General features: G+C 40.9%; 1 long non-coding RNA gene across 2 annotated transcripts; it reads left to right on the plus strand.

Moving 5' to 3' along the window:
* The first annotated feature begins 10,800 nt into the window (after window positions 1-10,800).
* LOC147578966 (uncharacterized) lies at window positions 10,801-53,633 on the plus strand. 2 transcript variants are annotated; one of them, XR_015253094.1, is made up of 3 exons: window positions 10,801-11,102; window positions 14,135-14,178; window positions 53,395-53,633. It is a non-coding gene; the product is annotated as an uncharacterized LOC147578966 (long non-coding RNA). The 2 variants fall into 2 exon arrangements; XR_015253095.1 differs by lacking the exon at window positions 53,395-53,633 and adding an exon at window positions 16,012-16,070.
* Window positions 53,634-72,089: the final 18,456 nt, after the last annotated feature.

Here is a 72,089-nt window from a genome sequence, read left to right on the forward strand (position 1 = left end):
TGAACTCAGGGATGAGGAAGAAGAGTTGGGGGTGCTGAAGAAAAGGGCAGCTGCGCTCCAGTCCTCTGATGCATGTGTCAGGCACCCATGGGTACAGAGTAAGTCCTTCCTGAACTGAGCTGTGGGGCTTCCAGGGGTGGGACTAAAGTGTCAAAGAGGCAGATATCAGCAAGGCTTAAGGAAGAGCTCTCTGGCAATTGTTTCAGAGAGGTGAACTCCTCATTCTCAGATACGTTCAAGCAGATCTGTTATAGATCTCTCAGGCAGGGGCGTCCTACTGAGGGCCACATCACCTGATCTCTAGTGTTCCTTATTACCATCTGTAAATAAATACTTGTAAGGAATTACACTTCCCTCCACTGACGGGAAGCCGTCCATCTCTCATTCATGGCTGTACCATCACAAGCCAGTATAAGGAGCAAGATTATTATTACAGGAGCTGTGAGTCTCCAAAGAGTATCATTGTTCTGTCATCCCAGACATTTGCCATCTTACAGCTTTATTACACTGGCCTCTAGATATCGTCTTTGCTTTTCTAAACAAAATTGGAAAGAGAAGTCACATTTTATCAAGTGAAAGCTACCTCACCAAGTTCTTTTACAGAGAAGTTTGTCTTGTAATTCAATGCATGCTTTCAATTTGGGGATAAAAATTAAGAAAGATCCAGAGGAAAATGTTGTATCAACTCTATCTCTAGCTTGACCACCTTACAATGAAGATTCAGAGAGTCAATCTGATGTTAGGGCTCAAAGTGAACATGAGTTATATGCGTTGTTTACAATTCCTTTTGAGAGCACTTGCATGCTCTTTATAATATGAACAAATGGCTGCTAAGGTCTTCCTAATGCTGTCAAGTTCACTTTACTTATGTCCATGTTTTTTTCACCTGGGTTTGCTAAGTAAATAGAAGCCTATCACCCCGTGCCACCTTGCTTCCTCAGGGTTACGCTTTTAAAAGCATTCTCAACAGGAAATAAGTTTCATTAGGACTTGGAAAACAAATTGGTGAGGTGACAGATTCTGTGGTTTGATGGAAGCTCAATTATAATTGTGTAACATAATATAGCAAGTGCAGATGAAATCCTATTAAGGTCTAGAAAGCCAATATCTCATCTCTATGACTTTTAATTGATCTTTACACATATTGTCATTTCAGTCAAATATCTGAGCTGATTCTGGTACACATAAACAAATGTAAGCACATTAACTCTGTTAATAATTTTAACAAGTAATCTGTATTTCCCATTAGACCATCTCCAGTTTTGCCTTGGCATAATTAAAGATATCATCAGTGATAAGCCTAATTCGTTATTTAAAGTATGTGTGTATTGAAGTCTTGCTTTTATCGTTAACTGTATGGTGAGGCAATCTATGTAGCCATCATTCAAAAATTAGACCTTTTCTTTCTCTGAAGTATATATGGATAGTGGGGGGGGGTGAAGTAGACCCTGTGGGGTGGTGCAGAAACCACAGATGAAGAATAGAAAGTCTAAGTTTTAATCTTAACTTTACCACTAAAATATCCAGGTGGTAGGTATCTTTAACATTTTTGATCCTGTTTCATAACTTTGGTAACAAAGATGCTGTCCTAATTTTTTTCTCTTGGTGCTAACATTCTGGTTTATGTGAAGCAGACCTTGACTCCCTACTTTGCTAATTGGACATATTGGATATTGGATGTAAAAACTGTGGGCTTTATGTTTATTTTCGCTCAAGTTTCATAGAGCTGGACAATGTAAGCTCCCGTGTAGAGGAAGGTGCTCTGGGAATGCATCTTTCTTGCTGATTGTTATATCTGTAACATCAGGTTCAGGGCCTGGCACTTGCTCAATGAATATCTGTTGAATGAATGAATAGGTGAATGAGTGAATGAGTAAATGAATGAATGCATTGTAGTCATCCTGCTTTCCCGTGAAGATGGATTGGAGAGATGGGCTGGATATCCTCATTCAGTATCCTTTGTGTTATTATCCTTGGGCTAGATGAAAATATCGTGGTTACCTCTGAAAGTACACCTTTAATGACATGACGTGACATCAAATGCCTTCTCCTGGTCTTAAGGGAATGGAAGAACCAGAACAAACCACTGCCTCCAGGACCGTTCCCCACTCTTGCCCATTAGTCAGAGCACAGTGTGGAGATGCTCTCCTGTTAGTCAAAGGCAGGCAGAGACTCAATTTGTTAGTTTCCAGCTCACTCAAAGTGGGAACTATTTGCATGTGCTACAAATATGACATTTGAGGATGTTCTTTGAGTGCTCAGAGAATGTTAAAGTCTAAATCATGCTGTAAACAAAAACAACTTTTAATACCAGCTATGACTAATCCAGTGCTTTTGTTCATTAGGTAGAACAAACATTCTGATTTGCAATCAAATATCTACAATTACCTTGAAAGCCTGAAAAAAATCCTCCCTGGCATGAGATCTTATCTCAGCACACAGAACAGATAAGATTCATTCCTTGATAAACAATTTCCATGCACAGGTGATTCCAGTAAACAGTCTTTTCAGAGTGATTTTTAGCAAATGAGTAGCTGTATTGTGTGTGTGGGGGGGAGGGTTATCTGTTTAAGTTCATCACTTCCTGAAATCGTCTTTGCATATATTAGCATACATTCATTTCACTGATTCTTTGTTTCTTTTGATGGGGGATACTTCCTCTGCTTCTTATTTCATTTGATTTGCTTTTGAAGTGAAGAACCCTTTTTTTCTTTAGGTGTCCTTTGAAAATAAATAGAATTTCCTGTACCTTAAAAAAAAAAAAACAGCAGCGTTCTAACAGCAAGCCTTCATTAAGGCCAAAAGCCCCATGGAAAAATTATTAGCGTACTTCCTCCTGCATTAAAAAGAAACACAACAAACTTCATTCAAGGCAGAAGCTCCACAGAAAAGTTATTAGTGCACTTCCTCCTGTATTAAAGACTTCCAGGAAGAAGATGGAGAGAGGCTGTTGGAGAATATTAGGGATTCCTGAAGTGAATGAGATCAACTCCAGGGTGACACCAGCCTCTCTCAGATTAGTGACCTTTTGCTTGGTTTTTCTTGTTTGCACAAGCAAAGACTTTTGACATATTCCCCAAGACCCTTAATTCCCCTCTGCTTGGCACATTACCAGTGACATAAAAAAGAGAGAAAGCAAGAAGCTCTCATTTTATCTTTGAGCTGCTTAAATATTTATGTTCTAATTTGTTATTGACTTCATGTGAAGTTTTATCAAAATATAGATGGAAAAGTTTAAAGATCGCTCCTGGGAGAGCACTTAATCCATTTAAAAATAAATTTCTAATGGCCAGATTTTCTGGGCTTAAAACATGAAGCTATGGAAGAAAGCAAAACCAAAGAGGCCCAGTTTATGTGCTGACATTTGTAGACAAGGATAAAGAAACTTGGTAATGAAAATGCTAATCAAATATCATTGTGAATGCTCATTTTTTTTTTCATTTTTTCTAATATTTGATGGAAGCCTTTACTAGATTTCTATTTTAATTACTTTTCATTTGCAAAAATGGAAACCTAATTAAAAAACACCCTAGGGTAAACCCTTGGGGATGAGTCTTTGTTGCATTTCACCTCCCATTTCTATCTCACTTTTAGCCTACTCATGCTTCCTTAGACACTTAATATGTTAATTCTTTCAGAAATAGTTAGATGTTAAATGTGGGGACTGGCAACATCTATGAAAATGGCTGAATTTCTAATAGTGAAATATTGGAGAATAAAAAACGAGGTAAACTTAAACAGATCATATACACATATATTCTTTCAAATCCAGCCATACAGATTGATGCTTGAAGATGTATCCCCTATCACTGCTACCTTTATGATATAACTAACATTATGTACCTTTCTATTCTGAGACCTTGCTGACTTGTTTTTGACCAAAGTTCTTACAGTAGTGAGTTCCATATTACAAAGAAGAACAGCTTTATCTGAGGAGATTGTTGAATAGCTATTTCAAAATTCTAGCCCACTGAGATTTATTTTACTGGCAAAAGTCGTATATATTTTGATTATTTTGTAAAGGCTAAACACTACTTTGTTTATTTTGATGGATCAAAGATTTCCTTATTTGCTGGGATCAGAGTTTCCCATATTTTAGGCCTCAGATTAGGTCTAGTTCACAGAAAACTGTTATGGATTCTCAAAGCAAACTTAAATTTGAAAGGAGAAAGAAGGGAAGGAAGGAAGGAAGGAAGGAAGGAAGGAAGGAAGGAAGGAAGGAAGGAAGGAGAGAAAGAGAAAGAGAAAGAGAAAGAGAAAGAGAAAGAGAAAGAGAAAAAGAAAGAGAACTCTGTGTAGCTCTAGATTTTTGTCTGACCTCCCAGAAGTGGGATCCAGCTTCCTGGGGAATGAGCAAGCTCCCTGCTAAAGAGACAGAAGCAGGAAACAAACACTTATGACATCTCATAGAAGCAATGTTTACTACTTCCAGATCCAGCAGGCCCAGGCTTAGAGCTTAGAGCTGTCTTCAGTCAAAAAGACAAGCACGGCCCCTGTCCTGAAATTGGCCCACACTCCGACATATATTTTCTACCAGTTACATCTTTTTGAGCTACGCACAAATGGTAGAGTTTTTAACACAGTGCATGAGATGGCTTCCAGCTTGGAAGTTTCTAGATGAGCAGTTGGATGTTGGATGAGCAGTTTCTAGATTTTGCCAATTCCCTTGTGAGAGATTTCATGATGTGGTGGTGATGATTGTTTCCTGTCAGGAATGGAAACCACCAATTATTGGAAGCCCTGAGAGGTTTTTATATAATTTGTGTGTCACCCTGATCTAACACCCAAATTCTGGCCTAATTTCTGACTACTGTAACAAGGCTGCTATTCATCATAAGCATCACATACACACAGCGTATAGTCAGGAAATGGAACCAATAGAAGGTCTAGAGCTATGTCTATACATCTACATATCTATATCTGTATCTGTATCTGTATTTATTATAAGGATTGGATCATGTGGTACTGGAGGCACACAGTCTGCTGTCTGCAAGCTGAAGGCCCAGGAGAGCTGGGGTATTGTTTGGAGCCTGCTTCCTGGAGAGCTGATGTCATAGATTCCGAGTCTGAAGGCCTAAGAACCAAGAGCGTTGAAGGAAGATCTGTGGACAAGCTCATTGATATAGTTGGGCAGAGAGAGAGACTACGGAACCTTCTTCAGCTTTCTTGTTCTATTCAGGCCCTCAACAGATTGGATGATGCCCATTCACCCTGGGGAGAGCCATCTGCTTTACTCAGGTCAGCGCCAATTCAAATGCTCATCTCTTCTGGAAACACCCTCTCAGACACACCTGTACATAATGTTTAATCCGGTGTCTGGATATCCATGGCCTAGTCAAGCTGACATGAAAAAATTAGTGGTCACATGCCCTCACCCTTATTGTGGTTGCGGCTGCCTTGTTGTGGCCCAGGAGAGACTGAGTTAGGCGAGCCTGGCCCAGGCCTCCTGCAGCTCTTGGAGACTTGCAATCTAGAAAGAAGATAGGCTGCCATGTTGCCTGTCTCCAGGAAGTACCAGGGTGAAGGGTGTCTATGGATGACCCACAGTGCTCAGCTTCCACAGCCATATGTGGTGACAGAGAGCCATGATCAGATTTGTGCCTTAGTGGTGGTGAATTGATACATCAACAAAAAACATCAGAACCAGGTTACTTAGCAATATGGAGGCAACTACCTAAAGAAATGGCTAAGGGTCTGAAGCAGTTGGGAATTGGGAATTGGGTCTAGAAGTGGGAGGTGTATGGAGGGTGGCAGAGAAGCTTGCTTTCATTTTAAGCCTTTGATTTCTGTTTGATTTTTTTTTTAATTTCTTAAAATTTATTTACTTATTTTGAGAGAGACAGAGACAGCACAAGTGGGGGAGGGGCAGAGAGAGAGGGAGAGAGATACCCAAGCAAGCTCCGCGCTGTCAGCTGAGAGACCAACGTGGGGCTAGAACTCACGAAACACAAGATCATGACCTGAGCTGAAACTGAGAGTTGGCCGCTCAACCGACTGAGCCACCCAGGTGCCCCATGATTTCTGTTTGATTTTTAAAAATCAGGTATGTGTATATATAAAGCAATATCATAGGCACATATATGCATAAATGTGTGTGTGTGTGTGTGTGTGTGTGTGTGTGTGTGTGTGCGTATGTCTGTGTGCAGGTATATATCAATGCACACATACATGCATATGTGTATGTATGTGTGTACATACATCTATATATGTATGTACACATTCTTTGAGATTAAGGAGGGAGATATCCCTGGGGACAGTGTGGATCAAGTATTGGAGCAGAGAGACCAGTTAACAGGTGACTCCTGCACAGACTGGGGCCAGAGAATGCTCAGACCTGAACCCAGGCTGTTCACAGAAATGGAATCAGTTGATCTGGGAGATGCTAAGGAGATGGAAGGAACAGGACCCAGTGCTCATAAACACAGGCTTTCTGCCTCATGTCCTCGTCTCCTCCCCCTGCCTGACTTCCTGCTAGCCTCGCTCACCTTCATTGGGAATGGATGCGTGAAAGCAGGGAGAAAAGGGAGGCAGAGTAGATAGGAGAAGCCATGGGAAGGAAAAAAAGGGACCCATAGACTTCCTGCTGGGACATGGTGTTTCTTTCTCTTCTGTCTATGGATGCAGAGTATCTCCCACATTCAAGAACAGAGAGGTAAACAGATACAATTCATAATGATCTTCCCCATGTCTATTTTGTATCCCATCCCCAAATATACACACACGTACAAGGTTTGGGGTACACTGGCTGTCTTTAACGTTCCCACACTTTTCTTTACACTTTCAATGTGCCATATATTTGATGTGTATGTGTATGTTTTTGGGGGGTTGGGTGAGTGGGAGAGGATAGTGGTTTAGGGGACCTGAGCTGGATAACAAAAAAGGTTTTATTTTGTTTAATAAAGAATATATGCTTTTCATTTTATATATGTACACACATCATCATCCATCCCTCTCATTCCCTCTCACATCTATTCATCTATTTATCTGATTTTTGTGTCAGGGTATTATCTGTATTACTGACTGTCCCCCAATTATAGTTGCATTTTGGAAACACTAATTTGGATCTGACAAAAATATTTCTAGAAGTTACAAAATTTTGACTCTCTACCAGTTACTGGTGAGGCAGGAATCAGTTCTGATGATCTCATTCATCTACCAAATGTTAATTTAGAGCTTATAAGACAGTTGCTGTGTTAGCTCTCTTAGTACCCATTTCAAACTCTTTTCCCTTGCCTCCTTCCATAGAAGTTGCAAAGCTAAACACTCACATTTTTAGGCAAACTTGAAACCATGGGTGGCCATGTAACACTGTTCTGGCCAATGAAACATAAGAAGGAAATGTTGCTTGAGATTTCAGAGAAGGCCTTCACTTTCTTGATAACATGGATAGTACCATCTGCCTTTATTCTATACCCTATCTTCCTTTATCTTGCCTGGGATAAAGATGTGATGTCTGGAGCTCTAGCAGCTATCTCATGAGCATAAAGTAAGACCAAGAGAATTAGCAACTATGGCCTTAATATCCTCCACCTAATGAATCCACGCAAGCAATTACCCTCAGATTTCCTGTATAAGCTCAGACAATTGGGTTTTCTAAGACTCACAACCAAATGCCATTTCTGACTGATATAGATAGGCATTGGGAAAATAGTGGAAAGAGGACAGGATAGAGTCTCTGACCTATAATTTTGTGGGCAAGACAAGTCTATAGAATTTGAGGTCTTTAGGCAGTGTCCTCCACAGACATGTCTTGGAAGCTCAGGGCTCATTTCCTGCCTGAGAAACTTGGAGCACAGAGACCAATAAAACACATTTCTAGCTATTAATGCAGAATCAGTGGCAACTCCAGTGTTAATCCTGCAGCCTGGAAAAAAATTATGCTCTGTCTCCACTGGACTGAATCTTTACTAAAACAGCATTAAATACCTATTTATATTTTTCTATCAATATTTCATAAATTTGAAGAGAAACAACTTGAAAGAATTCAGATGATTTTTTTCTCTGTGTGTGCTTTCAGAGCATCAATTATTGCTGTGGGGCACCTTCAGCATTGCCTAAAGCTGCAATAAATTTCAGAGTTCTAACTTTGAAGATTTTAGAAATGCTAATAGTGAAATGCATATGAATTATTACTCTTGCTTTAACACAGTGATACTCTCCTGAAGAGTAAACAAAATCTTCATTCAATTTAAGAATGAATGATAATTTTTTTGGCTTGAGTTAGAGGAGGGGTGAGTGGAGGGTGGAAGGGACTTGTGAACTTCTTCATTGTTTTAAATTCAGTGTCTCACTGAGTAAAGAATATAGATAAGTCAAAGAAGATTGTTAGTGTAATATCTTTACATTTTTTTCCCTAAAAATTTCACATTTTCTAACTCATCTGCTTCTTATGAAAATATTGTTGGCAGGCAGGTGAGATATAACTATTTCCATTTTGCAGATGGGAGATTAAGGCATAGAATATATTTTCATCATGGGCTTCTCAGTGTTCCAGGAAGACAAAACTCATTATTCACAATTGGCATCAAAATGGTGATCTATTGGTCACGCCTGTCACTTTGTTGTCCTTCAAGCCTGGTAATAAATAAATAAATAAATAAATAAAAACAGAACAAAATAAAACAAAAAACCAAAACAAAATAAAACAAAAATAAAAGAAAAAACAAAACAAAACAAAAAAACCTGACCAACTTCCCTCATTCCATTCTTGAAAACAACAACAATCAAAGAACGGAAATATTTGTGAATCCATCTACATTTGATCCAAAGTGAACCAGGAGAGGTAAAGAGGAAATGAAAAAGGGAGAAAAGAGGATCAGAAGTAGCATTAAAAAGATAAATATACCTTCATCTGCCCCCTTAATCCCTCTCCCAGATCTAGAAAAAGAAATGGGAGGAATAACGAAAAAGCAGATTCCATATTTTTTTCCCACTTCAGATATTTTAAGTTCTAGTTAAATCTGAAAAGAAAGGTGCATGGAGAGGGTGGTGAGAAGAAGGAGATGAGATTAAAATCAAGTTTGAGGAGAACTTCTACAATAGTGGTGTGAGAATCTCCATGGATCATCTCCCCAACAAAACCGTAACTGGTGAAGTTTATTTTTTAAATAAAGTCTCTGTAAATTGTCTTAATAGTATATAAGAAATGGAAAAATATTTATTCAAGGAAATCTAATTAATCTTGATAAGAACAGCAAGAATCTGTGGCATTTGAGCCATGACCCACTCCATTACCTCACACACTCCAGCTCATTTGAATGGAAGTGTTATCATGAAAGGAATAACCGTAAGAGAGCTAGAACGACTTGTACTAATACCAGACAAGATGGACTTTAAAACAAAAATATGTTACTAGAGAGAATCACTTTATAATAACAAATGGATTTATTCATCAGTTAGATGTAACACTTACAAACATATATGCACCTAACAAGAGAGGTTTCAAAATTCAGAAGCAAAGTTGACTATTTGAAGGGAGAAGTAGACAATTGAACTATACTAGTTGTAACTTCAATATTGTACTAACAATAGTATATACAACAACCAGGCAGAAGATCAACAAATACATAGAAAAATTCATGACATTATAAGTCAACTAGATCTAGCAACAATAGAACATTCTACCCAACAAAAGCACAATACACATTCTTTTTAAGCACTCATGGATCATTTACAGGTATAGATCATATGCCAGGTCATTAAAAAAAAAAAAACTCAATAACAATTAAAAGGTTGAAAGTATACAAGGAATGTTTTCAAACCACAATTGAATGAAGCTATAGCTCAACAACAACAACAAATTTGAGAAATTCACAAATATGTGGGAAAAAATAAGACACTTCTAAATTACCAATAGGTCAAATAAGAAATTACAAGCAAAATTAGAGAATACTTTGAAGTGATAAAAACAAAGCAAAAAAGGAAGATATCAAATTTATAGGATACAATTAAAAAGCAATACTTGGGGAAAAATACATACTACAACAGTATTTGGAAAGAAATTATAATAAATGTCTATATTTAAAAAAGAAAGATCTAAAATCAATAATCTAACCATCTACCTTAGGACACTGAAAAAAAGAAAAGCAAACTAAATCTGAAGCAAGTAGAAGGAAGGAAATAATAAATATAAATATATGTAAATATAGAACAGAAATAAAAGAAACGGAGAATAGAAAAAAAAAAGTAGTGAAAACCAAAAACCAAAACCTGATTTTTCAAAAAGATCAACAAAATTGACAAATTTTTAACCAGAGTGGTCAAGAAAAAGAGAGAAGACTCAAATTACTGGACTCAGAAATGAGAGAAGGGGCATTACTACCAACTCTGAAATTCACTATGCTATATACACTGCTTTATCTTTCCTTACTGGGGGACAGGTCAGCCTTTTTGTTCTATTCAAGCTTTCAACTGATTGGATGAAGCCTACTCATATCAGGGAGGGAAATCTGCTTTGCTGATTCTACTGATTTAAATGTTAATCTCATCCAAAAACACCACACAGAGACACTCAGAGACACTCAGAATAATGTTTGATCAAATAGCTAGTCATCTTGTGGCCCAGTCAAGTTGACACATGAAAATAACCATCACACTCCCTTCCTTCCTCTCTTCCTCCCTTCTTGTCCCATCTTGGCTGTAGGGACCCAGAGTTGAGCTTCTGTTGCACTGAGCTGGATATAGAGTGAATGAGCAGGTTGTAGGTCAAATGCCATGGATTCTTGATTCTTATCAAGATTTATTAAATTTCTCTTGAATAAATGTTTCTCAATTTGCTATAAGCCATAGGAAAACTTTCAGGCTTTAAAATTTTAAACCCATTGGATAAAATGGAATTCATTCTCCCTCCCTCCTTCCTTTACTTCCTCCCTTCTTGCCAGAATTCCTTCTTTTCCCACTAACTTCCTTTCTTCTTTCTTTCCTTTTTTTCTTTCTTCCTCCAACACATGTTTGTTAGGGCCTCTAGCTCTACATAGCCATAATAAACTCTTTGGAGAAATAACTTGCAAAGACTGGAGATCTAAGAACTCTGAATGTGGGAACTGAATGCCAGATCTTGGATTCTCAGTGGGAAGTGTGGCCTGGAGAAGAAGTTTACAATGGTAAGGGTCAGACAAGGTCTTTTTATAATAGAATGCTTACATCAAAAATCATCTGTATTCTTATTGGAATACTTATTGGAAATTATGCATTTATTGGTTTCAGTGTTCCACATTCTGGATTTGGTCTCGATTTCAAGATTTTAATTATTTTTAATTAGTATACATGACTTATACTATTGCCTTTTCTTTTTTTTTTTTTAATTTTTTTTTTCAACGTTTATTTATTTTTGCGACAGAGAGAGACAGAGCATGAACGGGGGAGGGGCAGAGAGAGAGGGAAACACAGAATCGGAAACAGGCTCCAGGCTCTGAGCCATCAGCCCAGAGCCTGACGCGGGGCTCGAACTCACGGACCGCGAGATCGTGACCTGGCTGAAGTCGGACGCTTAACCGACTGCGCCACCCAGGCGCCACTGCCTTTTCTTTTAATGAATTTAAATATTGGTGTAAACCAATAACCAAAAATCTAGTAATATAGTTACTGTCTCCTGCAAAGAGTAGGGTTTTGTTTTTGATCATAACTTTATTGAATATTTTTATGCTTACATATAAATAAAATTTCATTTTATGGATATCATACATTGTATATATTGAAGTAGTGTTTTGTTTAGATTTTCCATAAATTATTTGTGCTGCTACATCAGAAAATTGAATAATGATTTTGTAATTTTCTTTATTAAAAATAACTGAAGCAATTGTTTTGAAACTAGTGGGATATGAACCATCTCAAATTCAACATGTTAATCATGGATGCTTAGGGGGAATATTTTGGAATCAGAGTATTAAGAATAATTATTATCCCCAAACAATAGGCATTCATTTTGTGTATGCGTGCACATGCTTTTTTGTTCAATTTAAAAAAATGGAGATTTAATGCCCCTTATTGTCCAAGAACCTGTATCAGATACACAAGTCTTCCATCATTTTTTAGTCTACTTTGAGGGTGGGAGACATATAACTGAGGTAGTAGAAAGTCTAAGAAAATTCCTTCAGAGGTTAGAATTAAATACTACAGAGTTTTGGAGAAGAGAGTAAGTGCGATTTGTTTCAGGGTCCAGGAAATGCACAGGGGAAGTGATATTGAAATTAGAAATATAGGGGCACCTGGGTGGCTCAGTCGGTTAAGCGTCCGACCTTGGCTCAGGTCATGATCTCGCGGTCCGTGAGTTCGAGCCCCGTGTCTGCTCTGTGCTGACAGCTTAGAACATGGAGCCTGCTTCTGATTCTGTGTCTTCCTCTCTCTCTGACCCTTCCCCTGTTCATGCTCTGTCTCTCTCTGTCTCAAAAATAAATAAACGTTAGGGGAGCCTGGGTGGCTCAGTCGGTTGAGCCTCCGACTTCAGCTCAGGTCATGATCTCGCGGTCCGTGAGTTCGAGCCCCGCGTCGGGCTCTGGGCTGATGGCTCAGAGCCTGGAGCCTGCTTCCGATTCTGTGTCTCCCTCTCTCTCTGACCCTCCCCCATTCATGCTCTGTCTCTCTCTGTCTCAAAAATAAATAAACTTAAAAAAAAAATTAAAAAAAAATAAATAAACGTTAAAAAAAATAAAAATAAAAGAAATTAGAAATATATACCCTTTACGTTGGAATTAATTGTTTCTGCTTCCTTGTTCTTTGCATCTTCATTATGGTATTTGTTTCATTCAGTTTTAGCATACTTCATTATTTTTATTTGCTTGTCTGACTAGTTTTAAAGCTTCTAGAGGACAGGGACCTTGTCATAATCATATTTGCCCCAAATACTATTCTTCTGTATCCTTTCATCTAATCCCCATAGTAGTGGCTAAACAAATGTTTGTTTCATTAAACTTGGCACTACTACGAAGAGAAAATTATGCAGAAGCTCAGAGTTCTAGTCTATGAGTCTAGATGAGTCTCCCAAATACCTTTGGTAAGAGGTTTAAGATTAACGGAAAATTCCTGTGGAAGTAATTAACACTTTCCTCTGAAAAGAAGTCAGGGTCCACATAGACATGAGTTCAGAAACGGAAAATATTTTTGAGAAGCAAGGGGGGATATGGTAGGACATACTTGTTTACAGACACCAGGAGAAAAAAATGTAAGTGGGTCTTGTTACGATTAGTGACTGGAGGTCTTAATTTGTACCTATGAATAAAGATGTATTGTAAATTTTGCTAAGGATTAATTACAGTTAATCCTACCTACCTATGCAAACCTGTGTTATAAGATATGAACAGATAAAGAAGACTTGGTTCCTGCCCTCAAGCAGCTTTTCAAAATATATTTTTAACAGAAACATATCATCAGCATCGTTTCTCTTGCTTCTGCCTTCCCTATTTCTTATAACTAGGGCTGTTGATTCACCATATCCAGCACCAACTATTTCCTGATTCTGAAGCTAATCTTGAGTAAGGCAGACATATTAGCCTCATGTGCACTATTTAGGAGGACGTGAAAATGAGTCTCATTTCTGGACCTGGAATCCAGGACTCAGCCCAGCCATGGGTGCTAGGCTCCATTGCTTCCTTGAATCTTCTGAACACTTAGACTTGGGATGGCCACTGCTCTGTCGTCACATGGGTAGAGTTATAGTATTTGCTACTCTCTCTTTTACCTGGTCTGGCACCTTCATCCTCTCAAGTTTTTGCCTTAGCCCATACCTTGTCAGTCATGTATTTCTCTGCCTATTTCCTCTGACCCTCTGGCCCCCAATACCAGACTGTTCCTTCCAGTCTCTTTCTTTGAGAGCTGGGCGCTGTCCTGGTATATCAGACTGCAGGCCCCAACTCTGTAGGGAATGGGAAAATCTCCCAGGACTGTCCTCTTCCATTTCCTGAGATTCTCTGCTCTCTTCCTTTTTGGATCTTCCATTCCTGTGCACTCTATTTGTAAGACCAGACCATGCAGTTGTAATGGTTTCCTGAATAGTGCCATGTTTTCTATACCCCTTGGATTCTAGGCCTTAGACTATCCAGCTTCCTTTCCCTGGGCCAGTCTTTGTAGCTGGACCAGATTCTGTGCTACCCTCACATCCATTTTTTACTTTACTTAGTTTCTCTCCTCTTTCTTCCAGTTACATGTTTCTGAGGACCTTTCATACTTCAAGCTCAAGTCCAGGTAGGTACTGCCACATTGATCTTCTTGTATTAGATGATGCTTCTAATCTAGTTAGAATAATTTTCTTAGCAGATATGGACACACACACACACACACACACACACACACACTCATCCATAATCCGTCCTATTTAAGTATTAACTTTGTGTCCAAGTATTTTTCTTCATCCGTCCATCCATCCATTTATCCATCCAACAGATATTTAGTAAGAATCTACTGAATGTAAGCCATCTGGCTCAAATGATGATTGGTAAATTCAAACCATACAGATACTCTGAAGGTAAAACTCTGCTAGCTTTAAAATTTCTAAGATAACATGAAACTTTTGTGCTATATAATCATTAGTGATTAATGATCATGGTAAATTTTAGACCATGAATATAACTTTAAGACAAAGTGTATTTTAAGTTCAAGTAAAAAAATATGATCTCAAGTCTATTATATGGGATTTTAAAGCTAACTGTTATATATCAGGTACTTTACATATTTTATAAGATAGGTTTTTACCAGTATCCACAATTTAAGATGTGAAAATAAGAAATGGAAGCTCAGAGAAAATTAAGTAACTTGCCCAAGTCAATTGTCAGAAAGCAGTGGAGAGAGATTGTATAGTTAGTTATTTCTAGGTCTAAAGTCCAGGTTCTTACCATATCACCTCTCTGATATTTAATAAAGAATAAAAATAACATTTGAAATTTTACAATCTGATCCTATTAGAATTTTGTATTGTTATTATTTTTAAATGGTTGCTTTTTTATTCTTCCTGATAAGTCTGTCGTTACACAGAAATGTTATATGTGTGTATCCAACTCCCACCAAGCCCCCAGCATTTGTCTAGATTTAAATAATCAGGGTACAGTTAAAGAAAAGGGTTTGACCAGTAAAGGGAAAACATATGGCTTCCCTTCTGCTCAGGAACTTCACTTGAGGTACAGTATCTCAGCACCTCAGTTAATTTCTAAAGCTCTAAAGTTTTATTAAATTCTAACAATACTTTAGGTGGTTTCTCAACCCAAGGCAGAAAGAAGAGGGGGTGATGAAGGCATATAACTGCAAGAAATAATAGTTGCTGTGTTTTGATGAGAGGAAAGATGGGAAAACTACAAAAGTAGGCACAGGGACTAAGAAAACTAAGAAATTTAAAGACCCTTTAAAATGGTGAGACATTAGACATACCTGCCTGAAAAATGCATTGTATGATAATTGCTTCCTTACAACCGTTTAGAAGGGAGCTGGTACATAGGGACACACAAAATGATGATTTCGGGAACTAAGTGAAAGATTAAAATATATTCCAATTCTCTCCCTTGGAAGGCAAGAAAGTGTGTACGACATATGAGAGTATTGAAATCCAAAATGGTTTTAGGACTTCAAGGAATAAACTTCTATTTTCTGAAAAATTACAGTCATTCGGAATATGCACCCCAGTGCTACTTCTTAGCCTCTCTGTGACCTTTGGAAAGTCATTCAGTTTCTCAGAGACTGTTCCCTTCTCTGTAAAATGAGGCTAATAATAATAATAATAATGATGATGATGGGTTTGTTGTGAGGATGAAATTAGATCAAGTGCTAGCACAGCTCCCAACATATGGTAAGCACCTAAAAAAAGAGTTTGCTATTGTTTTCTAGGTTCTGTCCATTTGCATTTTGCATTTCCTTGGATCCATGGATTTAGGTTTTTGCATTTTAGAGCTTAAGAAAATTCATCAGCAGAGATGTGTTTATTAGAGAGTTTGTTGTATCTTGAGATCCATCTTTGTCTGAGTTTCTCATTACTTTTTACAATTACATGAGACTCAATTATATTTCACATCTCTTTTTTTTGTTGCCCAGACACTCCATAGGAACCACATGGCAGCCATGATCTAGTTTAAAGAACACCAGGCCAGCCTCTGGAGACCTAGATTTCATTTTGTCTCTCTCGGTACCTCACTGTGTGAACTCAGGTAAGCAGCTTAACTTCTCTGGGCTTTCTTGGTCTGAATTTCTCCCTAATATTCCTATCACCTTCTTTTATAGCATTTTCTATCAGCCTTTGGAACTATTTAAATGGTTTCTTTGAATAAATTTAAATATATGCATAGTATAGTGTTTAAGTGTGGACTCTCTAGGGTAAGTTTGACTGGCTTCAACACTTACTGGCTCCTGGAGGGTAGGCAAATAACCTAACTTGCCTGTACCTAGTTCTACTAATTTGTGAAATGGGGATAAAAGTATCTACTTTGTATGGTTATTAGGAGGATTAAAAAATGACTAACACACCTGCAGCATTTGAAATCATGCCTAGCACATGGTGTAAGCCCCATAAGGGATATGGAGATGAACGCATTTTTAAAGAGCTGGCAATTTACTGGGGGGAGATTAAGGCATATACCAAATAACAAAGAAAAGTATGATGTATATTCAGTAGAAAGAAATTGCAGAACCTGATGGAACACTAGGGAAGGCGCAATTGATTCCTACTGAAAGGACCAAGGAAGGTCTCATGAATTAGCTCAATGTTGTCTGGGCCAGGAGGAGTAAACTGGCTCTCAAGGGAAGGTCAAAGGTATTTGTTCTTGGTAGAAGAAATAAAAGGAGGCAGGGTGAAAAAACTCGGAAAGTACCTGATGTGTAGCTCTTTTTAGCTGCAGTGTTGGTGCTGAGTGAGGGTGTGTACTGAGAGATGAAGTTGGGAGAGTGACCTGGGATTAGATCAGTAAGAGGTTTGTTTAGTGCTTCGGCAAGGAGTATGGGGTTGACTCCACCAGCAACAGGAAGCATTGAAGATTGTTGAAGTGATATCATCCCATTTGTGAGCCTGGGAAAAGTCTCAGGTGATTCTATCAAAGAGAAATTAGAGGAAAGAGAAAATGCAGTCAGGGAGAACATTCAAGGACCACTGGGATAGTTGAGTAAGAGATTTTAAGGGTCTAAATTGGAGAAGTGGCTGTTGGGATAAAGAGAAGGGCTAAGACTGAGAACTGGGAAGATAGGTGTTGTCTTAGAAACTCTCCTACCTGCCCACTGTCCCCCCCCCCCCACCCCCCCTGCTTGGTTCTCTTTGTCCACCTTTTGAGCTCCTGTGGAGTTCTCTCTATGGTGATCTACCTGTACCCAGTGGCCCACATGGGCCACTATCTAGTCATGGAAGCATTAAATGGCAAGCCCTCAGTGAGCTAGCAAGCCATCAGCTTTTATTCCTGTGTTTAAGGGAGAGGATATTTTAGAAGCAGAAGACAATCACACAACAAATAGCTTTTGTTTAATGGGGGAGAGGCTTCCAAGCAATAATTAATCTGAAAGCCTTCCTTTACTTGCAGGAACCCAACTATTGAAAGGTGCATTTAAACCTCTTCATTATATATCTGCAATAGATACTGTGTAGCAGGAATTTTGTGGGGGGCATTTTATACTGCAGAATCTGTGGTATGGAGAGCACTGTTGTTCATCACTGCCTGGGTTTGTGTAATAGCAAATAGGAAAGGGACCATCTAGGTCAAAAGAAATAACTATTATAGGCAGCACCTATGTATTGCAGGGCAGATATTCTCTTCACTTGAAAGAGTGCATCGTAAGAAACTGAAGGTCATGCTGATTCTCTTTAATTAGTTGTACCTGGTTTGCCAAAAGAAGGTGAAATTCATGAATCTGTGTAAAATACAAACCAGAAACCAATCAGTGAACACTGCAACAGAATAACAAAAGGGGATCAGAACCAGGTAGAAACGTAAAGTTAACAATTACAGAGTGACAGTGATGCCCTGTGAAGAGACCGTTAATGAATCCCAGAACCACACTGTAGCAATTATCCTGCATTGACATATGTGAGTACGTATGCATATATACATCTGTGTATATATGCATAGGTATATACACATAATATAATACATAATATATGTAAATAAAAGATAATTCATTCAACAAATGTTTACTGAACGCTCAATGTATGCCAGACACTCTCTTAGGTACTAAGGATAAAACAGCCAACAAAAACAGATCATAGCCTGAAGAGCTTCTATTTAGTAGGAGAGACAGACAATAAATACACATGAAGTCAGGTGATGATAAGTACTAAGAATAAAATAGAGGACACATTAAGTGGAGAATGAGAGGTAGACGGAGGGCTGTGTTTTATATATGTTTAGGAAGGGCCTCCTTAGTAAGGTGAAGATTTGAGGAAAGGCTTCCAGAGATCTGGGAAGGAAAAGTGGTCCAGCCAGAGGGGACAGGAAGTGAAAGCTCTGAGGTGAATGTCTTGTGTTTTTCTTTGTTTTTTTTTTTTTTTCCCAATGAATTTCTTTTATTTTTTTTTTATGTGAAATTTATTGTCAAATTGGTTTCCATACAATACCCAGTGCTCCTCCCAGCAGGTGCCCTCCTCAATGCCCATTACCCCCTCCCCTCCTTTCTGCCCCCCATCAACCCTCAGTTTATTCTCAGTTTTTAAGAGTCTCTTATGGTTTGGCTCTCTCCCTCTCTAACTTTTTTTTTTTTTTTTTTTTTGAGGAAAGCGATGAGGCAGGGTGGTGGGAGCAGATAGAGGGAGAAGGAGATGGTAGATGGGGTTAGAAGAATAGGTAGGTCTTTCAGGCCCTCATAGGGCACAGTAAGGACTTTGGGTTTTACTCCGAGTGAGATGGTAAACTTCTAGAAGCATATTATTAGTATTTATTTATTTTTTATTTTAAAGAAAGAGAGCACATGAGTAGGGGAGGGGGCAGAGGGAGAAAGAGGGAACCCTAAGCAGGTTCCATGCTCAGTGCAGAGCCCTATGTGGTGCTTGCTCCCACGACCCTGGAATATGGCCTGAGCTGAAATCAAGAGTCAGACTCTCACCCAACTGAGCCAACCAGGTGCCCCTAGAAGCATGTTATTACACTAACCTCATAGGGTTAATTTTACTACTTCCACATATTACTTTATGATCCCACTTTGCATGCATAAATTTCTTTTTTTTTTTTTTTTTAATTTTTTTTTCAACGTTTATTTATTTTTGGGACAGAGAGAGACAGAGCATGAACGGGGGAGGGGCAGAGAGAGAGGGAGACACAGAATCGGAAACAGGCTCCAGGCTCCGAGCCATCAGCCCAGAGCCCGACGCGGGGCTCGAACTCACGGACCGCCAGATTGTGACCTGGCTGAAGTCGGACGCTTAACCAACTGCGCCACCCAGGTGCCCCTGCATGCATAAATTTCTAAAATAAGACATGTCCCCCTCTTCTGTCCTGCTTGCCTTCTTCCCATCTATAGTGCCCAAGCACAATGTAAAGACAGCTCTGGATTCTGTCCTGGCTCCTGCCACTGCATCCTTGGATAGTTTCAGTAAGTTACACTTCCTATATGATTCTCTGATCAAAAAAATGGAAATACTTTCACAAAACTCATGTTATTAATGATTTAGCAAGAAAAAAAATTTTAAAATGTGCAAACTCATAATATTACAAGATTCTTTGTCTTTACACAGTTGCCACAGGGCATAGTATGCAGTAGGCACACAATAAAGGCCTATGGAATTGAATTAGAAAATTAAATGAGGAGAGATGTAAAATGTTCTATTAGGTAGCTAAAAAGTTTTATTAGGGCTAGTATAATTTTATTCACTGAGCTCAAAAGATACTCTCCCTGGGGAGTATCACTCTCTACCCAGAAAGTTGTGCCATTTTTGTTTTCATAATGTTTCTCTAATACTCTTTTTAAAGAGCTAATTTTTTTGTTTGTTTATTTATTTTGAGAGAGAGAGAGAGAAAGGGAGGGAGAGAGAGGGAGAGAGAGATAGAGGGAGAGAAAGAATCCCAAAAAGGTTCCACACCATCAGCGCAGAGCCTGATGTAAGGTTCAAACTCACGAACCATGACCCAAAAAACAAATAATCCAGTGAAGAAATGGGCAGAAAACATGAATAGACACTTCTCTAAAGAAGACATCCAGACAGCCAACAGGCACATGAAAAGATGCTCAACATCGCTCCTCATCAGGGAAATACAAATCAAAACCACACTCAGATATCACCCCATGCCAGTCAGAGTGGCCAAAATGAACAAATCAGGAGACTATAGATGCTGGAGAGGGTGTGGAGAAACGGGAACCCTCTTGCACTGTTGGTGGGAATGCAAATTGGTGCAGCCACTCTGGAAAACAGTGTGGAGGTTCCTCAGAAAATTAAAAATAGACCTACCCTATGACCCAGCAATAGCACTGCTAGGAATTTATCCAAGGGACACAGGAGTACTGATGCATAGGGGCATTTGTACCCCAATGTTCATAGCAGCACTCTCAACAATAGCCAAATTATGGAAAGAGCCTAAATGTCCATCAACTGATGAATGGATAAAGAAATTGTGGTTTATATACACAATGGAGTACTACGTGGCAATGAGAAAGAATGAAATATGGCCCTTTGTAGCAACATGGATGGAACTGGAGAGTGTGATGCTAAGTGAAATAAGCCATACAGAGAAAGACAGATACCATATGTTTTCACTCTTATGTGGATCCTGAGAAACTTAACAGAAACCCATGGGGGAGGGGAAGGAAAAAAAAAAGAGGTTAGAGTGGAAGAGAGCCAAAGCATAAGAGACTCTTAAAAACTGAGAACAAACTAAGGGTTGATGGGGGGTGGGAGGGAGGCGAGGGTGGGTGATGGGTATTGAGGAGGGCACCTTTTGGGATGAGCACTGGGTGTTGTATGAAAACCAATTTGACAATAAATTTCATATATTGAAAAAAATTAAAAAAAAAAAAAAAACCTCACAAACCATGAGATCATGACCTGAGCTGAAACCAAGAGTTGGATGCTTAACCTACTGAGCCACCCAGGCACCCCTAAAGAGCTTATTTTATTTCTTAAAGTGTAAATGGTTAATTATACTTAGATTTGTACTTTTCATGATGCTACAGATAATACATAATTATTCCCTTTATGAAATTTTGCCAACAATTTTAGAATTTTGAAGCTTTGCAGAATGTTCTGTGTGATACTTTTGTATGTATATACCTTGAGTCTAGCTTTTATAGTAGATGTTTGCAAAAAATGGTCAGAAACTCTTTTTCTTCCTATATACATGTCCCTTTGATGTGACTTTGCAACCCATTAAGAGCTGATATCTATTTCTTTATGTCTTTACTCTGGACTTGGCCATGTGACTTGCTTTGCCAATAGAACATTAGCACATGTGATACAACTAGACCCTTGAAAAGTACCATGCACAGGACCCTCCCTTGCTGCTCTTGGTAACCCTGTGGCCAATAGCATGTAAACAAGGTTAAATTTACCTGCTGGGTGATGAGTAACACATGGCCAATTACCTTCTTTGCTTCTGCCAAGAGCCAGACAACTACAAGATATGTCAATGATGCTATTGTCAGCCAGCTGACACATGATTGAGCCTGACCAACAACACATAGACCAGAAATGAACCATCCTAGCTGAGCCTAACCCAGCTAATCCACTGAATTCTGAGCAAATACATGTTTTAAACTCTAAGTTTGGGATAGAAAAATCTAACAGATACAGCTAGTATCCGTATTAATTGTTTATATTTTGTGAAATGTGTTTTCTTTTTGCTCCTTTTTGCTCCAAAACACACTGTGGTAGAGACAAGTGTCTCTACCCCAACATCCATTTTCTCTTTTTTGTTTTATTAATAGACCTCTTCCCTTTCTTCCAACTTTCCACATTTGAGTTTTATCCAGGCCCATGGCTGTCCAACTTAAGACTAAATTCCCTGCCTTTCCTTGCAGCTAAAGTGTGGTCATGTGACAAAATTGTGGCCAGTGTGACATGAATGGACAAAATGTGTGCTAAGAAAGCTTCTTGTGTCCACTCGTCTGCTCTGTCATTTTTCCCTCCCCATTTCCTCAGGCTGGGAAATGGAGCAGCCTCAGACCAGGAGATGGAAGCCACAGGTTAAAGATGGCAGATGTAACCCACTAGCTTGGGGCCCAGAACACACCTACTTTGCACATCATACCTACTTACCCGTCCTGGACCACTGTCTACCACTGGTCTGTTATGTGGTAACCATCTTAAGTGCGCCACTATATTTTCGTGTCTCTTTCTTACAGCAACTTGACTTTTACCCTAACTTGTACATAACAAATAATCAACAGATAAAAATAGCAAATACACACTGCCTACAACTTAGAACTCAGGAGCTCAATTAATGTTAGATTCATGCACTTATTCAATAACAGTTACTGATTTCCTATTGTGTATTATATTGTGTATTAAGCCTAGAGTTGCCTAGATAATAGCTTTTTTGGGGGGGGGTGGGCAGGACAAATGAGCAGGGATAGAAAAACATAACAAACAAACAAGAAAGGAATTAAAGGTGAAGAATACTGTAACATAGGACTCTGTCAGGGGTGGTATCCAGAGAAAATGAAAGGATTTGGAGATCTTTTAAAAGTTTGCTGTAGTAGGATGAAACACAAATCATGAAACGAAGCAGCCATTCAATGCACCTGTACAATTACTTTTACAGAATTTGGAAGCCTCCTCTCGCTTGTTTCTGGGTCACTGACCTTGAGCCGGGGCAGGGGTAGGGGCTGGCCACTGGCTTACTGCTTTCTCACTTCAGACTTCCAACACTATCTTTTCAAAGGGTTTTGTGTGTTGGGCATAGGGGTGGCAATAGGGACGGAGGTTAGGTTTAGAGGATTACTGACAATCCTGTAATAACTTTTGAAATAGCTTTTCAGATCAATTCCCATTCATTTCCCACTTTACAGAGAAAAGAGGACCAAGGAAGGATCAACAGTTATGAGAAAAACTTAGAGGAAAAAACTCCACTAACCACACCTGGAAATGGAAGATATCTCTTTGTTCCTGTGTCCCATTCCCCTCCCTCCCCACCCCCAACCATATCCTGTGGCTTATTTGTGTTTTCCTTCTATCATCCACAGTAGCTTTTATTTTATATTGAGAATGTCCTGGGAAGAAGGCACTAAGTGAGAAATCATTGCGAAAGTTCAAGAAGAGAATACACATAGTATCTTGGGTGTTAACTAAGAAATACTAAGCATGAGAAAGAATCTTGCCAAATTAGGTAGTCATGTCTACTTCATCTAATTGCACCAAATCTCCTGTCACGATCATATGCAATAGTGGTATTTTTTATCTTGAGTCATAATAACCTTGCTCTTTATGAATGCCTTGCCCATATGTGCCTTATGTTTTCAGAATTCCATTCATTTCCAAGTTGTAGGGTATATGCCGTTACAGAAATCATTTATCCTCTGTAAGCCCCAGTTTTTTTTATTTGTAAAATGACCACATAATCTATGAGATCTGCTTTGGGTCCCAAATTCGACAATTTGAGTTCCCTTGTAAACATATTGATTAAAGTCTGGTGACAACTGTAGCTACAATGGCAACAGAATGACGAAGCATATTAACGTTAGTGTTAATGCAATAATCAGCTGTGTTTTATCCCATATGGCAATTTATTTCAACAATTAAGCCAAACTCCATCTGTTTTGGCATACACATTTTTTTTTCAAATGGGTTCCTGAACTACATCTTTGGAAATAATTTTATGTTTTGCAAATATTGCTACCATCAATAAATGATGACTGTGGAATCTTTCTGATTAAAAAAAAAAATCATGGGTGCCAAAGCCCATCTTGTGTGACAAAGGGCTCGTTTTGCTGTTTGACCTTATGGATATGTTGCATTGTCTAATTGATAGTCCCAGAAAAGGAAGATAAATCTCAGTGTCTGCATAGAGGGAATGTACATGGGGTGCTAGTTCCTAGAAGAGACAGAGAAAGCCTCAATGCCATCAACAGCAGATTTCTATTTTTCTGACCTGAGGATCCTGTTGGGACAGGATGTGCCTCAATCTGTGATGGAGACAAGACAAATGGTAACTTCCATACATCCGGCTTGGGTTGAGGTGCATTGACAGAATAGCAATAGGGAACATTTGTCTTTATCTTTATAACGCTTGACAAGAGGCATGATTACTGCTGTAAGGGTATCAAAATAAAGAAAAAAATGGGCTGTCCTACAGCCCTGTTATTTATCACATTCAGAAACGCTAACCCAGACTAGCAGGAGAGAAATTCCTTGTCAAATTGCCTCTAAAAATCATTTCCCTCCCTGAGATAATATGTGAGCCCCATGGATCCACCCATGCTGTCCCCCCACCCCTCCAGGTTTGTGGTTGGGGACAGTCTTCCCCTGAGCCAGGCTGCTTCCATGTGGCTCATTGCATGTGCCAGTCTGCCAATAAACACACCGTTCCTTGCATGTGCAGGAAATACAGAAAAAATGCTAGCTGGCAGCTTATTAACAAATATTGAATGTACACAGCAAAAATTCGATTTATTTTGCAGCAAGTGTTAGGATGTCTCCAGGCAAATTAGTGCTGGAGCCGACTTTGTTCAACCCCTTTATTTATTTTCTTATTCCTCATTTTCTAATTAGGCAGGCTTTCTTCTGCTTTACAAACACCCTCTCTGCCTAAATCATTGCAGGTCTATTGCATCCTGAATACAACAGGCTTACACATTCATAGTAATACCATGATAGGGAGGTATAATCCACCCTTCTGCATATAGGCTCCAAATTGTTTCAAGAGTGATACTAAATGCCTTTATGACACAGTATGCATTTTTCCGCTCTGACTTATAGGAGGACTGCATGTGCTAAAGCCAATGATTTTTTCCGAAGAAATTGCAAACAGTAGATGGGTCTAAATAGTGTTTTTGTTTTTGTTTTTGTTTTTTTGAAAGGCCACCTTCTTCAGTGTGTGGTACAAAGTAGTGTTTTCCCCTCAAAATGTTCTTTTTCAACAGGTATTTGCAAAAGAGGGTATTTGCTCCCAGTTCCTCATGGAGAGAGCAACTCAGGAATTAAATCAACGGCTATGTCCTGAAGCTTGTTTGAAATTCAACATAATTTTATTTGGATTCACATTCTTTTGTAGGGTATAGAGCAATGGTTCTCAACCTTAGCTGTCCATTAGAATCATATGTGAACCTTTAAAAAATATTGATGCCCAAGCCCCTTCCCAGACCAATTAAATCAGAATATCAGAGGGTGGGGCCATATGGCACTAGCATTTCTAAAGTTCTCCAGGTGATTCCATTAGGCAGAAAGCCATTGGTTTTCAGGGTTTTTATCATGAGAATACATCCAAAGAACTCTTGTTTATTTATTCAATAAATATTTGAATAACTACTATTAGGAAAAAGACTATGTACCATAGGGGAATCAATGACCTACCAAAGAATGTCTATGTTCTGAAAGTAGCTGGTAAGTTAATAGAGGACATGAAGTTTTCATTCATTCCACACATATTTATTGAGTCTTATTATGTGTTATAAGCATTGGGGAGTGAGCAGGGAACAAGACAGACAAAGCCCCTGCTGTCGTTGAGCTTACATTCTAGCCAAACATTCTTTTAAATAGGTACTGATTAATCATATAAAGAAATGAATACAGAGATAACATGATAGAGAGTGGCTGAAATGGGGGAAGAGTTCTGGGATGCTTATCTGAGTAGCAGATGTGAATGATGTGAAGGAAGCAGTTAAGTGAAGACCTGGAGGGATCCAGTTTTGGGTAGAAAGAACACCAGTGTCAAGGTCTTGAGGTGGGAGTGAGCAACTGCAGAAGCAGAAAGAGGTCAAAGTCTTTAGAGGAGGTAGGTGGTCAGAGAGGAGGTCAGAGAGGTGAACAGAGAGTCAACAGTCTTCATAAAGGTAATCTTAACAGAGAGAAGAAAGCAGGTAAGAGTTAGGAGATGCAGATTAGTGGTTCTGAGTATTCAGAGAGAAATGACATTGCTTTGGTATGGACATTCAGTGTTCATAGAGAAAGTGGTTTTGAATTGTACCTTGAAGAATACCTAAGAACTGGAGGGGAAGAACATTTAAGTAGTAGTATTTCTCTGCAAAGACAAAAAAGGCACAGCAATCTAGACCATGAACTGAGAGTAGCACATTGTTCAACTTGACTGGAATGAGGGATATAGGAAGGAGTAACGGGGACTCAGATGTTGGGGTAATAAAGGACCGTATATGTAGAAAGCTTGGACGTCATCCTAGAGAGCTGCTTACTTCTTTAGTCTTATGTGTGGCCAATTCCTGCCTCACTCTCTGTGTCCCAGAAACTCCAAAACACTCCTTACTGTCCCACCTCCACACACATACCACCGTGCTGGTCCTAGCCTTTAGGTTACAATTGTCTTTTCCTCTGTTTGAAATATCTTTCCCATATTCTTGGGCTCCTCTTTGTCAGGTAGTCAAACTCCTCCTACTCAGGAGTTAGCCACAGTTACTTCAGGAAGGTGTTTCTGACACTCCTTCGTGACTCCATAAAATGAGAGGCATATTTCAAGGGCACTTGCCTTGTTGAGTGGATCGTTCATGAGTGCTAGGTACTTGCTCTTTATTGAGTGCTAGGTACAACTCTGTGTGCTTGCATTATGGCTTAATTGATAGGCAATAAATACTGAACATAACAAATAAACAAATTGTATAGTATGCTATAGATGGTAAGTGTGATAGGAAAAAGTAGCCTAGGATATGGAAGATTAGGAATGGTGCAGGAAGGCAGTTACACTTCCAGTAGTAAGTCAGAGTGGGCCTCACTGAGAAAGCAAAATTTGAGCAGACTTTGACCAACTGTTCTAATTTACTTGAGACTAAGTATTTCCTGGGATGTGGGATGTTCAGTACTAGAACTGGATCAGTCCTGGGCAAATCAGGATGGTTGGTCACCCTAGAACTGTCTGTTAATATTTGTCTTCACTACTAGTTCTAAACAATTTGAGGACAGGAACTAGAGAGTCAGAGTAGCATGGTGGCTAAGATCATAGGCTTTGGAGTCAGAGTAGCAGGGTTCAAATCATAGCTTAGCTCAGCCATTTGTTAACATTGTGACCTAGGACTAGTAAGATTTTTAATTTTCCTGAACCTCTGTCTCTTAATCTATAAAAACTGAAGTAGCTGGCACAGAATAAGCACTCAATAAATGTTGCTGTTATTATTATTCACAGTGCCCAGCACAGACCCTGGGGTAATAGTAGCTCCTTGGTAGATGTTTGTAGAAGGAACAAATGAATTAATGATAATGTACCATGTGCCAGGCACCAGGCTAAGCCCTGGATATATAAAAATGAATCAGGCATGATTTCTGCCTTTAAGAATATCACAATCTAGCAGGAGAGACCTACATGAAACACCATATTTGATTTTAACAACCGCTCTGTTGTTCTACCATGCCATTCTTCATTCTACTTTCTTGGTGTACTTTTCTTTTATAGAGTGTTCTTATATGTCAGTTATTCTCATCAGAATGCAACTGCTTACAAGCAGGGACCTTGGTTTTTTCACCGAGATATCCTGAGTGCCTGGAACAGTACCTGGCACCAAGAAGATGCTCAATAATGTTTTGTGGATTCATGAATAGAAGGTCCATTTGGTGTGATAAGAACTTTTAAAGAGAATGTGCAAGGTATGGATGACTATTTTTGGAGTCAGGAAAGGTTTCGTAGATGACTCAGTTTCCACAGATGTGGCATTTTAGGTTGATCTTGAAGGATATACAATGTTTCTTCTAGAAAGCTTCTGGAAGGCTTCTAGAGCCTTCAAGGCTCAGAGCTCATCAAGAGGACCTGATAGGAGCAGGAGAACCAGAAGAATGCAGGGTCAATGAAGGTGGAAAGAGGGATTGATGGGTTGAAGAGAACCTGAAGCAGTTTAGTATGGGTGAAATTTTTTTTTTAACATTTATTTATTTTTGAGACAGAGAGAGACAGAGCATGAACAGAGGAGGGGCAGAGAGAGAGGGAGACACAGAATCTGAAACAGGCTCCAAGCTCTGAGCTGTCAGCACAGAGCCTGACGCGGGGCTCGAACCCACGGACCGTGAGATCATGACCTGAGCTGAAGTCGGACGCTTAACCGACCAAGCCACCCAGGCGGCCCTGTATGGGTGAAATTTAAGAGACATTTCAGTGTGTTGGTGTTGATGGAAAATGGATCAAAGGTTGAAGCAGTGTGTGGCGTGACAGCATGGAGACCCGTGTGTGGTTGCTTAAGAATCTGGATGGAGATGAGTTGGTAATTTGATGGAGGATGGTTTTAATTTTTAATGAATTAAGATCACTTGAGGATTAGAACACTAAGGGGAAATAGCCAACAGAGGAGGCTAGAATAAACACCGGAAGAAGGCACAACTGATACAATGAAGTTCTGGAAGAAACAGGAAGAGATAAAGTTGAGAGGACAGAGACAGGGAGGGAGGGATTCCTCTGAAAGGAAAAGAAAACCTTAATCTTCTTCAGAGACTAGACTTATGCTTCTCTCACTTGTGTGGAACCCAATATTCATGAAGTCATAGGAGACAGAACTATTATAGAAGCTGAGTCACTATTGGCACCTCAGTCGAATCCTGTTACCTCACTTTATGCTGGATAGCAGTTAAGAAAGGTGGAAACTGGGAGACTTTCTTCAGCAGGAATGTTTAGAAAAAAAAACTTAACCACTCAATTATTAGAAAACACAGGGTGCTGTAATGGAATTTTCTGGCCAACTCAGAATTCACCAAAACCAAAACCAAACCAAATAAAAAAAACCAAGCTTTCTGTTTCCAACATTGTTAAAAGTGATGGCATTTTTTTCTTTAATGGAGAATGACAACTGAAAACAAAACAAAACAAAACATTTGGTTTTTAACAAATTCGAAATGCTTCAGAAGTTTCCTCCTCATTTTCATTTAATTATACTGAGTTGCAGAGGTAGATGGTATGAGGGATTAGTATTAATGGGTATGGAATTTAGGATGTACCCAGAGACAGCCTTTTTTAAAAAAAAAATTACTTAATTCCAGTTGTAGCACAACTACTTAGTGAATTGAGGATCCTCGTTCTTTCTTTTACTTATTTTTGACTTTTGTTTTATATCTGAAAATTAACATCTAAGAATTAGGAAATGAAAGGTTATGAGTAGCCTGGCTTTTGCAGATCAAACTTTAGCTTATAAATTTTGTAGTGGGTGGGTAATCTTTATATTCTGCCATCAGCCAAAGAAGTGGGTTGTCTCTGAATATAACTATTATATTATCAGCCATAATAGTCTTTTCCTCAAGGGCAGTTTCTCAAACAAATGATTTCAAAATCAATAAACACCCTGTAGCCTCCTATTTCAGAATTTACTTATTCATGAGATGCTTATCTCTCTGTAAATTCCCAGGAAGAATTCTTATTGCTTAATCCCACCATATTGGATTGAATGCTTATCAGTTCAAAATTAGTTCTTATTAAATTTTCTTGGCAACTTTGTAACCATCTCAGGGGGTTCTCCCCCAGAGAGTTATTCTTACTTTTAAATCTTACATGAATAGAAACACACTTTAACATCCTAAAAATCATTAAACATTGGCTTGCCCATTTGCAGTGTGTTCCACATCAGTGTTAGTTAGGCAAAGGCCATATGCCCTCAAACAGGGCTTCCTAAACAGACTATTTTGTACATCTGCATCTTTTCATTATTAGACACCAACAATCTCCATCACTGACAGGTAGAGACACATTGGAAGCTAAAGCACAATGGAGGCTAGTATAGGCATGTCCTCATTTTTCAACTTGAAGGCTGTTCTGCCATCCTTTGGTTTGGTCCCAGGGTCATTAGCAGCTTCTCTCCCAATCTAGGGATGTGATGTACACATACATGGCCAGGTAACTAAAGAGGAATGGTCTGCTCAGACTGCCTGACTCTGAGAGAAGATGCCTGCTCAAGATGGCGAGAGCTTCCGAAATAATGCTTTGCTGTGGGCTCATTTGAATAATCTCTCCACTCATTAAACACAGCTGCAAGGCAAGAGGCAGCAGAGTTCAAAAGGCAAGCCAAGGGAATATATTAGTAATAGAATTATAGTTTAAGCCTTTAGGCATGTTTCCCCAATATTTTTGTACTCCATTAATTACAACAAGAACACTTTTGTCACTTACTGAAAAAAAAGGTTAGAGGAATATTTTGACTAGGAAACATAAGTAAAATGTGTATGTTTTATAAAAGTGTTAGGTATGCTGCAATTAAATTTTAAGACAAACTCTGGAAGTCATCCAACAAGTCATTTCCCTGTTGTACAATTTAAATCCCTGGTGAGCTGGGATTAGAAACCATCAGCATGATTTAGCTTCATGAGTCACTTTACCCTCGGCCCAGTACTTTGGTGTCCTCACGCAGTCTTCTCACAGCTGTGTGTGTGTGTGTGTGTGTGTGTGTGTGTGTTCTGCTGGGTGATTTCTGGTTTAAATCCTAGAATGCCTCTTATACCCACTCAGAATAGCAAATTTACTATAAGACTAGAAAATATTTAATAGAAGACAGACAACAGTGGAAGTAAAAGGTAGAAATAAAAAAAAAACAAAAGTTTCTTTTTGAAGACCTCACTGGCAGCATTTTTCCTCTTCTCTGTCTTTGAGTTTCAGGGTCACTTGGGCACTTCTGGAGTTGCAGGCTCTAGGGTCATGTTTTTGCTCTCGATTTACCCCCACCCCTAATCTCATCCACCACACCATCTTGCCTGGATGACTCACCAACATGACATTTTAAGATATTGGGCATTTGATGTATTTAAATTCTGAATGGTTTAACTCTGAATTCAATTCTGTAACCTCCCTTGGGCTGTGGATTGGATTGAGCTGAGGTTTATTACCCCAGGGACTCATGTCCTCTTCCAATACAGAAGCAAATGGCTTTCATTTTGTCACAGTTTCTGTAGGGATTTGAAGGATATATTGGTGTCCAAGGGTGGACAACTCCATCCTTCTCCTTTCCTCGTATACCTGTCTAAATTGACAGAAAGTGATGTAAATAAATGTAGCACTATTAGAGATTGTAGGGACATTCTAGTTCTCCATTTTCATTAGCATTTCCATGTTAAGGTGTTCCTAAGGCATGAGGCAGAAAACTACTGAAGAGTTTTTCTTTTTAAGGCACCTTATTTCACCCAGCGTTGGATGAATAAAATATTCCTTTCTGGTGAACTTTTTAGATAACTGAATTTATCTAAAAGTTTGAAGAAGAGTTAACTGATAGTTTATCACTTGGTTTTGGCTTTGATCTCTCCCTCTATTTGATTTTGTATGTGGTAAGAGCTTGGCAAGCAGTGAGTATAGTATACCGAAAAATGGTTCCTCGAAAGATTTCCACATCCTAATACCTGGAACCTGTGAATGTTAACTTATGTGGAAAAAAAGAGTCTTTGTGGATATTATTCAGAATCTTGAGAAGGGGAGATTATGGTGGGTTATCTAGTTGGGCCCTAAATGCAATCACATGTATGCTTACATGAGGAAGGCAGTGGGAGACTTGATACACAGAGGAAAGGTGATGTGGAGATGGAACAAAGTCAAGTTTTGAGATACTGGCCTTGAAGATTGAAGCAATATGGCCACAAGCCAAAGAATGTCAGCAGCCACCAGAAGCTGGAAGAAGTATGACTTTACCTGGAGAGACTGTGGCCCTTAAGATACATTGATTTTTGCCCAGTGATACTCATTTTGAATTTCTGACTTCCAGAGCTGTGAGGAAATAAATTTATGTTGTTTTAAGCCACCAAAAATCTAGTAATTTGTTACAGTTGCAATAGGAAACTGACGGAGGAAGGCATTTTCATAACATTCAAACACTGGGGCCACTAGCCAGGCAAATGTATCCCCACGTATCTGATAGTTCCATGTTTGCAAATGATCTTCTAGACTAGTTGCAATAGCACAAAATATTTAACAAAAAGGAAAAAAAACCTGGTGACTTAAGGGCTATAGACCAAAAGAAAAATATAAATTTGGTACCCATGGGTTTATCCCTCCCTCTTATTTTCAGCCTAAAGGTACCAGTTCTTATAATCCAGATGTTCTTTCTCAGGAAGGAAATAGATGGCATTGGATATTATATAAATAAATAAATATTATATAAAATATATAAATATTATATAAATAAATAGATCCTCTAAGATGAGGATCTGGCTGCTGCTGTGTCCATAATTTTAGTTCTTGCCATGTTATTGTAGGGGAAGCCATAAATTGTCACCTTAGGTCTCAGAGTAACAGGTGGTCCAGCAAGATGCACGGTATAGCATTCCTGTCCCTTACTGTGCCCTTGACCTTTGATCTTTGGATTTCCCCTCCTCCCCAAATAAAAGAAGCCCTGACTTTTAATGTCTTTTCCATCAAGTTAAATCAGAAGCACCTTCTCATTGGGCACCTAACACAATGCATGGCACCTAGTTAGAGGCATTAAGAGTTAACGTTACTATTATCTGTTAATGTTGGCATCTGGGCAGTAGTAATGGCCTTACCAGGTCCATTTCAGTTAGGGAGACGAGTTCGGTAAGAGAACACATCAAAACATCTCTTTGCCTAGATTTATGAAACATATATCTTCTAAAAAAGTCTGAAATATCAGACTATAAACATATCCGTATGACTTTTTATTTCTCTACGGAGAGGAAGAAGTAGGCTTTTTTGGTGGATAGCCCCTGTAGCTGGGACAATGCCCATTTTCCATTCTATTCTTAAGCTTAGAAAAAATAAACAGAACTTGAGAATGATTCCACATATCTCTAAACACCATCATTACATCGGCAGCAAGATTTCACTAGTTTAGAATAATGATGTGAGGGTGGAGAAGGACAGAGAGAGCTGAAATTCTGGTTGTGGGAAATTTAAAAAAAAAATTTTTTTTTTTAACGTTTATTTATTTTTGAGACAGAGAGAGACAGAGCATGAAGGTGGGAGGGGCAGAGAGAGAAGGAGACACAGAATCGGAAGCAGGCTCCAGGCTCTGAGCCATCAGCCCAGAGCCTGACGCGGGGCTCGAACTCACAGACCACGAGATCGTGACCCGAGCTGAAGTCGGACGCCCAACCGACTGCGCCACCCAGGCGCCCCAGTGGTTGTGGGAAATTTTTAAAGAGCACTTTGGTGTCAACTAGAATGCATACTAGACAGTAAGGTATAAATGTATGTTAGTTATTGGAATAAAGCAATCTGAACTAATTTTAACATTCTTTTGCACTGGACTAAAGAGACAGAAGTCATTTAATATGCAAGAATTTATTATGTCTCCTCAGTGGTCTAACTGAACACATCTGGAGGCGTGTTTATAAAGAAATCCTTCGTTTCAAGAGCTTTTGGTTAGATATAGCTACTGATTTTATACTGGGTTCCCTCCCCTGTGAAACCCCAGAAAGGTTTTCCAGGAATGTGTTATTTTGACCTTCAATAATAGATAAAATGGACTGATATCATCTTTGAGAATTAAAATCTCTGTCCTGCCTATCAGGACTGAGTTTATGATAAGCATTGTTTCCATGGACTGCCTGTTTATTCACCTTCTTCCCAACTTCAACCCAATGCAATGTTTCTTCTTTCTTCCCGTCTCCATCAAAATTGTTCTTGGAGAGGAGCAGTGATATAGTTGCTAAACTCATTGGATTCTTTTACTACTTATTTAACTGAGTTCTTGGAAGAAGGTTGATCCAGTCCCGGCAGTAGTCCGGTAAAACATCTTGGCATCTGCCCTGAGAATTCCACTGGACTGGAATAGTTATGGCCTGAAGCCTCTGTCACCCTGATCATTGATCCAAGCCATCAACTCTATGTTCTCCTTTCAGTACCTCTTCTGGGCAGGCCCCATGCTGTTGAATGAGAGTAAGAGTGTAAGAATAACCAAGCTCTGATCTCAGGGTAACCATCTAAATTCTGATCTAGAGTCAACCTCTTGGGTCACCAGATGAAGTCCACGTGTCCTTTCAGGCAAGCTCCTAGAAATATGAATTAATTGTATTATTCCATTGAGTTTAGGGCACATTCCCCTCCCCTCTCCCCAACATTTTTAGCCTTTTTTACTGTTCATGGCATTTAGAATCACTGTTAGCCTGGATTGACATTGACTTCTTCCCTGGAGGATTTGAGTTTCCTTTACCAGTCACTTGGTCTACTATCAACTTGAAACCACTTTAAAATAAGTTCTCAGGTTGAGGTTTCTTTTGACCACACTGACGGTGTAAATTCAGATAAAAATCTGTGTCTTGGCTCATATTTTTATGGGAGAGGTTTTGATTTCCTTCCCAATTAGTGCTAAAATTGAGGTACCCATTCTTTACTGTCCCCTTCTGTGTGGTGGGTTTATTTCTCATTTTCTCTTCCACAGAGAGTGTAGCCCTTTGTCTTCTAGCTCTAGGCAGAGGTGTTTTTCTCTCTTAATAATATACAAAATTATGGTGCATGTTTTTTTTCAGAGACAATAAGAGAACAAAAGGTCAGTGTTGTACCTAGAAACCTTCCAGCAGGCAGGCTGAATTTACCTCCTAACTAGAGAACTTGCCTTCTTTCCCTCAAGACCACACCTTTTGTCTGTAGCATACAACTCTCACCTCTCTCCCCTAAAATGCCCTCAGATCTTCCCCTAGTTTGTTTTTCATAATAATACTATTGGTATGGGATACAGTTCACTCACGACTAGGTCAACCAGGGGTGGGTTCGGTCTTTATTTAACTTCATTAAAATGTGAAGTGTAGTCTTTATTGAAACTAACCTTAACCCTACCTGGTCATGTTCCCATTGCATTCTTGACTCATTTCATTCCTGGGCTGTCAAGAATGCACAGCAGTTCACATTTTGACCATCCTCTTCCACCTATTTTATCTGGTTTTCCTTTTGTACTAGTATGCTTTACCCCTAAATTTGCTAATTTAATTCTTTTTTATTTCAACTAGCTAGCTTTGAAGATTTTCTCTTCTGCTATGTACAACAGGTTGACCCTCTGAACTTCCTCTCTCACTGATATATTTTGTATAACTCCTATCACAATGCTGACACTTCCTTCATTTTAGAATGCTCTCTTTTCTTGTCTTCTTTTACACCATGCTCTTCTGGTCTTTCTCCTACTGCTGTGTCCATTCCTGCCCCTTGAATGTTGGTGTTTTTCAGGCTTCTTCCCTATGCTCCTTTCTGGTCTCACTTGGTATACCTTCTCCAGGCCATCTTATCTATACTCTCATGGTTTCAATTTTAAATGCTACTCTGACCACTTCCCAATCACAATTTCTGATCCAGTCCCTTTGCTGAGCTCTAGGCCCATCTATTCAGTTGCCCTCAGACATCATCCACAGGCACCTGAGATCAACCAAGTCTAAAAAGGAGTCAGCACCTTTTCTGCAAATGTTTGCCCCTTCTATATTTCAATGACACCTGTATTTCAATGACACCATCATTCAGCTCTTAGCCCTGCCTCCAAAACTGGATGTCATCCTTACCGCACTACTTATTAGGTTTACAGGCTAATCACGTATTTGTCTCTAAGTCTTATTTTCTTCATTTCCAAAACAGGAATAGTAGTGCCTGTTTCATAGACTTGGGAGAACATTATAAATATGTTTGTAGCACTTTGTATAGTGATCTATGATAAATGCTCTATTATTTTTTTTAATTATACTTGAGTCTTTCCTTTCAGATAACCCTTATTCAGTTGATCACCAAATATTCCTGAACCCCCCTCCTAATCCATCTCTCCTGTGTCTTTCTCATTTGTCCTTTTCTTATATCCACATTGCCAGAATTTTAGTTCAAGCCGCTAGTGTCCCTTAGGCTAATTATTTCAACTGATTTCTTTGCCTCCCATCTTGCCGGCTGTTTATCCATTTTCCACCATTCACCCAGAACAGTTTTCTTAAATCAAACACCCAATTGTATAACACTGCTGCCTGGAAACCTTTACAACTTTCCATTGTCCTAAAGATGTCCAAATGTCTTTATAGGATCTCCATGGTCGGGCATCTGCAATCTCTCTTGCCTTATCACCCCATGCCCAGTTATTTTGTATGACAGTGATAGGCATAAGCCAGTCTCTTTCTCTGCATGTGAACTTTGCACTTGCATTCCTTCTTTTTTTTTTTTTTTTTTTTAAATTTTTTTTTTCAACGTTTATTTATTTTTGGGACAGAGAGAGACAGAGCATGAACGGGCGAGGGGCAGAGAGAGAGGGAGACACAGAATCGGAAACAGGCTCCAGGCTCTGAGCCATCAGCCCAGAGCCCGACGCGGGGCTCGAACTCACGGACTGTGAGATCGTGACCTGGTTGAAGTCGGACGCTTAACCGACTGCGCCACCCAGGCGCCCCTGCACTTGCATTCCTTCTTGAAACCTCTTAACTTTTCCTTTTTCTTGGTTAGCTCCTATTCATCTTTCAGATCCTGGTTCCCCAGTCTGGGTTACTCATACATCCTTAACCACTTCTTTAGCATTCAGATCATACTTACCACTTCACACTGTTGCAATTGCCCATTTACTTTCTCCTAAGCTTACCAGATTTAACAGATAAAAATACAGGACACCTGGTTAAACTTGAATTTCAGATAAACAGTGAACAATTCTTTAGAATAAGTATGTCCCATGCAAGCCTTTCTTCTATTAGACTGCTCTCACTTGAGGGCAGGGACCATCATTGCTTCCCAATACCTCGCATTTTGCTTAACCCACTGCACACACTTTATTCACTGTTGGCTAATTGAGTAAACTACCTAATGAAGTCCAAATATATATTCATTAGTTGTATGTTAGCTGACATGTTCCAGATCTTTCATTTTGATGCTATGTTAATCATGAGACACATTCTTCTAGTTGATTATCTATCTTTCAACTGGGCTGTAAAGCAAGCAGAGAGCTTAGGAATTGACCGCCTTCACCACAATTAGCCTTTACGTAAATGATTCGAAATGCTCATGTTTGGAATTTTCACTGTGTCAGAACGAAGTTAAAATTTCAACCATAGTTTTCAATAAAACAGAAACAAAAACATAACTTCCACAACTCAACTGCCTTTTCCTTTTTGATCAGTTGAAGGGCTTTTGTTCTTTCTAATACAAGTGTTTTCTGTTCATGCATAGCAAAGACATAATCTAATCTCCAAGGTTTATTTGCCTAAAGAATCACTAGATGTGAAAAGGAGCAAAGGTTTGAATTTTTATTAATTTGAAATGCAAGTTCACCTGAGAATTAATGTGCAGATCTCTCATAGGAACCTTTTCAAAATAAGAGTACAACTAAGAGAAAGTTCATAGATATTTTCCAACCTATGAACTTAAAAGTTTAGTTAACCAAATGAAAGGGTTTCATTGTAAGACTGTGAATGGAATAGAAGCAAGCCAGTTTCAAGGTAAATTCTTCATGCTCTGAATCACTGAATGCCTTCTTTCTAGAGAACAATAGAAGCCCTCAGCTATTTTATAAAATTTGAGAAAATACCATGGGGTCTGAGATTAGCTTTATTCTCTGCTGTGATTGGCCAACTCCTCTTTCCTTTAATTGTGCTTGTTCAGTGGTCTAGTTTAGAAAAAAAAATGCTGGACTGCTTTCAAAGTATGGAAAAAACACCTTACTGTATTTTCCAATATACGATTCTCAAGGCTAGTAACCATAGGGATCACACTCTAGAATGTTATGCCAGTGAGATAAAACGAAACCTTCCACACTCATTAAACAAATCTTTTGGTGTTTTTGGTGAACAATAATTACAACAGCTTTTAGTCATTTTGGTGACTGTGTGACTCACACAAGTCTGAGACCCCAAAAAAAAAAAAAAAAAAAAAACCTACAAGAAAAGGGCACACACCAAATATGCTTCCTAGGGGATTAAACACATTAAAACCAAGAGGCACTCTCATTGTAGAATTTAATTGAACTATTTTTCAGTAGCTGATATTTAGTTTGCTTTATTTATATTTAATGTAGCTGTAAGTAGGAAGACTGTGAATTGGGTCTCTGGGCTAATCATGCTGACATGTTCAGGGATGCAACTCAGGGGTTTTGCATAGCGGAGTTCTGTGATCAGGTCAGCACTGGGTTATTGAGTTTCTAAGGTTGAGGATGGGCTGTGTCAGTTTATGCTTTTCCAGATAAGGAAAAGAAAATTGCACCTGGAGGCAACAAGAAGAGTCAAGAGTAATTTGCAGGGAGTGAGCAAAATGAAATCCTGCAGGAGGTCAAGTTTGTTTTCGCCAGGAGGTGTCACTATTGTCAACATACATTACTGGAGATGGAGGAAAGCTAAGAGGCAGTGGCTAGCATCATTGGACAACAGGAGACAATTTTTCTGAATTTCTTCTTCTCCTTTCTTCCTTCCTTCCCTCCCTCCCCTTTTTCCTTCCTTCCTTTGATGCCGCAATTTATGTACTCTATGTTACATGTAACGGGTGTGTTAAAATGCTTTTATTAACATCAGGAGGAAAAATCAGTGGTGGGGAAAGAATGGAGAAGAATTCATGTAGTTTAGAGGCCACCAACTCAGATACATTGTAGCTTTTCCCCCCTCTTAGTCATGACTTAATGGCCTGAACTAATGAAAATTTGAGGCCATCGAGTTGTGAGAACTGACCCCTTTGCGTCTTTCTATTCCTGCATGACTCACTCTCGTGAGTATTTTGTAAAATTCCTCTCATGAGGAATGTATAGAATTCCTCAAGATTATCCATCAGAGATAGTATGGACAGTCTTCTGAGTTCGTGCTCTGTGATATTATTTAGGTTTTTAAAAACAGAGTTGGGGACTTCTGAGTTTTTTTATTTTTGTTCACACTCCAAAGTCAGAGAATTTGGCTTGACTGGCTCTATGTAATCCAGCTATGCAATCTTGTTTGGCAGCTTATTTACTCTGACAAAAACCTCAGTTTCCTCATATGGAAGCTGACAATAATAATACTACCTACTGTCACTGGAATGCTAGGAGGATTAGGTATGAATAAATGAGATAACATATCAAAGCACCTAACACAATGCATGGCACCTAGTTAGAGGCATTAAGAGTTAACGTTACTATTATCTGTTAATGTTGGCATCTGGGCAGTAGGGAGGCCCTTGTAGGGTTTGAGAGTCATACTGGCTTTCTTTTTTTTTTTTTTTTAATTTTTTTTTTCAACGTTTTTTATTTATTTTTGGGACAGAGAGAGACAGAGCATGAACGGGGGAGGGGCAGAGGGAGAGGGAGACACAGAATCAGAAACAGGCTCCAGGCTCCGAGCCATCGGCCCAGAGCCTGACGCGGGGCTCGAACTCACGGACCGCGAGATCGTGACCTGGCTGAAGTCGGACGCTTAACCGACTGCGCCACCCAGGCGCCCCCATACTGGCTTTCAAGTTGCCCTAACTTCTCTGTCACCAGTCCCTGCGGGATCTAGAAAAGACTATACGCCCTTACTTTCTTCAAAGTCTCCTATCTGGCACTACTCTCCATTTGAGTTGATAGTTTACAAAATTTATTAATGACACTTCCTTGTTGGAATATGGTGACTGCAATTGCTTTTTCTCTCTCTTCTCTGCAAGCCCAAGTGCTTCCCTTTCTTTATGCTTCAGGTCAACTTCTACCTTTCATGTGTAGTCTTCCTCATCTTTTTAGCTCAATTTCTATAGCACTCAGAGTCCATATTCCACAAACTAGATTACTGTCATTACCACTTTTTATTTTTTCGCTAGTGGTGTTAGCTGTGCAAACTCTACTTCTTCAAATAGCTTTTTTGTTTCTTAAGGGTCAGAAGGACATTTGTGTCTTCCTTTTATTTCCTGTAGCACCCAACTTAGTCTTAAACATACAGGACAGATTGAATACTTGTGTGTGTGTGTGTGTGTGTGTGTGTGTGTGTGCGATTGGTTGGCTTATTGAGAGTCCAGAATGTCAGGGAAGCATATTGAAACAAACAAACACGAGCAAGTAATTTTGCAGCTCTAAGTAGGATGAAGGAATTTAATGGGAACTTGGGATTGGAGGTGGAAAAGGAGGACTTTGAGAGAAGTTGGAGGGAGAAGCTCTGGCAGTTTAAATCTGGGAGAAAAACAAGAATTTGGCTAGAGCTACCATTGCTGGATAAAGGCAGGGCTGTTTGAAAGAGACAGTGTGCCCTAAAGGAGGTAGCGCTAGAGTCACGGATTTGAGTCCTGAGTCTATCACCACCTGTGCCCTTGAGAGAACTACACAACCTCTCTGGGCCCATGCTTCTTTGATTTGAAAGTGAGAAGCTTGGATTAGCAACATCTAATGTCCAAAGTCGTTCTAAAACTGTATGCTTCTGAGATAGGAGAGAAATAGACAGTTCTAGACTGTGATCCCTGAGATTCCAGATGTTTCTTTCTTTTCCCCCAAAGTGTAAAAGAAATAGTGTTGGATAAAGAACGAACACTGCTCTGTCATAGACTCACTGTGTACCACTCTTTCATTCACCCAACAAGTGTTAGCGGAACCCTGCCATGTGGCAGGCTCCAGGCTAGTGCTGGTGACCAAATGGTGAATGAAACTGGCATGTCCCCTTCTCTTCAGATTTACAACCTAGTGGGGGAAAATAGGTCCAGAAATGTAAAGCTATGAATTGGATGAGGTCTAGGAAGGACATGTAGATGGTGGGTGAGAGAGCCAATTTGGACTTAACCTGGGAAGGCTCTTTAGTGGAAATAATCTAGGTAGATGGCAGGTAGAGGAAAAGGACATGTGTGAAGATCTCTTGGTGGGAGGGAGAATGGAAAGTTTGGAAAATAGAACAGTGCAGCTGGAGGTGAGAGAACTAAAGAGGACAATTTAGATAATGAAGGAGGGATAGGGGTCAGATTATGGGGGACTTGTCAAACACTGTAAGAATACGGGATGCCTGGGTGACTCAGTCAGTTCATGATCTGACTTAGGCTCAGGTCATGATCTCATGGTTCATGAGTTCAAGCCCCACGTCGGGTTCTATACTGACAGCTCAGAGCCTAGAGCCTGCTTCGGATTCTGTGTCTCCTCTCTCTGCCCCTTCCCTGCTCACACTCTCTCTCTCTCTCTTCCTCCTCTCCCCCCCCACCCCAAACATAAATAAATATTAAAAAAAAAACAAAGAACATTGTTCTTTATTTTAGGAAATAGAAGGCACCCGTGGGAGAGGGGGGGTGATCGGCATTGTGGTAACTGGATTTGAGAGTGGCTGGAGGGGGTATGGGTCAGATCAGTCAGGAGGAATCCAGGCGAGTCATAGCCGTAGATTGGTTTAGGGAGGTAATGCTAGAGACAAACTGATCACAGACTTTCAGGACCTCAGTTTCCTCATCTGCAAAGAGAAAAGCTAAGTTCAACACTAGGATCCTTTCTGGCAATTTCTGTGGTTTGATGGGATGGAAATACTCTGGGGAAGAGTGTACTGCTGTGTGGCCACATGACTGGTGTGTAGACATGTATTCTCACATCCCACCTTTTGGGGTGGCCTTTTCCTGGATTTGGGGATTCTCTTAGACCTCCTCAGATGAGACATGCATTACAGCAGAGCTTCAAAACTTACAGGATTTCTGACAACTGTATTTTAAAAATTTTACTGTGACTCAAATTACAGCATGGGATGAGGGATTGTTGAAATTTTCCTCTGACTTAAACCCCTCCCTTCTCCTTCTTCTTCTTCTTCTTTTTTTTAAAATCCATATTGGATGGACTAGACACAACAAAACAAACAGCTGCGTCTACTAGTTTTCGTTCTGGCTCCCCTGGAAGAAATAATGAGAACGCTTTGGAAACATTCCCCCCAGGGACATAAATCCCATGAAAAACTCAAGAATTTTATACCATGACTTAAGGCTTCTTGGTATAACAAGAAGAGGGAGAATCTATTGTAAATTTTACAGCCTCTGCCCTGACTATAAAAATATATGCTAAATGCAGACAAATTTTGAAAAATACAGAAAACTGTAAAAGACAAAATTAAGATTCCTCAAAATCCCACTACTTAGAGATAAACACTGTTTAACATGTTTATTTATTTTTGATTCATTCTTTCCTATCAATGTACATATGTGAGCATATTTAGACATACAAACACACGCACCCTTCTTTTATTCCTACAGGATGGTGTAATGTTTAGGGGTAGGCGCTCTGCAGTCAGACTGCTTGGATTCAATTTCCAGGCAGCTCTTGGCTAAATTTAACAATTTCCCTCGTTCCTAAGCCTCAGTTTTCTCACCTGTAAATGGGCACAATAATAACACCAGCCTCTAGGACACTGAAAGAGCTAAAGGAGATAAGGTCTGTAAAGTCCTTGCTATGGCTCTGGGCACCAGTACTTCAATTTGCATAAATAGATATAGGTTATTTTTGTTATGCCATTTTGTTATATAGTTTCTGTCATCTTAGATTTTCTTCCCTTGTTTTCTGTCACTTTCAGTCTCTCCTGTGATTTGGAAGTTACACATTCTATTTTTATTTCTAGTGGCTATTTTTGAGTTGTATTTTAAAACTTTGCTCAGTCTATATTTCTCTAAATATTAAAGTCAATCACTCATGCGAGGGCTTTAAGATACAAAACAGATGAACATAAGGGAAGGGAAGCAAAAATAATATAAAAACAGGGAGGGGGACAAAACATAAGAGACTCTTAAATATGGAGAACAAACTGAGGGTTACTGGAGGAGTTGTGGGAGGGGGATAGGCTAAATGGGTAAGGGGCATTAAGGAATCTATTCCTGAAATCATTGTCGCTCTATATGCTAGCTAACTTAGATGTAAATTAAAATACATAAGTAATTAAAAAATTTAAAAACATAAAAATAAATAAAAAACAAAGTCAAGAATGAAATGGTATTTTTTGACCTTCCCCCACCATGAAAGAAAGGACCACTGAATATCTGTGGCCCCCCAGGACATCTGGTTCATTACACGGATAGGTTTCCTGATTTTTTCTAGACTATTAACCCCATTGCAAGATGAGGACACTGAGACTTAGGGAGATTAAGTCACTTGCCCAAGGCCACATATTTTAGGGTATGGAGCTAGTTGTCAAACTCAATTCTTTCTGACTCCAAACCTGTTAATTCTTGGCTTATGTCAAGAATTACTCTGGTCACTGAGTTTCTGTTTGAACACTACTGGGAAAAAAGGATTCATCACTTTCTAAATCAACCTAATCCACCTTGGGTGGTTATAAGTTTTCCTTGTATCCAGCTGAAATTTTGTCCTTCCAGTTTCCTCCCCTAGCATCGACTCCAATTTCCTATTACGCTAATATATTTTGAACAGTCAACCAAACATTCCTTGATTTTTATGTGCTTGGATTCAAAGCAAGTGCTATGTGGGCTTAAGACATGGTCTTTGTCCTTAAGTAGCCCTTCGGTGAAGTAAGACCAAAGTATATAAAGTAATTACAGGATAAAATGAAACTGTGAAGAATTAAGTAAAAATATACTGAATGAATTATCAGCTCACGAAAGTTCAACAAAAGGAGAAGAGAGCACAGGGGTACAATTTCCATGGAAAGTTTACCTTTACCTTATCTCTTACTCCATCTGAAATGATATAATCAAGAATTGGGGATTCAAAGTACATTATTAGAACTAAATGGTAATGCAATAGCAGAAGAAACTTCTGCAGGGGTCCTTGGATGTTTGATGTAAATGTAAAACAGATTCCACTAAAATAATAAATGTCAAATATAAAATCCATTGTTTCCAATTACTGCCACTTCACAGACTTTAACTACCTAATTTAGCCAAAGCATGAGGGGAAAATATTTTGCACTTGAAAATGTAAATTAAAACATTTTCCAGTGCAGCAACAATGCTGTATTATTGAGCTTGGCAGACCCCTGCTCCATCTCCTATGGTCCATTACCCTGGCCCAGAGCCTTGGAGCTTATCTGGGCTGCAAGACATTCTTTGCTTCAGACTCTGCCTCTTGATAAGGGTTATCACTTTGCTAGATGTAGAGAGCTCATATGTGCCAGCTTAGGGTTTTTACCAGAAATTCATGGCAAGGTAAGGGGCATGCTGATGGGGTTTTTCCAGAGCCTCATTCTTTTCTCTTTTACTGAAAAAATTGGGATATGTCATTTCCATCAAGCCTTTGCAAACCTCTTAGCAGAAAGACACAATGTTTCTGCTTATTCAGGATCTTCTTGTACCAAATTTTAGGTTCTTTATGTGGCTCAGCTCAGAGAACATACAGGTGACCCATGCTTCAGGGAGTTTATTTTAAGGAAATTAGAGCAGGATCAGCTTGAAGACAAGTTATCCTCTGTGTATCTCTCTCTTGGGCTAGGGGGTCTTTGTGATTCATGGCTTCTGTCTGCACATGCTCTCAGTATTGACTGGCTTCCTATGTTCCCTCACAGTTTCTGCTTTCTTATAATGGCCTGCAGATGGCGTGGACTTGCCTTGGTCTTGGAGTCTACCTGATAATGCTAACCATCACTTACATGGTGCTAACTGTATGCTAGCCATCATTCCAAGTGCTTCCCACATTCATTTACTCTTTGAACTTTACACTAGGGCCACAGTGCAGGTTCTATTATCATTTCCATTTTTACAGATGAAGACACTGAGTGCAGAGAGATAACGTACCTTGTCCAAGATCACACAGAACTGCCAACTGGTACAAGGATCTAGGCTGACTAGATCCAATCTTCATTCCCTACTGTAATATGCCTACTAATGGTATTCTTTCAGTTTTAACTCCCATTCCTTCATTTTCTCAGTATTTCTAAATACACATTCTGCTATAGACTGAATATTCCTGTCCCCCCAAATTCATATTCTGAAATCTTACCACCCCAGGGTGATGGTGTTATGAGGTGAAGCCTTTGGGAGGTGATTAGGTCATGAAGGTAGAGATCTCATGATGGGATTAACACCCTTATTAGAGACCCCAGATAAATTTTTCCTCTTACACCATGTGAGGTTATAGTGAGAAGACAGTTGTCAATGAGGAAATGGGTCCTCACCAGAATCTGAGCAGTACCATGACCTTGGACTTCCCAGTCTCTGGAGTTGTGAGAAATAAATGTGTGTGGTTTTTTTTAATAGCCACTCAATCTATGCTATTTTGTTACAGCAGTCTGAACAGATTAAGACAAATTCCCAAGGGAAAGAATCTAATTGGTCAGTTCTTCATTCTGTGCCTGGTTGCATCATAATTTTCTGTCTCTGGTCCAATGAACGATATACATCTCACTAGGGCTAGGGGGATCATGTATCTTACAATGTGGCCACATTGGGTTTCCTGATCAAAGGGGTTCGAGAGAGGGCATCATTGCCCAGATCAGGCATGGAGGGGTAGGTCCTGTTAACTGAACTTTCATACCCATGAACACTATTTTTGACATGTAGGATTAAAATATTTACATGTATCCATAGGCTTCCCTCTTATAGTCACTGAGTCTGCTAACTTGGAGATCTGTCTGTCCAAATTTTGAAGTGTTCATCCACATTATTGTTATCTGGTTGAGATGAAGGCATATTGCAGCATGCCAGAAAGCATGCTACCTGCTGGTTTAATTTGCTCCCTGTGGAGCCTACTGCATTAGCACATCAAACACTACCTGCTCATAGGTGATGTGTTGGGTACAGAACAGCAATGAGAGCGTCTCTGCCATAAGGAATTTATAATCTTGAGGAGAAAAGTCTCGTGCACCGGCACACAGAACAAAACAAAGCCCTGTTGATGAAAGAAAAATTCCACCAATATTTATCAAGTACCATGCTGGGTGTTTTCACAGATGGTACCTTACTTGGTTTTCACCATCACTCTACGTCATATGTGACTTATGCCCATTTTTCAGATGAAGAAACCATGTGATGGTGATGTCGACTGTCCCAAGACACAGATGGCATGCAATAGGCATGGTCTTCAACTACAGATTGCCCTGACCATTGCAAAATGCTCAACATTTTTGTTCTGAGTGGCCCACTTCTAACTGGAATAAGTCACATGGGTTTTCAATTTATGTAACTGCCTCTGAGAACCTCCCGAAGATGGAACTGGTTTAGCAATATTTATTTCTGAGGACAATGAAAAGTAGAGATTTTGCTATGATAAAATTCTGAAAACCTTTGCCTTGGGTCTTGCTTTGCTTCCTAGACAAAAGCAGCAGTACTGGGCTGGAATTCGGTTCTCCCAGCTGGAGCCCAGGGGAGTGATGAGGTGAGGTCTAGCTAGATACAGAATCTATAGGAGAATGAATCTTGAGCTGAGCCTGCCTTGCTCTCCCTCTCTTTAGCTTAGGTGCTAAACATGAACTTGAGTAAGTCTTGGGCTTGTATGATCCTTTCTCTGGTGTTTTGTGTAGTGATTAAGAGCTTGGACTTTGGTGAGAGACAGACCTAGGTGTGGTCTTAACTTTGGCATTTATCACCTGTGTGACATGAGGCAAATTAAGTGCTATCCAGGAACCTCATGTGCCTAACATGTGCTTGCTAGACTATATCTATTATTAATTTCCTCGTTCTCATCATCTAGGCCCTAGTTTCTAGGAAAAGCATTTTTTTTTCAATATATGAAATTTATTGTCAAATTGGTTTCCATACAACACCCAGTGCTCATCCCAAAAGGTGCCCTCCTCAATACCCATCACCCACCCTCTCCTCCCTCCCACCCCCCATCAACCCTTAGTTTGTTCTCAGTTCTCAACAGTCTCTTATGCTTTGGCTCTCTCCCACTCTAACCTCTTTTTTTTTTCTCCTTCCCCTCCCTCATGGGTTTCTGTTAAGTTTCTCAGGATCCACATAAGAGTGAAAACATATGGTATCTGTCTTTCTCTGTATGGCTTATTTCACTTAGCATCACACTCTCCAGTTCCATCCACGTTGCTACAAAAGGCCATATTTCATTCTTTCTCGTTGCCATGTAGTACTCCATTGTGTATATAAACCACAATTTCTTTATCCATTCATCAGTTGATGGGCATTTAGGCTCTTTCCATAATTTGGCTATTGTTGAGAGTGCTGCTATAAACATTGCGGTACAAGGGCCCCTATGCATCAGTACTCCTGTATCCCTTGGGTAAATTCCTAGCAGTGCTATTGCTGGGTCATAGGGTAGGTCTATTTTTAATTTTCTGAGGAACCTCCACACTGCTTTCCAGAAAAGCTTTTTTTAAAGTATTTTGTAATACTGGGCTTCTTTGGGATACTTTTTCCTTTTTTTTTCTCCATTTCTCTCTTTGAAAATGTTTATTTATTTATTTTGAGAGAGAGAGAACATGAGTGGAGGAGAGGCAGAGAGAGAGGGAGAAAGAGTATCCCAAGTAGGCTCTACACTGTTAGCACAGAGCCCAATGAGGAGCTCAATCTCATGAACTGTGAGATCATGACCTGAGCCAAAATCAAGAGTCAGACACTTAACCAACTGAGCCACCCAGGTGCCCCCAAGATTTATTTCTCTTTGGAAATTTGGCTCATGTGATTTCCTGGCAGGAGAGAAGCTTGTCCTTATGGCCAGGTGATAAAGAGACATGTGAAAATAATGATTTCAAGTGTCACCAGAGGATTAGAATTAGTTACCCATGGACGTGTCCTCATGCTCCTATGCAAACATACAATGAGTAGTGAGTAGGCCTCTTGTTCTCCTCCAAGGAAAACTGTACTTATCCTATTCTGCTTCTAAGAAATGTCCCCCCTGCCCCATCCTAATCATGTGGTTTGGATAGAAATGGACAAATTCTTTTTTTTTTTTTTTTTAATGTTTATTTTTGAAAGAGAGAGAGAGAGGGGGACAGGGGGACAGAGGATCCAAAGTGGGTTCTGTGATGGCAGCAGAGAGCCCGATGTGGGGCTTGAACCCATAAACCACGAGATCATGACCTGAGCCAAAGTCAGACATTCAACTGACTGAGCCAACCAGGTGCCCTGGAAATGGCCATATTCTTATGGATCTCATCAACTTGGCCTCTATTCTTTGATTTAGGATAAACATATGATTTGTGCTTGGCCATTTGGAGCACTTTCCAGCTTTTAGAACTTGGGATGAGAGAAAGTGAGATGTACTGCCTGATCATGTTGGTGGCCATGTTTTCTGTTACATCGAAGAAGACTGTCTGAGAGAATTAAAAATATGTGCAGAGAGAAGCAGAGATGAGAGATAAAGAAAAAGTGTTTTGGCATCTTTTGGGGCCCTGGTTCCATTGTCCTTGAAACCACATGCCCTCAAACCTTCCTGTAGGAACATAGGTTAAAAGTTTACACTGTTTAAAACTAGTTGAAATTAAGGTTCTGTCACTTGCAGCCTTTATTGTTAACTATTGCCGAATGATAGACTACTACAAAAATTGGTGAGTGAAGACAACAATGCTCATTTATTATCTTATTACCCAGTTTCTGTGGGTCAGGAATTCAGGAGCAGATTTTCTGGGTGATTTTGGCTTGGGATTGATTTGTTCATTCAGATGTTGGTGGGCACTACAGTCACCCGAGGCCTGGAATGGGGCTGGAGGATCTGTGTCACATGGTGGCACACTGGTACTGGTTGTTGGTGGGAGGTTTCACTTACTCTTCACACAGACCTCTCCACAGAGCTGCTTGTGCTCATATGACATGACAGATGGCTTCCCCAAGAACAAGTAATCCAGGAGGCCAAGGTGGGAGAAGCAAATGTCTGTTATGACCTAGCCTTGGAAGTCACACATTGTCACTTCTCCAGTATTGTATTGTTCATATAGGTTAGCTCTGATTCAGTATGGGAGGGGACTATACAAGGACATGAATACTAAGAGGTGAAGATTATTGGAGGCTGTCTTGGAGGCTGGTTACGATGGAACCAAAAGAGTCCTGACTGGTACATTGTGGTGACAGATGTCTCTACCTCAAGGATAGATTTTATACCATATAGGTATTCTGATCACTATGATAATCAATATTTGTTCATAAGGTAATTGCCATTATTTATCACCTATCATCTCTTTGGAGGTTAAATTCATATAATATAATTCTCTCTTTTCACCTCATATATAATATGCAAACGATTCATGAATAGAGTTCCCTTTTTGTCCAAATAGATTTTTCATTGGTTAAGTTCCTTGGTTGTGCGTAGGCATGGAGGTGTGAGATGATGACATGAAGAAGTTAAGAACAAATTGCTAACCTCCAAGTTCTGCCATTTTCCCAGTTCAGAGGTCGTAGAATTAGGGTAAGAGGAATGGGTTTAAAACATCTGGTTTCTAGTTCTGAATTTGCCACATACTAACTGTGTGACCTTAGTCCCTTAAGCTCAATGAGTCTCTTTCCTCATGTTTGAAAAAGGGATCAATATTTTTATCTTATAGTGGACATAGGAGGATTCCGTGATATGGTGCTTTATAAACTACGAGATGCTACTTGTTGCTGCAGAAAGGTACCGTGGTATTGGCTTGGGAATCAGAAATCAGACTTGGGTCCTAGTTTAGCCACTTGTGGGCCACATAATTTTATGAGGAATTATTTATCCCCCCTGAGTTTGGATCTCCTCCTCTGTAACACCAATGTAATAATAATAATCATAGTTTCATGCAGATATGGAGTTCAGATGAAATGCTGTCTGTAAAAGTTTGGAACACAACTTTGCTATGATTATGTCTATTAGAGAAGGGTTGGAACCAAATTTACTGTATCTTTTATATCAAAGTAGACATGACCAAGTAATTTTATTTAATGAATAAATATGTATTGAAGATAAGTATATGGCAGATGTGAGCTAAGTGCTATGGATACAACAACAAACAGGACAGACGCTATCCCTGTCCTCTCAGAGCTTAGAGTTGATGAAGGAATGATAAACAGGCCAGATATTACAAAGCCCTGTGATAAATGGTATGGATGGGCATGTGGGTGCTATGGGAGCATGTAGGAGTGTTGCCTCACACAGGCTTGCAGGGTCATGGAAGGCTTTCATGAGGAAATAAGGTGTAAAGTAAGATCTGAAAGTTGAATTGGAATTAGGTTAAAGGAAGTGGGTGAGAGTTAAAGGGAGGAGCATCCCAGATGGAGGAAAGAGCCTACCCAAAGAATGAGAGGTAAGAGAACACAGGATGGTCAAAAATTATTCACTGTGGCTGGAGCCGTGAGACAGAGGCAGAGCCCTTTGTGAACTAGGGTTGAAGAGATGCCCGATCGTAGAGAACTCTCTGGTAGGCATGCTAAAGCTTTGTCCTGGATTTTGTCTTGAGGGCAATGAGGATTCCCTGAAGGAGTTCAAAGCAAGAAAGAGACAAATTAGATTTGCATTTTAGGAAAATCACCCACTCCATATTTTTCAAAGAGGCTGCTAGTGGCATTTTGGGTGGAACAATTCTCTACTATGGAGATCATTCCAGCTGTGGTTGCAGATTACTGGCTTCCCAAAGATACCCATGTGCTAATTCCCAGAACTTATGAACAGGTTATAGTACATGGCAAAAGGGACTTTATGGATAGTATTAAAGTTATGGGTTTTAAAATAAGGAGGCTATCCTGGGTTACCTAGATTGGGTGGGCCCCATCTGATCACATGGGCCCTTAGAAGGGAAGAGGAAGACAGAAGAATCAGGGAAAGATGTGGTAGGAGACGCAAGGCATGAAAAGTATTCAATCCACCATTACTTTCTTTGAAGATGAAGGGAGAAATGAACCAAGAAGTATGGGAGACCCTAAAAGCTTGAATGATCTCTGCTGATAGCCAGCAAGGAAACTGCCACTTCAGTTCTACAATCCCACGGAACTGAATTCTGCCAACAACTTTACTGAGCTTGGAAGAGGAGCTCGCTTCCATTAAGGAGTGCAGCCCTTCCGAAACCTTGATTTGAGCCCAGTTAGACCTCTGTCAGACTTCTGACCTACATAACTTTTGCAGTAATAAATGGATGTTGCTTTAAGCTGCTGAATCTGTGGTACTTCACTACCCGAGCAGTAGGAAATGAGAACACTAGATAATGCAGCCTCCCTGGCTCCTATTCCTTTAATGACAGCATGGCCCCCCACCCCCTGCCCCCAGTTATGTGACAATCCCAATGGCTCTCACACATTTCCAAATATCTGCTGCTGCTGGGGGCAAGGGTGGGGGTAGAGCAGTTTGCCCCTGGTTGAGAATCACTGCACTGGAGAACTGTGGATAGGAAGAAGTCTGTGTGGAAGGCAGAGGAACCAGTTAAGAGGTTGTTGTGAAATTTAAGCTGAGCAATGAAATGGCCTGAAGGAACATAGTGGGAACATTCATGGGAATAGGGAAGGGGATGACTTTAAGAGATAATTAGGAAGCGGAACCAACAGTGGTGGTTTGATTAGCATTGTGGGTGAGCGATCTCCTCTGTCCCCAGCCTCCCCCACCACCACCCTTCCACCCCCACCAGCACCACACACATCTAAAAGCAAAGAGCATTTTTGTAGGAACCTGACTTCCCCTCCAGTGAGCAAGAGGACACACTCTTGGAGCCATCAGCAATTTGTACCAGGATCAGCCAAGGAAGGGAAATGACAGCGGAGCTATTGCAAACCCAAAAGGCCCTTATGGCCAGAGGCACCCAGTTGGTGAAGCCCAGTAATTGCTTGAACACTTTTCAGCTACTCCATGCTGCAATTGACGACAGGAAATGAGGAGAGATTTTATACTTCCCAACAGAAGCAAGTCGGGCGATCCAAATGGCTGGAATGTAGTTCGAATCAGGGTGTTTGGCTGAGCTGACCGAACTCCTGTGTGCAGTTTGAAAGCATTTTGCCCTGGAGATTTTTATTTATACTTTGTCCATAAGAACCTGTGCCCCTTACTTACAGCCATGGACCCAAGTGCTTGTACTAAATCCCTTTTGTGTGAAATACTTGGTGCGGTTTCTGCCTTCCTGACCGGACCCTGAGGCAGGGCACATACCACACCACACACACAAGCCTATTTCAACAGTGAGTTTGTTCTCACTCTGAGATGTCACAGCCCACTGGCTTCCCAGCCCTCCTCTGGTTTGTGCTGAGTTCCCCAGCCTAGTGACTGGGAGGGCCAACACTGCATCATTAACCCCTAATCCTGGAAGATGAACACAACAGAGCATGTAACCAGTTACCCAAAACAAATGCAAGTGTCATAGGAACCTTTTAAAGTTGGTTCTCAGTGGGAAACGAAAATTCTCCCTGCGTTTGCATTTTCCTTACGTTCTTGAAAACAGCCACGGTGACATGAATGAAACATCAAGTCAAAAAATAATGATTCAACATAATTCATAGGTCATAGCAGAGAAGCTGAGTTTTTTTGTGCTCTTTTATGCATAGGGATTGATGAATCCCGCAGGTATTCCTGACGTCGGCACTTTAGGTAAAGTGTTCAGCCTGTAATATTAAGACTAATTGGCCAATATGTAATTCACACATGAAGGTTTTGCCTTTCAAAGTCCAATGAAAGTTGACCATACACTCTTATCCCCAGTGGAACTGAAGTGGGTCATGTCACGGGGTAGGTCGGCTCTGTGTCTGCTTAAGCAAAGCATTTCCCCCTTTCTGCCTCTTGATGAAAGTCCATTTAAGTGGAATGAGTTCTGTTTCTTAAAGACAAAGTTATCTCATTTTCAAATAATAATAACAATGTTAAGTTTCAGCCCCAAAGCAGGAAAACCCAGGGCTGATGCTTCTCATTGCTCTACACTTACCTTGCTTCTGAGTCATTTTCAGTTCCAAGAGATCCTCTTTGTTCTCTGCCCAGGCACTGAGAAAAAGCCAAGGACAGAAAGTAGGACTCGCTGTCAAACGTTTTCGGTGTCATTTTCCTAATGCTGACTACGTATCAGTATGTGTGATTTTATAATTATAGCTGTTTATTTGATTTGGATAGGCAAATTGGCTTGGGAGTGAAAGGGATGTTTTATGTCAAGATGCTCTAACTTTGGTTGGCAATTATCTTCTGAATATTTAGGAATGGTGACAGCCGTCTCTCTCCATTCTTGAATATATTTCTGGCATTGTCGGGGCTTCAGTCCCAGGAAGGGAGGAAGAAGGCTCCTATACAAGAGGAGATAGCTAATAAAACTATAGTGGTGGGATTTTTTTTCTATAAAAGAAAATCCATAAGTGACAAAATATCTCACCAAGTCATTTTTCCTCCCCAGTGTCTTGGCATTGTGCGCGTGCTTGGCACATGCACAAATTAAGTTTACAGATTCTGTAAAGCAATTCATCCTGCTCTGAATCTAATGCCAGTAATTTTTCAAGGAAGTCAGCAAAATGTAGCCCAAGAAGGAAAACACTGCCATTATTTTTTAAGAACTCTATTGTTTTTATTCAATCTGCTACTGAACTATGACTAAATCATTTACTCTTCGTATTTAATTTTTAATTTTGCGATATTCTCACCCCAAATGAGGTCAAGTCCTAAATCCTTGTATCCTAACATCCCAGCTGTACAGTCATATAAGAGGTTTGTTTCAGTAAAAATGATTACTGGTGTCTATAATAGAATTGTAATAACTCAATACTGTTTTATAAATTTTTGATTCACTCTGCATTTTTTATTTGACAGCTTGCCAAGTTCCAGTTTTTATCTGATCATCTTTGCATCCATAATACATGAAGCTGAGATCTTCTGAAAAGAGGATACTATTCTCCCCCCTCACTCCAACATTGATTTGGATTTAATAATCTGTAGTCCTTTTGGTTTGATCACACTTCTCAGGAAACCCCAAAAAGAGCCATGGCCACATATCCACCAACATGGAATCAATTGCTCCTTCTTAATAAATGCAATCATTGAACACCTGATCCATACGTTGCTTGTTAGGTGTAATTGATTAAAGTTTCGACATAGTTAAGATTTTAGTGGCCCCAGGTTTTCCATATTCAGATCCTCTCAACCAAAAAAATGACAATCAACAAAACCTATGCCGTAGAAGGATGATGTTTCTGATTGTAATTCCTTGTCACCTCCATCATCACACATTTCATCATACTCTGCTCTTAAACGATGGTAGCAGTTCTGCTGCTCTCAGGCTGCTCTCGCTCCAGCTGTTCACGTTAAAGACCGCTGTGTAACAGGTCTACCCATCACCCACCTCCAAGATTGTTATAAATAATCAGTATCAGGAAAAGGAACTGACTAGGACTGAGAGCACCACATCTTCATCTATTGTCTTATTTTCCACCTCTAAGGAATGCAGCCAAGGGCCTTTTACAATTCATCATTCCCATCTCAAATAAACAATGAAATGCTGGTGAGTAAGAGAATTGCTCACCCAATGGTTGTCAAGCGATTAAATCAGAATCTCTGGGGGGTGCATTGTGGGCATTTGGTATTTTTAAAAGCTCCTCAGGTCATTTCGATGCGTAGCCAAGGTCGAGGCTCAGTGTGCCCCAACCTGAAACCTTGCCACTCCGTGTAGCTGGGTGCCAGCCTCATGGGCTTGTTAGAAATTCAGAAATGTACTGAATCAGCTAGATCTGTTGCACCCGGTCTACTGAACAAAATCTGTGTATTAGCAAAATCTTCAGGTGATTTGCAGGCACGCTGAAGTTGGAGAAAAACTGACCTAAACTGCTATTATTGTAAGAGACATCCCTAAATTAGGTAAGCCGATTGCTGAACAGATTGGCCTCTCTCGGTGTTTCTGGAGGAAGTGGGGTGTAACCGTGGGGTCTATTGTCAGGCAGTTCTGGGTTTGTACCCTGGTTATGTCAGTCAGTAGCTGTGTGACTTCGGGAAAGTCTCTCTAAGCTTAAGTGTGCTCACCTGTGTAATGATACTAATAATAGTACCCACCTCTCTCGGGTTATTGGGAAAATGAATTGACAGATTTCATGTAAAGTGCTTGAGACAATGCCAGGTGCACTGTAAACAAGCAATATTTTTTAGTAGTTAATACTAACATTGATAAAGTTATACTCTTCAGACACTGCAATTTCTCAGATGTTTAAACGCAGGTAATAATTCTTGTTTATTTATCTGTTTACCCTCAAAGCCAAGTGAGGCTTTTATGAAGGTCAGCCCTAATGTCCACCCTTGCATTTTCAGCTCACACTTGATCCCATTCATCATTTACAGGAGGGACAACAAGAAGGTTAATGGATGCCTAGAACAACAGTGCAGTGGTGAGCTCAACCAGAATGCCTTTCCTAATGCCTGAGTCTGGGTGACTTCAGCTTAATTTTCTTTGGAAGCCATTGCCATTGTATGTAAAAGGACTCACAAAGCAGGCTTCCATGTGGGGCTAACTCTGTTCACCTACATTTGGCCTGATTTGGAAAGCTTTCTTGGCTTTTTCCCATCCAATCCAAACAGGGATGGGAGATTTTATTAAAATGACTTGGGCCCAGCCTGCTCTGTGTTCTGAACCATTGAAGAGAGCCAAAAATGTCCCCTGGTGTCCATAGAAACATTGTTCTTATTTTTCAAAATTAATCCTGCTGAATTTGCGAGGCTGCCTCACCTCCATCAGAGCTGCAGACGGCCAGGACAAAGAGCTGTTTTGATGTTCCCAGCTGGGAACCCTGCCCTCAGCAAATACAGTTGATATAAATAAATGGTCTCTTGCCTGCCTACATTCATGCCCATCTGTTTGGAGGGCGTGGTGCCCAATCAAAAGTTGCCTAGACGCTCACCATGGGCACCGGTGCCAAGGAAGGACGATTTCATGGCAGCCTGCCTAATGCTGTGAGTGCCATCTTTCCAGTAGTGGGTTCTCATGCTGGACCAGAATGGGAGCACTGGCACCGCATGTTTCCTTACTGTTGATCGCACCTGTTGACAAGGTGGTGCCAAACTAAAAAAAGAGGGAGAGAAAGAAAACTGCTGTGTAGGAACATCGTTGGGCTCCCAGGGCCTGGCACATCCACTAAGACAGATTCTAATTAAGTAGAGAAAGTCTCTGCCCATGGATGTTCTGATGAGGCACGAGATTGGCAAGTCAAACTTTACTTGGCTCTATCACAGGGGCAGAGGGCTAGCTGCGCCCAGCTGGCAGTCTGCCCCTGTCTAATATAGGAAATATAATAGAATGCTGGTCTTTGTGATGACATCAGGAGCCAGACAAACCGGGGGAATGAATCATGCTCAGCCCAGCCCACCATCCCCTTGCTCCCAATTTTCACCCACCCACAGGCAATGATAGACCTGATGAACACAACTTACACACCGTAAAAACCTAGGAGCTGATTTTATTTTGCGTTGGCTGAGCTTGAGAAAGGAAACGAAGCCAGCCAGGAGAATGCAGGATGTGGGGACATTTTCATGCTGCTAAAGGTAAATAAATTCCCTCAGAGTTTGTTAAGCGTGATTGCTAATAAATGCACGTACTCAGGTCAACAGGGGACCACAAAGGGGACCAGGAGAGAATCCTCACAGCAAAAGTTAGGAAATTACTAATCCCAGCATTCTCTGTGGACCTCTAAAGGGCTAAAAACAGTGGTTCTCAGCCACAGAATATTGTGGAGATGCAGAGTGAGTAATCTTTATTGATGAGAAATTCAGGCACACTACCTTGTCCTGTGGAAGAAAAATAGGTCGAGAAACTGCTGGCTGAGAGAATCAAAGCAACATGCCTTATTTACACTTAAAAGGGCATTTGTTAGTTCAATATTTGGTTTTGATCCGAAATTTGCATCGTCTTATTTAAACAGGAAGTCTATCAGTTAGACTTGTGGATAAATCTTGAGGTAAGTTGACAAAGGTCCTCCAAGATGTCCATGTGCTAATCCCCAGAACCTGGAAATATGTTACCCGATAGGACAAAAAGGACCTAGCAGGTGTGATTAATTTAAATATCTTGCAATGTGGGAGATTATTTTGGATTATCTGAATGGGTCTGATGTAATCACAAGGGTCCTTATTAGAGCAGAAGGCAGTGTGAAGAGGGCAGCAGAGACTGGGTGATGTGTTTTGAAGATGAAAGAAGGGGCCCAAAGCCAAGGAATACACACAGCCATCAGATGCTGAAAAAGGCAGGGAAACCAGTTCACTCCTCAGAAATTCCAGAAGGAACCAGCTTTGTATATACCTCTATTTTAGCCCAGTAAGACTGATTTTGGAGTGCTTACAATTCCTTCAGAATTGTAAGAGAATAAATGTGTTTTGTTTTAAGCCAATAAGTTGTGTAACTTGTTACAGCAGCATTAGGAAACTAATGCAATCCTTAGCCCTGTGTAGCCGACTCAGGGTGGCCCAAACTGGAGGGCCCCAGGCAACACAGAGCTTGGAGTAACACAGTCTTATCAGCTGCTCTGATAGAACCAACTAATTCAGTTCATTGTTTTTCTCCCCAACTCACTGGCCTTTTCTTCCCCCATCATGAATACAAAAGACTGCAATCAAATCCAATGTTTTTGTTTATCCTTATTGGCATTGCACAAGCCTAAGGTTAAAAGAAACGTTCTCAGGGGCGCCTGGGTGGCGCAGTCGGTTAAGCGTCTGACTTCAGCCAGGTCACGATCTCGTGGTCCGTGAGTTCGAGCCCCGCGTCGGGCTCTGGGCTGATGGCTCAGAGCCTGGAGCCTGTTTCCGATTCTGTGTCTCCCTCTCTCTCTGCCCCTCCCCCGTTCATGCTCTGTCTCTCTCTGTCCCCAAAAAAATAAACGTTGAAAAAAAAAATTAAAAAAAAAAAAGAAACAGTTCTCCATCAGGTCTTGGGTCACACCCTTAAATTCACAACATTTCGCCTACCAGGTGAGAATATCACTCAAATTAACAGAAGCACAGGCAATGCCAGCTCTAATTGCAAGCATTCAGATCCCAAAGGCTGGGAACAGTTTTAGAGCCTCAGTTTAGATTTATGTTTGACTGATGTTGTATCCCTACTATGTGCCAGGTACGAACCATTGTATGTTGACATTTGGAATAGATCCCCAAGCAACACGATGGGTTAACTTTGCAATTACTGGATACACATGCAGTGTGAAATAGCCATTATTATTAGAAGTTAATAGGTGACTTATTCCTCTCAGCAACTGACCTAACACTGTAGGGCGCCTGCTGTCACTGAATGTTAGCAGCAGGTGCCTGTCCGTATACCGGTCCATCATTCCATCTCAGTGTAGCAGTGTGTCAAACACAGGGAGTTGGGACATTGAGGCTTTTCTTTCCAGGAAGCAACTTTATTCGTGCCAGCACGGGCTCAGTGGGCTAAGACCCCAAAAGGCTGAGCCCCGAGCATAGTGGGGGGGGGGGCTGCCCTTTGTACAATTTTGCTCCTTTGTCTCCCATATATGGTAACATACATCTGAATGAGTGGTCTACATTGCAGAGTTGTGAGGAAGGTCGCGCACTTGCACATAGCCAGGTTGCCTTCCCTTGTCTTGAGGTTTTTACCACATTCCTTAGGGAGAAGCTCTACCACATTCCCCCCCCTTTGATGCTTGGACCCCCTATTTTGGGTCAAAGAGCATCATCTTGGTTTAGAGGTTTATACTTCCATAACATCATCACGTGTGGCCATTTCCCTTTTGACTATCGCCTCAGTGAGGTTGGAGACAGACTGTATAAGCCGGGGACCTAAGCAAGGTAGGATTAAGCAAGCTTCCAAAATCAAGAAGATAATACTTAGGTGGGTTTTGAATCCCCCAGAGAGTTGAAAACCCTCCTCCAAATAACTCCCCAGGGTCTCAACCTTTCCGGGTCTGGACTGGCACAAGCAACATTTCTTGTTCGATCTGTGATCTCCTTTATGACTTTTCCTTCATCATCTATCTGTAGGCAGCAGTTGCTCAGGTTAAACTTCCCACAAACTCCTCCCCCAGAAGGAAGCAAGTAATCTAAGGCCAAGTGATTTTGATAGATAGCATCGTGCATTTTGGTTTGCTGCTTGGCTAGTAAGTTAAGAGCTCTGGCACTTTCATTGGTTATAATTTCTACAACTGCTTGCAGTCTGATTATGTGGTTTAACATGTAAATGGGATTGCGGTAGCAATCCTACCCCATCCTCTAACTCCTCCTAACCCATCCTCTGCTAGGTGGCAGGGCCATAATATTGGATTATACACTTGGGAGGCCATTTATCATCTTTCCAATTGCCAATTTGTAGGGCACGTCATTTCCTTTGAGTCTCCCTGTCCCCATACACTTGGACTCCCAAATCCTCCCCTCTGGCGAGGGGGAGCAGGAAGAAAGGTGGATGAAAGGTTCCCAGCACACATGACCCTGACCAGCCTGAGGGGAGTACTATATAGGCTATCCTTCCACATATCCAGTATAGTCAACCTGGGGCCCGCCATTCAATGGCTGCATTGACATTGTCCCAGGCCTCTTGGAGATGAGAGAAGTTAGACAAGGGGTGGGGATCTGTCTGACTCAAGGTGATCTGGGGATCCCCACCATTGTGTTTCCCAGGGGGGCTGAGTTATAAAATCTTTGGCCTAGACACGTGAAGCTTCCAACAGAGATGGTGAACTTTCTTCCCCACCAGGCAAGGCAGTTTGTCTCAATAATTGAGGTTTTGAAGAGCCAAACCCTGGTAGGACTGGATTATTCTGTTCCATTAGAAGGTTTGCGGGGATCTAATTCTCTAGCCTCCCATGGTCATTGATCTCCCATGTTGGTTCCCACGCATACATGGCAATAAGAGATCTTCAGAGTCTGGGCTATACTCTCTGCTAGGGCTAGAAACAAGTTCCTTGCTGTGACTGAAATGGGAGTGGGGCTACTTCTTATTTCTTCATAGAAGGAGTGGAAGACTTGATGGGACATGGTTGGATGGGCGGTAGTGACTCTCTTGAAATATAGCACAGTCCCTGGGTCTCTGCCTCCCCCAGGGATCCAGATGCCAATTCAGGTGCCCCATTGCCATTTGGAATCTCCTGGGTTAATGATGGTAAAATTAACAGGATTACAGACCTTTGATTGACAACCTGATATAGCTGCCCCCTTCTGAAGGAGCACTGTTGTGCTTTCTTTTTTCCAAGTAGCCCATGAAACACAGCTCCAGCTGGGGCATAAAAACTCAGGTGTATAGGCACATAAACCATTTTCCTCACACATGCATTTGTCATTGAGTCAGTAAACCCACTCCCAGTCTAAGCCTCCACATGGTATATAAAGAGTTTTTGGGCCCTCTGTGACAAGTGCCCACTTTTTTCTTATGACAGATGCCTCTGCGCCAATACCTATAACAACACATACGTCTAACAACATTGACACTGGTCTTTTTGGGTTAGTAATTTGTGTCCAGCTGACCAAGGCCTCCCCTCCCCCTCTGGAACCTTGGTAGGATCAGACTTCTAACCAATCTTCACTGGGGGAGTACTGTGGGGTGAAGCAAGTGTTATTGACTCTCCCATTGGCAGATAGAATAGGTGGTCTTATGTCTGCAGGTCCCCAGGCCTTTTCCCTGGCATGAGAAGTGGGTATGGTAAAGTCCAAGTGACTCTCTGGCCTGACCTGGTTATATGAATACATGGGTCACATGATGAGGGATCTAGGTCTACAGAAGGGGTCCAGATTAGAAGCAACCAATACCAATGAAGCATCCTCTCCACAAAGGGAAGGTGGCGCTAACAGAAACCTCTCACCACACATGCAGCCAGCCGGGCAGCCACTGCCAGTCCTATGGCAAAAAGTAAAGCAAGAATCACAGTAATAGCAAGAAATAAGGGTGACAGTGCATCCCAGTAAGGAAACAGATATAGAAAATAAGGACAGTGGATTTGTCCCACCAGACCATCGATTCCTCAGGGTTCTGCCATGCATAGATTAGTCAGCTTCTAGAGTGACTAAAGCAGGGCTGTAGTGTCCCAGAGCCTCTGGAGTTGCAGATTGCTCCCTCCATATGGTCAGCTTGCACGGTGTTGATGGATCAGGAATGTACTCCCAGTTTTGAGATGCTGCCTTCACTGTGCTGTGGTGAATCCAGGGACCCACCTCGGCTACCTTTACTGCACTAGGTGACAGTGAATGGGCCCTTCAGGAGGGTTTTAGGGGTTGGACATTCCACTCCTTCACCCATACAGCATCTCCTGGTTTAAAGGGGTGAGCGTCTGTGACCAGACTCATAGGTAATCCCTCCCCAACCCAGTGGTGTAAGGTGGTTAGGATAGAGCCAAGGGCCCACATCTGTTGCCTCAGGGTTAAACTGCCTATCTAATTTAGATCCCCACTTATGCCCTTGATAATGGAGGGAGGGCACCCAGAATGGATTTCTTAATGGGAGAATGTCATCTGCTTAGTGGGGCTACACCTGATTCTTAACAAGTTGATGGCAATACCTTGTTTCCTGACATAGTTTACTTAATTGCAGCTTCAGGGTTCGGTTCATTCGTTCCATCTTCCCAAAGCTCAGGGGTTGGTATTCTGTATGTAATTTCTAGGTAATCTTTAACCCCTTTGCCACTAGCCACATCACCTCAGCCGTGAATGCTGGCCCATTATCTGATCCCATAGTGATAGGGATTCCAAATAGAGGAATGATATTTTAAGAAGTTGGGCCACTTTCTGTGCCTTTTCTATGTGAGCAGGGAACGATTCCACCCAGCCTGAGAAAGTACACACAAAGACCAACAGATATTTATAGCCTCAGACCCAGGGAAGATCAGTGAAGTCCACCATCATATTTTCAAATGGGGCTCCCCCAACACTCTGCACCCCAAGGGCAGCCTTGAGTCCCTGACGTGGGTTATTCCGGGCACACATTTCACATTGCTTGCATACTGCTCAGGCTATGCTGGACAGTCGAGGGATGTAGAAATGTTGGCTCAATGTAGTCTTGAGAGCTGTCTGGCCAGCATAGTGTCCTGATGGAACTTCTTGACAAAAGCTTGGGCCAGGGCCTCAGGAATTGCCAACTTGGCCGTCTTCAAATTTCTACCATCCACCTGGGAGGTAGCTTCCATTTTCAGTCTTAAACCAGGTATTCTCATGTTGTGTCATTAGGGTCCCATTTTGCCAGTGGACTAGGGAACAGTGTGGCCATTAAAGTCGCAGATTCCGCTGTCCTTTGGAAGCTGCAAGCTTTGCCTCTCGGTCTGCTTTACGGTTTCCCTGTGCAGCCATGATGTCCCCAACAATGCATGACTGCCACTCTTTAGGGGCCCACACAGCATGTAAGAGTTCAAGGATTTCCTTACCATACTTTATGTCTTTTCCTCCTGAGTTTATTAGACCCTTCTCTTTATATAAAGCCCCATGTACGTGGAGGGTGGTGAAGGCATACTTAGAGTCTGTATATATATTAACACCTATCCCTGCCACCAGTTAGAGAGCTCGGGTTAATGTGATGAGCTCTGCCTTCTATGCCAAAGTCCTCTTTGGCAGGGATTTGGCCTCAATGATAGAATTCAGGGTCACCACAGAGTACCCCACAAGGCATTCTCCCTCTTTCACAAAGCTGCTACTGTCAGTGAAATACTCAGTGTCGGGGTCCTTGAGGGGCTGGTCCGTCAAGTCTGGTCTGCTGGAGAACACCTCATTCATGATTTCAATGCAGTCATAATCTGGTTGATCTGGCCCAACAGGCAGTAGGGTTGCAGAGTTTAGGGTCCACACTACTTCTAGGTGAATGCATGGGTTCTCACATAGCATTCATTCCCTGATATCTGACCATCCTGGCATTGGTTAGTCAGTACTCCATTAACGTCAATACTGAATGTGGCACTCAGACAGTCAATTCTTATCCCATAGTTAACTTGTCAGCCTCAGACACTAAGGGGGCCATGGCTGCAAGTGCCTATAGCAGTGTGGCCAGCCTTGGGCAACAGACTCAAGCTGTTTGGAGAGATATGCCACCGGACAATGCCAGGACCTCAACATCTGGGTTAGGACTCTCACGTGATGCCAGTACATTCATGAACGTACAAGAAGAAGGGCTTGGACATGTCTGGGAGCCCCAGACCAGGCACGTTGGTGAGGGCCCATTTGATCTCTTCAAAGGCCTTTTGCTGTGCTTGCTCCCATAATTAGAGGTTCCCGCCCTCCCTGCTCTGTGGCCTCATAAAGAGGTTTTGCCAAGACTGAGAAGTTAGGTATCTGGATTCTACAGAAACCTCCAGCCCTGAAAAACTCCCAAACCTAATGTCAGGTCAACAGGACCAGGATCAAACAAATGGCCTGTGTTTTCTCTGGGCCGAGTTGGCACTGCCCCTGGGAGAGGTGAAAGCTAAGGTACTTGACTTTCTTTTGACAGATTTGGGCCTTTGCCACCCCCTCTCCCCCCCCCCCCCCCCGGTTCCTGCATGCCATTTAGAAGGGCTTCTTGATACTGGTTAGTACTCATGAGCCCTCCATCTACACATGAGTCATTTGGGTCCCATTTGGGGTCCTCTCCAGGGAAGTGAGCCCGAGCATAAGCGTCGCAGCCGGGCCATTCTCCTCTAACCATGCTAGGGCCTCCTGGGTAATTTGAGGGTCAGGAGGAGTTGGCAGCAGTCCATGCAGGTAGGTTTATGGGTTTGAATTATGGACTGCATTAGTTCAGTCATAGCCTGGGGCTTCTCTGTACAGGAGGGAGTGTGGTGCTTCCAATTTAGGAGGTCCATAGTGGTAAAGGGTTGGTACACAAAAACATGCTGGTGTCCTTGGATCTGGCTTTCCTGATCATCATAGATGGGTCCCCTAATTTCCCTCAGTGGCATCTGTAGGGGTCCCCAGTGTTGCTGCAGGGAGTGACTGTCTCCGCTGGCCTGATCCTCTAATCGCCCTCTAGGAGGGATATATGGGGTTAGGACGGGTGGTCCAGTTGAGCTGGTCACATCCAGAGAAGCCGGTGGTGCTAGAGGTGGTGAGCTGTCAGGACTAGGGGCAGGCTCCTGTGGGGTTTCAGCAGCTGGGATGGCTGGAGGCACAGGTGGCAGTGAGGGGTACAGTGGGGGCATATGGCAGTGGGGTCCCCTCAGGCTCTCCCAACAGTATGGGTTTTTCAGTTTTTGGCCAGCATTTGGAGGATGCCATGATGCGAGCCATCGTAATTTTATAGTTCTCTTCAATACAGACTTTTAGCCAAGGCGACCGGGATAGGACTAGGTCTTGCCAACATTCAATGTGAAGAAATTGGTTGGGGGTGGCCTGAATCCCCCACAATGACCTTGAATACTGGACCAACTAGTTCCCTATCAAGTGAGCCCTCAGAGGGCCAGCCCACCCCAAACGGTGGCTAATCAATTTCATAGAATGTCCAGAGCTTTCCGGAAGTTAATTTCACACTGTAATCTCCTGAATATCCCTTTTTGAAATTCCTCAGAATACACTCTATGGGAGTCGTTTACTCTGCTTTCCACCCATTTCCTCCCCATAATGGACAACTTTCATGCACAAGAGAGGAAAAAAGGGGAAAGAAGGGACTAATTTGGAGAGGACACACACTTGCTTCGTCCATTTTCGGCTGTTCTCCTCTCAGAGATATTTCAGGCGCCACTTAGCATTGGTGGGTTCAGTATGAAGCGCTGACCCGGATCAGACTCCTGAGGAAGTCTGACGCTGCCCTAAGCCATATGAGGTTGCCACGGAACCACAGACTGGGACTCAGAATTCACTTTGACCCATTTAATGGGTCAGGGTCAGAAAATTTCCTCTGTCCGTCTCATTTACACACAGTCACACAGTGACTCCAACCCGCTGCCCAGTGCCTGGTATCTTAGAGTTGTGGTTTCATTCCTTATGGAACTACCCGGGCAACTCTGGGAGGTGATCAGGCTCCCCTTCGGCCTCTTAGGGGCAGGTCTACCAAAATGAACCTGGGTTCTTACCAGTCTGATGGGCGATGTTCTCTGAGCTGGTTCCTGGGCCTCACCAGCTTCCTTTGTGGATCTGGGGCCCTCGCCCCAGTGTGCTGGGAGGCGCTAATCTCCTATGGACCAAGCGGTCTGCCAGCGCCAGTCAAGGTTGCCTCTTCCAGTGCCCTGAGGTTCGTGCTTGGTGACAAGGGAGGTAAAACACCATCCCCGCCTCCCGGGCGATGTCCCCACAAAATGTAGTGATGTGTCACACAGAGAGAACCCAGGGACACTGAGTCTTTTCTTTCCAGGAGGCAGCTTTATTCATGCCAGCTTGGGCTCAGCGGGCTAAGACTCAGCCCAAAAGGCTGAGACTTGAGCACAGCGGTCAGGTTGCGTTTTGTACAATTTTTGCCCCTTTGTCTCCATATATGGTAACATACAGTCTGAATGTGCAGTATGCATTGCAGAGTTGTGAGGAATAGTGCACACGTGCACATAGCCAGGTTGCCTTCCCTTGTCTTGAGGTTTTCACCACATTTCTTAGGGATGGACCCTACCACATCAGCAGCTGGATTGTCTATTTGCCTGCCTGCAGTGGCTGTGATGTGCAGAAAACAGACACCAGGAAAAATTCAGGCTTTACCTGTGACTAAATTATGGTTGGACCAAATTTAATATATATATTTTAATGTTTATTTATTTGGAGAGAGAGAACACGAGCAGGGGAGGGGCAGAGAGAGAGAGAGAGACAGAGAGAGAGAGAGAGAGAATCTCAAGCAAGATCTGCCTTGTCAGAACAGAGCCCCACTCAGGGCTCAATCTCATGAGCCGTGAGACCATGACCCGAGCTGAAATCCATAGTTGGACGCTTAACTGACTGACCCACCCTGGCGCCCCTACTATATTTATTTTTAAACCATAGTGGACGGCTTTTGCTTTTGTATCTTCTTGGACACAGCATGACACACACAGTACACAGTAAGTATGTACATAAGAATAGATGACTTAAGCTCCAAAGTAACAAGGATCCTAGAAAAAGAAGAAGTGGTCATTTAACTGTTTTCCTTTTCCTTCAAGGAAATTAAATACTTCTACCTTGTTTTCTCGCAAAAATTTTGAGAGATTGAGAATCTACCAGCTCTTCTATTGTTAACAACTGTTGAATGAAATTAAATGACATATTTTCCAAGTTGGTTGAGTTGTATCCATGTTTCCCATCAATTGGCCTATTTCGATATGCATTTCAAGCATTTGGCCTACTGGAAAAATTGCCCCTATCACTTCTTAATCTAATATTTGGACTTCATTCTGCCAAGGTTTTTCTTTTAAAAATAAAAGTAAATAAAAATATTTTTCCTCAGTGTATCATCTTTTTCTCTAAATGCTGTTTTCTGTTTTTATTTTGCTTGCAATCTAAGTTAGTGATAATTCAATATCTTCTGTTATGATAAAAGCCTCAGTTTTTGAGATGCCTTGAAGAGTGAAATGAAAGCATCTCTGGAGAGCTCTATAGACTTGAGAAGAAAATAATCAAAATACTGTTTATTTATTTATTGAGCATCTAGTTGCCCTGCTATCTTCCCTTTCTTTCTTTTTGTTGTCTTCCCCCCACCCCATTTTCTCTCTTCCTCTCTCCTACAAAGTTGGCATTGTATCTCAGAAACTTGCAATTTAAAGATGAAGAAAATGAAGGACTCTTAAGGACTTAGAGTTTAATAAACAGTAATAATGCAATGCAACTGTTCTGTTATGGAAGGGTGCAAGAGGTACAATGGGGGTATGAGGAGGGAGAGTCTATCTGTGCGTGGGAGCATTGGGTTAGGCAGATAACACTTAGATAGAAGTTTGAGTAGGATTCTACAAGCGAACAGGATTGGGAATATATTAGTTTTCTATCTCCATGTAACAAATTACCACTTTGTAGTAGTTTAAAACAATAAACATTTATTATCTCATAGTTGCTGTAGGTCAGGCCTCTGGGTGTAGGTGAGCTTGGTTCTCTGTTCAAGGTCACACAAAGCTAAATTCAGGATATTGGGTGGGCTGCATTCTCATCTACAGGCTTGACTGGGGAATAATCTATTTTGAAGCTCATTCACATTGTTGTCGGCTTTCATTGCCTCATGGTTGTCTGACTGAGGGCCCCATAGTTTTGCTGGCTATTAGACAGAGGCTGTCCTCAGGTCCTAGAAGACAGCTTTCATTTTTAGAGGCTGCCAGAAGTTCCTAGCTGTGTGGTCTTCTCCTACATGACTTCTTACTTCATTAAGCCAACAAGGATAGTCTCTAGTCTAGTCTGCTAAAAGAGTCTTATGTAATGTAACAAAATCATGAAAGGACATTCCATCACCTTTGACATACTCTATTGTTTAGAAGTAAATCACAGGTCTTACCTGCACCTAAGGAGAGGAGATTATACAAAGGCATGAACACAAGGAGCATGAACTCATTGGGGGTCACCCTAAGGTGTGTGCCCCACATGGGGTGATAAGAGGAATGGGAGAAGCAGGTAGATAAGAGATTGTGTAGGGAATGAACAATGGTTCTGTATAGCTGCAATGGGATGGAGGAGTGAAGGAAGAGTGAGTCAAGGTAAGACTCAAGGCAGGAATGATCACTGCTAACATTTAGATAACGCTTAATCCATGCCAGGGTACTTTATATATGTTAAATCATAGAATCCTTACAAAAACCCCAAGAGATAGATATTATCACCATTAAGACAGGCAGAAACTCAGAGAAGTTAGATAACTTGACTGAGGTTGTATAGCTTGCAAATGGTGGAACTGGATCCCAATTGTCTGGCCCCTGAGTCTGTGTCTTTAACCACTACACAACCTAGTCTTTGGGCAAGTATTGAGGTGTGCAAGGAGGAGATTATGAAAGGTCTCGTTGAGGAATTTGAATTCATTCCAGGAATCAGTAGGGAAACACTGTAGAGTTTTCAATGAAAGGTATAGATGCTCAGATTGACATGCTGCCAGAAGCACAGAGGAGGCACTGGTCTAGGTGAGGGAAGATGGGTTACTGGAAGTCACTGGGACTGGGGTGGGGGAGGAGGGAACAGATAAGAGATCTTTGGATGATCTGACTCAGCGATCAATTATGAGAGCTGGGAGTGTAGTGGTGGAACTGAGGAAGAGCAACCCGTCTCAGGTAACTTCCAGGTCCCTGGCCTGAATGATTTGGGGTGGAAGGAGCATGGGACTCATCCAATAAGCTCAAAGTTACTGGAAGGCAGGGACTATATTCTTCTTTTTGGTGTTAGATCCTTTGGGCCTCGCATATGTCTTTGCCTAAAGTTACAAAAGCACACACTTGTGCTGTGCATGCTACAGGCCATGCACTGTTCTAAGAACTTTGCTTATACTAACTTGTTCAATTTTTGCAACACCTCTATGAGATCTACTATTATCATCCACGTTTTACAAAAGGGGAAACTGAGGTATAACATGGTTAAGTAACTCGACCACTTCACACGGTTGGTAAGGATCATAGCCAGGACTTGAACTCAGGCGGGCTCTCTTCAGAGTCCATGTGCTTAACTAGCACATTATGCCACATCCACACAAACAGATGCTCAGTAGTATTTTCTAAATGTTGTGTGACCTCACGAAAGTAGAACAAATATTTAAAATACAATGTGATAAATTTGTCGATGGCCCTAATGGCCTTTGTATAAGTCTCTATTATCACATTGAGGAAATCGTATTCTAAGGATATGTTGAAATCTGTCTGTCTCTTACTACTGTTAACTGCTCACACATAAGGACTGGGTTCTATTCTAGACATTTCCATGTGCACAATTTCCATTGTGTCTTGTGCAGTACACTCAATAACCATTTGTGGAGTGAATTACTTTCTTGTATATTATACGTATGATTAAAAATTAAAAACTGTATTTACTACATTATCTCATTCAATATTGGCATCAACCAGAAAAGACAGGGGTGGTGGGTCCTGTTATTCCCATTGTATAGCCATGGATATTGAGGCAGAAGAGAGTGACCAAATGGAACCCCGAAGTTCAATTCTTCCTCATTATAACTTAAATCTTGGTTGGGATAATGAGGACCAGCAAGAATGTCAAATTCTAGTGATTCTTTGCAAGCTTTCCTTTTACAAGTACATCAGGAGATCAATAAGGACATGAGAACATAGGGTACACTAAAAACTAAAGGGACATAGGAAAAGTATCATGACTGGCATTAAGTGATTAATTAACTAATTAAATGGCCATCAGAGTGTAGTCTAAAGAAGAGGTCTATTTATTGAATAAATAAAAATAAAAAGCTGAGGGAACAAACTGTGACTGCCACCCTTGCTTCAGCACATGCCCACCTCTGTCACTCTGACCTCCTATCCACTTACTAATTCAAAATAAATTTAAGAAAATAACCCTCATCAGCAGCGTGGCTTTCAAACTACTCCACAGGTAAGACTAATAGTCTCTGTTTTTCCTTTCAAAATTCACCCCAATTCTTCCCTTAATCTATATCCATTGTCAAATTTCCTTCCATTATTTAAGAGCCTCTTTTTCCCCATTCTTTTCCTCTAAGATAACATCTTAAGAAATAAGATAACTTATTTATCTTTCCCCCCTTTTTCTTGTTTGCTTGCTCTGTCTCTTCCTCAACCTTCTACTTTCTTCCCACACAGACTCATATTGACTCCTTCTGCTTTAAGGATCAGTTCAGGAGTTCTTTTGGGGTAGGCTGACTTCTAATAAGGGCTCCCATGGCCTCTGCCTCCTAGTGTTTATGCCCTTCTATAATCTCCTCCCCTTGAGAATGGGCTGAATTTAGTGACTTGCCCAGGACTGGCAAAAGTAATGGGATTATTAGTATGGCAAAAATGATGGGGTGTCACTTCCATGGTAATTATGATGTCCATCTTGCAAGTAGGCTCTCTCTTTTGTCTTCCTGGCTTGGCTTGTGTGTTTTGATGAAGCAAGCTGCTAAGTTGCTATGCTGGAGAGGTCCACATGGCAAGGAACCAAGGGCAGCTTCCAGCCAACAGGGAAGAATTAGTGTCCTCAGTCCAATAGTGCACACAGAAATGAATTCTGCAAACAGCCACAGAGCTTGACAGTGAATCTTGTCCCCAGTAGAGCTTTCAGATGAGGCTGCATACCTGGACTAACACCTCGATTGTAGACTTACAAGAAACCATGAAACAGAGACCTAGCTAAACCATGCCTGGATTTCTGACCCACTCAAGTGTTGTGTTTATATATGTGTGCTGTGTTAAGCCACTAAATTTTGGGCTAATTTGTTACACAGCAAAAGATTACTAATACACATCCCTTCCAAGCAGCTTCCCCTCACCCTAGGCACCTCTCCTTTATGTAGCCATCTGTATAGCTCTATTCTTGTACTTAGAACATGGTATTCTAATTATGTTTGTCTTTGTTTCCTGCTCTGCACTGAGCTCATTGAGGGCAGTGACCTGATTTATCTCCTAGCACAGCACCTGGCTCAACAATAATTGTGTGTTAAGTAATGAACATATATTCAATAGCCCTCTCTGCTCCCACTGCTCTCCTACCAATCACCTGAAATTGGTGCCATTAGGGCAAGAGAAGATGGTTCAGCTCCAACCATCTCAGGTAACTGCTGTAATTCTTCCTGTGCCCCTGCTCTCTCTGTCCATTTGAGCAACACATCCTGGCAAAAATGGGAAGAGCATGTTTGTGATACATTGTCTTATTTGATCTTCCAGTCAATGCTATGAACGAGGTATCAGGATCCAATGTATAATGAGGAAATCAATGTTTTATACAGAGCTGCACAGCTGTTAAATAGCAGAGTCAAAGTTGGTATCTAAATGTGTCTGATTTTTAATTCAATGCAAATCTCTATTCACAGTTACGCTATGCTGCATGATCCCGGACAAAGTTTCCTACACACTAGAATAAACTGGCAAAATGAGAATAATAACAAAGATAATACTATTTAAAAACATTTATTGAGTTATTGTTCTGTAACAGTCATTGTTCTAAGCCCTTTAAATGGATTTACAAATGAAATTTTTATAAAAGCTATGAGAAAAGTATTGTTATTTTTTTCCATTTTACAGATAAGAAAACTGAGATGAGAAAAGGTTAAATAAGTTGCCAAGGTCATACACTTCAGTGGCAGAGTGAAGATCCAACTTGGGTGGTCTGGGTCTAGTAATCAGTGTGGTTTTAAGGGACATGATTCATCTCAGGTAATTTTGACTTGCTCCTATAAGAGAGTAGAGTGACAGAGCACTGCTCACATGTATTTGAATCCTAGGTTCTCAAGACAAAATTAATTTGGAGATCCGTTTCTCTTTTGTTAATGAGCATCAATTTTTCTCTGGAGAGAGGACCCCTCCTGTTATAGATCCCCACTGCATTGTAGGAGCTCTAATTAAGCCTATGCAAAGTACATAAAAAAGGGAAATAATGAGAATCTGCAATTGAGAAAGACATGACTCTGGTAGCAACCTTGAACACAATTTGGCCAGATTTTGTCCCTTCCTCTTAGCATCTTAAGGCTGTGAGCAATGGGAGGGAGATGCAAAACATAAGTTAATTTTTGAGAAAAGAAAACTTAATTGGAAGATTTTCTCAAGCAAGGGCACAGAGCATTATGTGAGCCTCCAGTTCATTTGCTGAGAAGAATTTATAAATTTTATTTTCTTTTTTCATCAGTTGTAATTGCCACGTAAAAAGTCAAACAGTTCTGCAAGACTTATGAGAAAGATCAGCTCCCTGCACAGTTCCCACCCCTTGCCCCCCAGAAGCTACCTCTTTAAAGCCTTTTCAGCTGTCTCTCATGATATTTACCTACATATTTTCAAATAACTTGCTCATACTGCTACCTCTTGATTATTTTAGTTTTAGACATCATTCTGAAGAAGGATTTGTCACTGGCATTTTATATGTCAAGTTAGCATTTCCTTTTCAGACATTTCTTCAAGAATAAAGAAAATAAAGCAAAAGGGTAATAGTTCCTTGGCATAAAAAGTACATCCACATTTATACAAAGCACCTCGAGATAGGTGGGGTAAGTAGAGAGAACAGCTATACGAGACAACGTAAGAGCAGTAACCAAGTAGATGGGGGGAAATATCCATCACTATTTTGGAATATAAAATGAAAGCCAAACAAGCTTGAGGTGCCATGTGAAATTTAATATATTAGCAAAAAAGAAAGGCTAATGAAACACCCAGTGCTGGTGTGGCTGTTGTAAGTTGTAAGTTGTAAGCTGTTGTGAGTTGAAACTCTCACATATTTTTGATGGAATAGTTTTGAAAATAAATATGATAATTATGTACCAGGTGCCATTAAAATGGTGATACTGTTTGACCCAGTAATCTACTACTCGAAATTTATCCTAAGGAAATAATACAACAGAAGCAAAAAACATATGAACCAACATGTTCCTTGTAGTATCAATTATAAGAGAAAAAGAGTTAGGACACATGGACGGACACACACAGACCGAAAGGCAGCCAGTTTAAATATAGTGTTTCATATACTAATGTAAATCACCAGATGGATTACTGTCCACCTGTTAAAAATGATAAACATGAAAGCTTTATAAAAACATGAGAAATATTTAT

The sequence above is a fragment of the Puma concolor genome, chromosome B4 (genome assembly GCF_028749965.1).
Source record: "Puma concolor isolate L17-30 chromosome B4, mPumCon1.1.hap2, whole genome shotgun sequence".
Lineage (NCBI taxonomy): Eukaryota > Metazoa > Chordata > Mammalia > Carnivora > Felidae > Puma > Puma concolor.